The sequence below is a fragment of the Salvelinus alpinus genome, chromosome 29 (assembly GCF_045679555.1).
Source record: "Salvelinus alpinus chromosome 29, SLU_Salpinus.1, whole genome shotgun sequence".
Taxonomy (NCBI): domain Eukaryota; kingdom Metazoa; phylum Chordata; class Actinopteri; order Salmoniformes; family Salmonidae; genus Salvelinus; species Salvelinus alpinus.
Genome location: NC_092114.1, coordinates 34,548,763 through 34,620,851, shown reverse-complemented (window position 1 = coordinate 34,620,851; position 72,089 = coordinate 34,548,763). Strand labels below are relative to the sequence as shown.

The 72,089-nt window shown below is 42.9% G+C and overlaps 2 protein-coding genes across 3 annotated transcripts in view; one reads left to right on the top strand and one right to left on the bottom strand.

Annotated features, from left to right (window-relative positions):
- LOC139558562 (transcriptional repressor p66-beta-like) overlaps positions 1 to 1,965 on the bottom strand; it is a 59,842-nt gene extending 57,877 nt beyond the window's left edge. For both annotated transcript variants that reach the window (XM_071373747.1, XM_071373748.1), the window contains exon 1: positions 1,607 to 1,965. The gene's annotated coding sequence lies outside the window, so the exon portion shown is untranslated. The remainder of the gene's footprint in view (positions 1 to 1,606) is intronic.
- Positions 1,966 to 20,310: 18,345 nt separating this feature from the next.
- Positions 20,311 to 64,525, top strand: LOC139558561 (gonadotropin-releasing hormone II receptor-like). The gene is made up of 4 exons (XM_071373746.1): positions 20,311 to 21,023; positions 40,068 to 40,611; positions 54,210 to 54,411; positions 55,258 to 64,525. The coding sequence occupies exons 2-4, from the start codon at positions 40,069 to 40,071 to the stop codon at positions 55,674 to 55,676; spliced, it is 1,164 nt and encodes a 387-aa protein (XP_071229847.1). The 5' UTR covers positions 20,311 to 21,023; position 40,068; the 3' UTR covers positions 55,677 to 64,525.
- The last annotated feature ends 7,564 nt before the right edge of the window (positions 64,526 to 72,089 follow it).

Below are 72,089 nucleotides of genomic sequence, written 5' to 3'. Positions count from 1 at the left end.
AGACCCACGATGAAGGATCCATGTTTGGAAGTGTTAATCCTTCATTACTGAATATCTTGGATTGGTAAAGATACAGTTGGTTATGCATCTCTTATTTCCATATATGATTGAAAGAAAATACTTCCTCTTGGCTGAAGTTTTAACTAAAAAATAACTTGACATTGCACCTGAATACCCCTGTGTAATTCTAAAGTTGAGACCCCAAAATAGAGCAGACATAGGGTATATTTGAAACTTTTAGGAATGGGCCCTCCTGCGTTCAGAATGGGCACACCTGTGTTCCAAATAACAGCAGTCTTCATCAATTCCGCTGAGACTTTTCCTTACATTGTTCCGTAAACTGTAGCCTATAATTAGACCTATATAGACACTTAGAGCTCCCGCAGTCAGATTAATTCTTACAAAGTAATTCAATGAGGGATGAGTAGAATAATTGAAATGTAATTCAATCTGTTAACCATCGATAGGCTAATATAATGGTTTAGGACTATTCTCATTGGGAACAAATGTATTTTGCAATTTAGTCTCTTCCAACAGCTGCCTGGCAAGAGAGTCTACATATGAACCCCGAAATGTTGCCAAAGCCGCATGAGTATCAGACAGTTCGGCTTGTCCCGGTTCAGTAGCCTTGGCTCTACCCAAACCACCTATATAAATAAATTAGGCGCTCTCTCACTATTGACTTTTCTGCTGCACCGAGAATAATAGCCAGCACATATTAGCTAATTTGCGTTTCTTTCCTAACGTCATCTAGGCATCTACTGCCGTTTATCAGTGGCTGCCCGTTGGTTACAATCAATACATACATTCGCGTGAATTAAATTTCAAGTCTTACATGTCAAACGTCAGGCAGCCATTTGCGTGCATACGGAACCAGTTGAGAGCACGTCCTCACTTACATACATGGCTGATGCATTTTCGGATTTTTTCCCCTAATTGTACAGCCATCAACTACAATGCACACTAGCTTTGGCTACTCGCTGCGCTCTCCACACAGCTCTGTGAAACTACCGCTTGGTCTTGTGTCTACAAGTACCACTACATTGGTCGTACACACGGATAATCTTAATACAAGGGGTTTTAAAGCGAAAAATGTGGTATATTTAGAGGATTTCACCGTGTGCACATGCACTGCTTGTGTAGCCTGCCGGGCGCACACAGCGCATTCTCCGCCAATATGACTTAACCCCTAGAGACGCGAGATGAAACAATGAAACGGATTTTAGACATTCACTACAATGTTGCTATTACCCGCATCTTTGATATTTCTCTAAAAATGTTCGTTTCTTTAACATGCGTTCTTTATGACAATGCGCGACATGTATAAAAAATGCCTATCAAATTATCCCAGACCTTGATTAGTCACTTTGAACCGTTGGTTGTTGATGGCTTGCAAATAAACTTGCATCAATATACGAACCATGCTATGGTATTGTTTGTCTTTGCGCCACATTTACCCCCGAGTCACCCCCCATAACGTTGGATGAGATTATTACTACCCCAAGTAGAGTTCACTCTACCATCCGTAAGAATCCAAATCCTGCCGCCGCAATTTCAAAAATGATATTCCATTTTAGCTAGGCCTCATCCATATCCTCGGACTCACCTGACTCGCCTTTACCCCTCAGGTTCCACAAGCTCAGGGTTCTCTTTCCGATCCTGAAGCGCTGCAGTAGCTCCTCACGACCAGGCACCGGCAGGCAACACAAAAGCTCTGATTGGGCCTCAACGAGCGCTCATCCCCTTGGTCTCAGCCCAGACAGACGGGTTATTGGTCGGCGGCTGTGTCGGAGGCGCGCCCCTATTATTATAAGGTGTGTGTTTTTGTCTATGTCTAGAGGGGAGGGGACAAAAAGCACTGAAATGATGGGAACTAAATGGCTTGTTATGGGCGCCGTGTCCGCAGTACAAGGCAAGCGTACTACATTGACAGATAAAGAGTGGACAACCGTATTAAGCCCCTCTTCATTCAGCGATGGCATCGACTGGATCTCCGAGGAACAATGCCCTTTCTACGACTCATCTTGAACCTAGTATTTTCGTAACTTGTAGAATCGCTTTTCTACCAAGAAGAACACCCGATCAAACGCTTGATAGTCTGTCTATATGGCAGTAAATCATATGCGTAAAAGCGTAAATAAAATAAATCAATTTGGTGTTATATAATTGATATTTTTCAAATTGTAACTTGTTTAACACAATTTAGGAATTGTCAAAATAATATATAGTGTATATACAAGGCCTGCGTATAATGCATATTCAAAGACAAGATCATGTCACATCTGTATCCTATCCTTTAGGCTACAATAGAAATGAGATCGATTATTGTGATAGCGAATGGATGAACGATGACACGATCAATAATGTATAGCCTCTCTGCGTTGAGGCACGAACAATAAGATGCCTGACCTACTTAACAAACTATAGCCTAATCGAAAGTAAATGTTTCAATATGCATATTTGGAACAAAAATAGGATCGTTAAAGCATGGATTTGGCTCGGAGTATTGATGAACTCCACTTTAGGCCGTGCGTAAAAGGCAAGAAATATTGTTCTCTACAAAAAAAAGTGAGTGTATATTACTGGAAACTTTCGAGGTTTACCAGTAAACTACCAGAATTTTGGTATCTTTCAAGGATTTTATGTACTTCAGATTATTACAGGTGTCTGTAATTATCTCGGGCCCTCTCTCTGGTCATATCACATATATTAAAAAAAATATATGAAATAAATAAATAAAATGCTAATTGAAAATGATCAATGACAAAGCTGTTAAATATTATCCTAAATATAAACCATACATTTTGCAAATACCATTGATGCTTAATATGAGGCTTTCAGCATTAGATATCCTTTATATTTTTTACACACTTTAATTTATTTTACTATGTAAATATGTGTTTGTTGTCAATGTTTTGGAGTCAAAATAATGGCAGTTGTGAAAACTGCCAATAGTTGGACAACTTGCAGAGGTAATTTAAAATAGTGCCGCTCTTGAAACTCATGGACAATATGGACACATAAACATGAGTGCTATATGGAATACGTTTTATAAAACTTATTCAAGTATAAATTACCAATGTTACGATAGATTTCCATAGATTTTCTGTTAATTACCAAAATCACTGAAGATTCCGGTAACTTTGGTATATTACCGGTAGCTTTGCAACCCTATGCAGGGTTGCAGAGCCGCAGTTTACGCTATATTAATTGCGATTGTGTTGATATTCACTGTTAAAATCATGACAATGTTTGCAACAGCGATAACTGAGCCCTCTAGCGGCATGCAAAGAAACCCTCGCTTGGCACTTGGCCAACACATGTAACCATACAGTCAATATACTACATGTATTGTACAGTCCTATCAGGCGATTATATAAAATCACAAAGGCTATATGCTACTCATGTAAACCCCCAGTGATGTAATCTTGAGGTTTTACCATCTGTAAATAATGGGTTTGACATCAGTATTTTGTTATTTATTTACCATAAATGTTATATTACACTATATAGAATTAATTATTCACGATTAAATATTTAACTGGGTCACGTTAGTCTTATAACCTGAGCTGGCTTAGCCATGTCCTGTAAAATATAATTTCATATTATCAATCAGCATTGCGCAAGGCCAAAGGGTCACACATCTTCAAGTCATTTGTTTGGTCAAAGTCATTAACCATGAAGAGTAGCCAAGGAAACCTGGTTAGGGAGCTTTGTTCACTAATTGACATTAATCAATGGGATGAGGTAATGCCTCAAAACCAAGCTGACTCTTGCTCAGGGTTCTTCAGTCTCTATGTATTGTATAGTGAAAATAGAAGCTTCATCACTCTTTATGGACACAATATGACTGCAGTCACCTTTTCATTTTTAGAGTGTGTGTGTCTGTGTCTGTGTGCATCTATTTAACCCCTGCTAAATATGAGAAATACATCTGCCAAACATCTGAGAGTTTTTTCTTGCTGTATCTGTTGTCGACTACTTCTCTCTTTTTGGACTCTCTCATCATTTAAACATATTTTTATTTTTATTTAACCAGGTAAGTCAGTTAAGAACAAATTCTTATTTACAATGACGGCCTAGGAACAGTGGGTTAACTGCCTTGTTCGGGGGCAGAATGACAGATTTGTACCTTGTCAGCTCGGGGATTCGATCCACCAACCTTTCGGTTACTGGCCCAACGTTCTAACCACTAGGCTACCTGCTGCCAGGCACCAAAGAATTATGAAACATAAAATTAAGATTACAGGGAAAATCTTCACAGAATATTAACACATCCTCTATCTGCAGTGTGTCAGGGTCAAGTGAACCTTAATAGTGGTCAGTTCCTGGTTATGTCCCCTACTCTAAATAGAGACACTACGCTTTCCTTATTTTTATTATCCAAATCATATTAAGTAAAATAAAAATGTATTTGTCACATGTGCCGAATACTGCAGGTGTTGTATTCTTGGCCATGTACTATTATAATCTCCACCCGGCACAGCCAGAAGAGGACTGGTCACCCCTCAGAGCCTGGTTCCTCTCTAGGTTTTTTCCTATGTTCCTGCCTTTATAGGGAGTTTTTACTAGCCACCGTGCTTCTACATCTGCATTGTGTGCTGTTTGTGGTTTTAGGCTGGGTTTCTGTAAAGCACTTTGTGACATCTGCTGATATAAAAAGGGCTTTATAAATACATTTGATTGATTGATTGAGGTCTAGACCTTACCGTGAAATGCTTACTTATGAGCCCTTCTTGAACAATACTGAGTTTTTAAACACTAAGAAAATGTGCTAAATAAACAAAAGGAAAAATAGTAACACAATAAAATAACAATAACAAGGCTATATACAAGGGGTTGTCACCCCCTGACTGTAGAGAGCTTTTTATGTCTCTATTTTGGTTTGGTCAGGGTGTGATTTGGGTGGGCATTCTATGTTCATTTTCTATGTTTGTATTTCTTTGTGTTTGGCCGGGTGTGGTTCTCAATCAGAGGCAGCTGTCTATCGTTGTCTCTGATTGGGAACTATACTTAGGTAGCTTTTCCCCACCGATCCTTTGTGGGTAGTTATTTTCTGTTTTGTGTTTCTGCACCTGACAGGACTGTTTCGGTTTTCATTCATTCTCTTTGTTATTTTTGTTATTAGTGTTCAGTTGTAATAAAAAGCATGAACACTTACCACGCTGCGCTTTGGTCCACACCTTCTTCAACAGACGACCGTTACAGAACTACCCACCACAAGCGGACCAAGCAGCGTGGTATGGAGGAGCAGAGGGTTCAGGACTCCTGGACATGGGAGGAGATATTGGACGGACAGGGACCCTGGAGACAGGCTGGGGAATATCGCCGCCCGAAAGAAGAACTGGAGGCAGCTAAAGCTGAGAGGCGGCGATATGAGGCAAGGCAGCGCAGCAGGCACGAGAGGCAGCCACAAAAATGTTTTGGGGGGGGAACACGGGGAGATTGGCGGAGTCAGGCGATAGACCTGAGCCAACTCCCCGTGCTTACCGGAAGCAGCACGGTACTGGTCAGGCACCGTGTTATGCGGTAAAGCGCACGGTGTCTCCAGTGCGCGCTCATAGCCCGGAGCGCTATATGCCAGCCCCCCGCAAGTGCCATGCGAGAGTGGGCATCCAGCCAGGGCGGATTGTGCCAGCTCAGCGCGCTTGGTCTCCGGTGCGCCGTTTCGGCCCAGGGTATCCTGCGCCGGTTCTGCGTACTGTGTCTCCGGGACGGTTTAGTTCGTCCTATGCCTGTGCTCCGCCCGTGCCGGGCTAAAGTGGGCATTGAGTCAAATGGAGAGGTGCAAGTGGTAAGCACCAGATCTCCAGTGCTCCCCCACAGCCCGGTTCGACCTGTGCCTGCACTCTGGAGGGGCCGGGATAAAGTGGGCATTCAGCCTGGAGGGGTGGTGCCAAGGCTGCGCACCAGGGCTCCAGTGCTCCCCCACAGCCCGGTTCATACGGTGCCTCCTCTACACACCAGGCCTCCTGTAGGTCTCCCCAGCCTGGTTGGCCCCGTGGCAGCCCCATGCACCAGGCTGTCTCTGCGTCTCCTCCCTCGAGAGTCTTCCTCCAGTCCGGACCCTCCAGCGACGCCCTCCAGTCCGGAGCCTCCAGAGTCGCCCTCCAGTCCGGACCCTCCAGCGACTCCCTTCAGTCCAGAGCCTCCAGTGTCGCCTTCCAGTCCGGAGCCTCCAGCGACGCCCTCCAGTCCGGAGCTCCCAACAGAGGTACCCAGTCCTGGGGCCCCCTACGAGGGCGCCCAGTCCGGGGCCCGCTACGAGGGTCCCCGCTTTAGAGGCGCCACCCAAGTGGGCCAAGCCAGAGGTGGAGCGGGGTCTACGTCCCGCACCAGAGCCGCCACCGCGGAGAAATGCCCACCCAGACCCTCCCCTATAGGTTCAGGTTTTGCGGCCGGAGTCCGCACCTTTGGGGGGGGGGGGGTACTGTCACGCCCTGACTGTAGAGAGCTTTTTATGTCTCTATTTTGGTTTGGTCAGGGTGTGATTTGGGTGGGCATTCTATGTTCATTTTCTATGTTTTGTATTTCTTTGTGTTTGGCCGGGTGTGGTTTTCAATCAGAGGCAGCTGTCTATCGTTGTCTCTGATTGAGAACCATACTTAGGTAGCTTTTCCCCACCGATGCTTTGTGGGTAGTTATTTTCTGTTTTGTGTTTCTGCACCTGACAGGACTGTTTCGGTTTTCGTTCATTCTCTTTGTTATTTTTGTTATTAGTGTTTAGTTGTAATAAAAAGCATGAACACTTACCATGCTGCGCTTTGGTCCACACCTTCTTCAACAGACGACCTTTACAGAGGTACCGGTACCGAGTCAATGTGCAGGGGTACGCGTTAGTCCCTAGCCACCAGGTCATCTCACTAACTGCTGTACTGTATTGTATTTTTGAAACACATTCGGTGCCTTTCCCAGAAGTGACCTACCACTGCTGCCCAAAAATACCCCACAAAGACAGGAAGTCAAGCCATTCTCGTGAGCCTGCTTTGTGTTCTAGAGTGGTAATTTCCCTCCACGACTACTTAATTAAAGTTTGTATTATACATGAGGCAGTGGGTTGTGCAATGGTATGTACAGTTGAAGTCGGAAGTTTACATACACCTTAGCCAAATACATTTACACTCAGTTTTTCACAATTGCTGATATTTAATCCTAGTAAAAAATGTCCTGTCTTTGGTCAGTTAGGATCACCACTTTATTTTAAGAATGTGAAATGTCAGAAAAATAGTAGAGAGAATAATTTATTTCATCTTTTATTTCTTTCATCACATTCCCAGTGGGTCAGAAGTTTACATACTGTCACGATCGTTAATGGAAGGATTAGACCAAGGTGCAGCGTGGTAGGCGTACATCTTTCTTTTATTAAATGACACCGAAAAACCAACAAAATACAAAATGACCGTAACGCTACATGCAGTGCAGAAAGCAACTACACACAAAGAAGATCCCACAAACTAAAGGTGGAAAAAAGGCTGCCTAAGTATGATCCCCAATCAGATACAACGATAGACAGCTGCCGCTGATTGGGAACCATACCCGGCCAACAAAGAAATAGAAAAACTAGAATGCCAACTCAAATCACACCCTGACCTAACCAAATAGAGAAATAAGGTCAGGGGGTCAGGGCGTGACATATACGCTCAATTTGTATTTGGTAGCATTGCCTTTAAATTGTTTAACTTGGGTCAAACATTACGGGTAGCCTTCCACAAGCTTCCCACAATAAGTTGGGTGAATTTTGGCCCAAGCCTCCTGACAGAGGTGGTGTAACTGAGTCAGGTTTCTAGGCCTCCTTGCTTGCACGCGCTTTTTCAGTTCTGCCCACAATTTTTCTATAGGATTGAGGTCAGGGCTTTGTGATGGCCACTCCAATACCTTGACTTTGTTGTCCTTAAGCCATTTTGCCACAACTTTGGAAGTATACTTGGGGTCAATTTCCATATAGAAGACCCATTTGTGACCAAGCTTTAACTTCCTGACTGATGTCTTGAAATGTTGCTTCAATATATCCACATAATTTTCTTTCCTCATGATGCCATCTATTTTGTGAAGTGGACCAGTCCCTCCTGCAGCAAAGCACCCCCACAACATGATGCTGCCACCCCCATGCTTCATGGTTGGGATGGTGTTCTTCGGCTTGCAAGCATCCCCCCCTTTTCCTCCAAACATAACAATGGTCATTATTGTCACGGCCATCAAAAGGAGGAGACCAAGGCGCAGCGTGGTGTGCGTACATTCTTCTTTATTATAAGAATGAACACTGAACAAAAATAACAAAATAACAAAATGAACCGTGAAGCTATACAAATGAGTGCTGACAGGCAACTACACAGACAAGAACCCACAAACACCAAAGGGAAAATGGCTACCTAAATATGATCCCCAATCAGAGACAATGATAAACAGCTGGCTCTGATTTGGAAACATATCAGGCCACCATAGACATATAAATCACCTAGACCTACAACAACCCTTGACATACAAAAACCCTAGACAATACAAAAATGAACGTACCCACCCTAGTCACACCATGACCTAACCAAAATATAAAGAAAACAGAGATATCTCAGGTCAGGGCATGACAATTATGGCCAAACGGTTCTATTTTTGTTTCATCAGACCAGAGGACATTTCTCCAAAAAGTACGATCTTTGTCCCCATGTGTAGTTGCAAATCGTAGTCTGTCTTTTTATGGCGGTTTTGGAGCAGTGGCTTCTTCCTTACTGAGCGGCCTTTCAGGTTATGTCGATTAAGGACTTGTTTTACTGTGGCTATAGATACTTTTGTACCTGTTTCCTCCAGCATCTTCACAAGGTCCTTTGCTGTTGTTCTGGGATTGATTTTCACTTTTCGCACCAAAGTACGTTCATCTCTAGGAGACAGAACGCGTCTCCTTCCTGAGCGGTATGACGGCTGCGTGGTCCCATGGTGTTTATACTTGCGTACTATTGTTTGTACAGATGAACGTGGTACCTTCAGGCGTTTGGAAATTGCTCCCAAGGATAAACCAGACTTGTGGAGGTCTACAATTTTTTTTCTGAGGTCTTGGCTGATTTCTTTTGATTTTCCCATGATGTCAAGCGAGTTTGAAGGTAGGCCTTGAAATACATCCACAGGTACACCTCCAATTGACTCAAATTATTTCAATTAGTCTATCAGAAGCTTCTAAAGCGATTACATTATTTTCTGGAATTTTCCAAGCTGTTTAAAGGCACAGTCAACTTAGTGTATGAACACTTCTGACCCACTAGAATTGTGATACAGTCAATTATACGTGAAATAATCTGTCTGTTAACAATTGTTGGCAAAATTACTTGTGTCATCCACAAAGTAGATAACCGACTTGCCAAAACTATAGTTTGTTAACAAGAAATTTGTGGAGTGGTTGAAAAACGAGTTTTAATGACTCCAACCTAAGTGTATGTAAACTTCCAATTTCAACTGTATGTACAACATACCAGTAGGAATGGAATGCGACATAGTCCCCTGCGCCGAATGTCTCCGTTAATATCCATGCAACCGCTGTACTGTCAGAGGACCATGCAGGGCACAAAGCGTGAGAGTCAGAGTGTTCTTCTCCGGGGCCTGCTCTAAATCATTCATGTGAAGGTGCGCACTGCAACTGGACAAGAGATCAACAGAAAACAGATAAGTTATCTGGAGGGTTGCAACACTGCAGTAGTCCACCAACCGCATTATACTGCATATCCTATGATTCATTGTACCTTGCTTTGAGAGAGGATGCTGTGTGACTTATCTCATGCATTATTTAATCTCAGTGCCTTAATGCACATTGCTTAAGCCAACAGTGTCATTTACATATGAATCTTATAACCTCTCCCTTTTGAATATTGCATTTGTCAACTATTGTCCCAACAAATGCTATTTGTAAAGCTCCACATTTCCCTGCAAATCCTTCTTGAAAAACACCAACACTTTACTTCCTCTGTGAAGCTGGACTTATAATTCAGTGGTGATTTCCTACAATGCGGATCATTCACTGGATTTAGGTATTAAATAGATTAGAGATCAATTTAGAGATCAATGTCCACTGTGATTCAACACCATGTTCTTTAATGGTTGGCCATTTTGGTGTGAAAAGGAAGAGAGGGGAAGTCTTCCTTTTACATGGCTGCACAGAACTTACACCTTCACAGTCATGTCAGATCAGTGACTCCTCAAATGCAGGGAGGAAGAACGCATATTCAAAGTATTTTCATCAGAGACACTGAGTGACTTCCTGATCCCATATGAAAGGACACATGACCATTGACGCCAAAGCTCTCCATCACATGTGGGGATTACGGGTTATGAAATGGGGGTTCTTGAGTACATGCCAGGAAATTACAGTTAAATGGGTGAGGGACTGCTCAAAACACTGCAGATACGGAGGGAGATACACAGTAGTGTAACCTAGGTCATGTTCATTTGGGGAACATTTTATAAGCGATTGTTATTGGACAAGTACAGGAAGTCCCTCCCTATTTTAGTCAGTTTTCTTCTTCATTGGTCAGTTCGGTGTCTAATGAACACAACCCTTGCCCTTCCCAACAATTCGGAAGACGTAGGCCGGGATTCAATCTAAGGGAACTATACAGCCAACAATCACCTTTTAAATGACCTTTTAACGTCAGTTAAACGCCAGCCACATTCATTGTTTACACCACTGGAGATTCCCCTGACATTCCAATAAAATAGTTTGGGTCATTGGCTAATAGGCAATTAGCATGCATGGAAAAGAACAACTGCGTGATCTCCAACCTTGATTGATTGCTGATGAGAATTGCAGTCAGTACAGGTACATTCTGCCTCTCACATGGTTGTCTGGCAGTTGCTTTACCATGCAGGTCCAAATCATGCTTACACTGGGCCACCAACAACATCAGGTCGTTCTTCCCGCTGAATATTAGAGGGAGATGGGGAGTCTAAAAGAATGTGGTTAAAAATATCTGCTTTCTCATCCCTTCATAGGTCTTTTTTCACATCTAATTGACTGACAGATTTTCTTGGCAGAGGCTGCAGTGACTGTTTTAGCAAGGCCCTCTGTAGATCCAAGTTGGGTTTTGTCATCGCTCTTTAACACCCGTTTGACTAAATGTTTCGACCGGCTTTAAACCCTTGCATCGCTCCAGCTGACACGGAGATATGTTTTTACACCACAATTAGATGTGATGTTTGGCCTAATCCGACATTAACCTCTCTTCAACCTACAGTAGGGTAGAAAGGGGAAAAACTCACACAGAGGGAGATCTGAGGGCGGATGTAGGTTTCAACTGGCCCCGGTCCAGTCTTTGCCAAAAAAACACTTCATTATGGTTGCCCAAATTCAATCTATAATCCTGCCCCCTCTAAGTTGGATGTGTCAACATGGGGCCCACATTAAATACTGACTCTAAGTAGATTACGAGGTTTAGCTCCTGATTTAAAACCCATACTACAAAATACGGATAAGGTAGCAAACACTTTGGTGAGACTGTCAGATGTTAGAGAGAGGAACAAGTGGTGTTCCAGACAGTTAGTAGATACAGTAGACAAACAGACGGACACAGATGCATAGACACACACGCACATGCACACATAGGAAATATAAAATAGTATATAAACTTTATACCTGAAGAGAAGATAGTATTACTCACATTGACACAATAGTCCAATTGTCTTGCTGATTGACACTGAAAGCATTCGCCTCATACTGTAGGTCTGACAACAAAGACTGTTGACCTCTGGATTGCTGGCTTCCAAATCAACTCTTATCTCCTTACCCCTAGGCACTCTTGTAGACCTAAAATCATTGAATAAATGTACTGTATGCACTGTGCTGAAAATTCCACCCAGAGCAAGGTGATGCAATTATCATATTGTCTCCATCCCATTTGATCCTTTCAGATTTACAGGAGTGGCTAGGGACCAATGATATGTATCAACCCAATGCTAGGGACTAGGTGGTCGATTTGGGGATTCAAATACATGAACTCATATGAGAAGATTCCAAGTGAGTTCTCCATTTAGTGGCCATATTCTGGCATTGCATTCCTTTACATAAATTCCTTTAACCCTTGTGTAGTCTTAACATTCTCCATACTCCCCTTGTCCTAATGGTCAAAAATGACCCGCCTTCACTAAACCCCTAAAATAAAGCAGCTTAGTTGAATTTTAAACCCCAAATCTATTTTGCATGAAGAAACAAACTTTGTGAATATCTGGGTTTTCCCTCTTCACAATGCAGAAAGACTGCATTTAATCAGTGGACACCACTAGTTTTTATTACAACACACCTGTCATAATTGTTTTCTTTACTAAAGTAGAGGTTTATTATTATTATTATTATTGCTAAAGGTACTGCATAGGTGTAAACATATTTTTTTTTGCAAGAGATAGCATTTGTATAGCCTAAGAAAGTAGCAGAAATGTGCAGAAAGTAGTTTGAATGCATTTTATTTAAGGGAAACAATAACAGTCTTGAACATTTTTGCCAACATAGTGATATATTCTTATATACTGTACAATGAGGAATTCAACTAAAACATACTAGTCTTCTCCCATTTTTTTGAACCATTGCCCCCGCCCACAAGGTGTATAAACTACAACAATAAATAAGAATAAAATAAGATAATAGATACAAAACAAAAACGTGAAGAACATAAATCAATCAACTCTAATTAGCACATGTATGACAGTATGCAAGTGTGTGTGCATGGACTTTGCATATGTATTTATCACATGTGCAGCACATAGTATTTGTTTTACAGTCCTTCTTTGGGGGGCAGAATTGGCATCTCCTCCTCTTTTCTGCCACCGCTGCAGCCTCAGGTGGATCAGTACAAGATTCAGTCACCTGAACAGTTTTTACAAGCGCTGCAGAGGCTGCTGTGCGGGGGAGGCGCTCCCTTCTTTGAATGTGTGGGGTGTGGGGTTACAAGTGCCTTTCCCAGCTGCTCCAGGAACACCCTCCTCTTGTTCCGCTTATCAGGCATCCAGGTAGTGTTGATCTTGTTCCATATCACGAAGGCATTGTATGAGGACGCATCAATGATGTTATGGAAGATGACCAGGGGCCAGCGGGCATTCATCCTCCTGCAACTGTAAATTCCAATCACCTTGTCCAGGTTGTCCACGCCTCTTTGTTGTGGTTGTAGACCAGGATGATGGCTGGCTTACTGCCCTCACAATCACTGATCTCAACCGTTTTGTGCAGTGTGCTCAGGAGAACCACATTCTTGTTCCTCTTTGGGAGGTAAGAAACTAGAGTGGTGGTGGGTGTGAAGGCAAACTTTGATGAGAAGGCCTGTCTCGCCCTTGTTGCGAGGATTGCAGGGGGGAGCTCAGGCTTGTTCTTTCTAACTGTACCAACCATGGTCATCTTCCTCTTCAGGAGCTGCTGGCTGAGTTCAATCAGTAGCACACATCATCTACATTTCTCATTGTATGTGTGTGTGTGTGTGTGTCTTTGTGGTTTTTGTGGTGTGTAAACGATTTTATAACTGCCGGGTCAAAAATGACGCGAAGACAATCTTTGTACCCTGGTGGTGTACAGTTTTCATGGAAATATGATCAAAGGCGATGTTTCACTTTTTCGAATGTTGGGGTCACTCTAGGAAAAGTCATCAAATTTCAAGTTGAAAAAATATCATTTAGGGGCTTTTCTCTGCTGTTAAACATAGTGCCGGGTTCATCAGGAGTGAGTTTGGGCTACTCAACCTGTATTCAGTAGGGGTGTAGATGGTCCTGTCCTCCATATTGTAGGTGTGTTTGTTCAAATTTTCGAAAGATGTCCACTTCTAGAACACCATTGGTGGTTGAAGCTGTATCCACTACTGTTCCAGCCTTCTCCTCCTTACCAATGTGATCCACTAATTAATAGTCTACTGTGTAATGTTTGGACATGAATATGGATGTCCACAGACTGTTATACAACACACATTAATATCAAGAGTAAACAATGACTGTCACGTCCTGACCATAGTGCTTATGTGTTTTGCTTGTTTTAGTGTTGGTCAGGACGTGAGCTGGGTGGGCATTCTATGTTGTGTGTCTAGTTTGTCTGTTTCTGTGTTCAGCCTAATATGGTTCTCAATCAGAGGCAGCTGTCAATCGTTGTCCCTGATTGAGAATCATATATAGGTGGCTTGTTTTGTGTTGGGATTTTGTGGGTGGTTGTTTCCTGTGTCAGTGTTTGTGCCACACGGGACTGTGACGGTTAGTACGTTTGTTGTTTTGTATTTTGTCTAGTTTTCATGTTATTAAATCATGGAAACTTACCACGCTGTACATTGGTCCTCCGATCCTTCTCGCCTCTCCTCGTCCGATGAGGAGGACGACTTAGACTGCCGTTACAGAACCACCCACCTAACTCGGACCAAGCAGCGTGGCTACGGGCAGCGACAGCAGCAGCAGCGGCCAGCTACACAGGACTCCTGGACATGGGAGGAAATTTTGGAGGGAAAAGGACACTGGGCTCACATTGGAGAATATCGCCGCTCTCGGGAAGAGATGGAGGCAGCTAAAGCCCAGGAGCGGTGGTATGAGGAGGCAGCACGGAAGCGTGGCTGGAAGCCCGTGAAGAAACCCCAAATGTCTTGGGGGGGGGCTAAAGGGTAGTGTGGCGAAGGCAGGTAGGAAACCTGCGCCCACTTCCCATGCTTACCGTGGAGAGCGGGAGTACGGGCAGACACCGTGTTATGCAGAAGAGCGCACGGTGTCTCCTGTACGTGTGCATAGCCCGGTGCGGGTTATTCCACCTCCCCGCACTGGCCGGGCTAGATTGAGCATTGAGCCAAGTGCCATGAAGCCGGCTCAACATATCTGGCCTCCAGTACGTCTCCTCGGGCCGGTGTACATGGCACCAGCCTTATGCATGGTGTCCCCGGTTCGCCAACACAGCCCAGTGCGGGTTATTCCACCTCCCCGCACTGGACGGGCTACGGGGAGCATTCAACCAGGTAAGGTTGGGCAGACTCGGTGCTCAAGGGAGCCAGTACGCCTGCATGGTCCGGTATATCCGGCGCCACCTTCCCGCCCCAGCCCAGTACCATCAGTGCTTACACCACGCACCAGGCTTCCAGTGCGTCTCCAGAGCCCTGTTCCTCCTCCACGCACTCTCCCTGTGGTGCGTGTCTCCAGCCCAGTACCTCCAGTTCCAGCACCACGCACTAAGCCTCCTGTGTGTTTCCAGAGCCCTGTACGCACTGTTCCTGCTCCCCGCACTAGCCTTGAGGTGCGTGTCTCCAGTCCGGTACCACCAGTTCCGGCACCACGCACCAGGCCTACTGTGCGCCTCAGCAGGTCAGAGTCGGCCGTCTGTCCAACGCTGCCTGCACTGCCTGCCTGCCCAGCGCCGTCTGAGCTGCCTGCCTGCCCAGCGCCGTCTGCGCCATCCGTCTGCCCAGCGCCATCTGAGCCATCCGTCTGCCCAGCGCCATCTGAGCCATCCGTCTGCCCAGCGCCGTCTGAGCCGCCCGTCTGTCCCGAGCCGTCAGAGCCGCCCGTCTGTCCCGAGCCGTCAGAGCCGTCCGTCAGTCAGGAGCCGCTAGAGCCGCCCGTCAGTCAGGAGCCGCTAGAGCCGCCAGCCAGTCAGGAGCCGCCAGAGCCGCCAGCCAGTCAGGAGCCGCCAGAGCCGCCAGCCAGTCAGGAGCCGCCAGAGCCGCCAGCCAGTCAGAAGCCGCCAGAGCCGCCAGCCAGTCAGGAGCCGCCAGAGCCGCCAGCCAGTCAGGAGCCGCCAGAGCCGCCAGCCAGTCAGGAGCCGCCAGAGCCGCCAGCCAGTCAGGAGCTGCCAGAGCCGCCAGCCAGTCAGAAGCTGCCAGAGCCGCCAGCCAGTCAGGAGATGCCAGCCAGTCATGAGCTGCCCTCCAGTCATGAGCTGCCCTCCAGTCATGAGCTGCCCTCCAGTCATGAGCTGCCCTCCAGTCATGAGCTGCCCTCCAGTCAGGAGATGCCAGCCAGTCATGAGCTGCCCTCCAGTCATGAGCTGCCCTCCAGTCATGAGCTGCCCTCCAGTCAGGAGCTGCCATTAGTCCGGAGCTGCCCTTCAGTCCGGAGCTGCCCCTCTGTCCTGAGCTACCTCTCTGTCCTGAGCTACCTCTCTGTCCTGAGCTACCTCTCTGTCCTGAGCTACCTCTCTGTCCTGAGCTGTCTCCTAAATCTAGGGGGGACCTTTGTGAAGGTTCCTAGACCAGGGTCGGGGGCGAGGGTCGCCACTCAAAGGACGCTAAGGAGGGGGACAAAGACAATGGTGGTGTCCTCGTCTTGCGCCGGAGCCCCACCACGGACAGATGCCCACTCAGACCCTCCCCTTGAGTTTTAGGGGTGCGTTCGGAGTCCGCACCTCAGGAGGGGGGTACTGTCACGTCCTGACCATAGTGCTTATGTGTTTTGCTTGTTTTAGTGTTGGTCAGGACGTGAGCTGGGTGGGCATTCTATGTTGTGTGTCTAGTTTGTCTGTTTCTGTGTTCAGCCTAATATGGTTCTCAATCAGAGGCAGCTCTCAATTGTTGTCCCTGATTGAGAATCATATATAGGTGGCTTGTTTTGTGTTGGGGATTTGTGGGTGGTTGTTTCCTGTGTCAGTGTTTGTGCCACACGGGACTGTGACGGTTAGTACGTTTGTTGTTTTGTATTTTGTCTAGTTTTCTTGTTATTAAATCATGGAAACTTACCACGCTGTACATTGGTCCTCCGATCCTTCTCGCCTCTCCTCGTCCGATGAGGAGGACGACTTAGACTGCCGTTACAATGACACACACTTTATTCCACATATCAAGCAAGCTAGCGACCCTTTATTGTGTCATTGCATCTCAAAGAAACGGAAGTGTAGCCTAATCAGGCTACGTCATTATTATGTTATTACCATTATTACAGATGCTTTCTAAGTAACTACCTGGTAAAAACTGGGCTGTAAAATAAAGCATTACTTATAAATAGTACATACATACGTACATACAAACGTATACTTATACAATAAGGCCACTTTCTTTTAGAATTTGATATACTATATATTCAGTTTTACATGATTAAAGGTATATTTTTTAAATACCACTGTGAATAAAAAATAACTTACATGAAGAGAATCTGCGAGTGTGGAGAAAGAGAATGCTGAAAAGAAATACAAATGTCATGAATTTACAAATTTAAGGCAACTAAATGGGAAAATTGTGCAAGGGAGTGAGCACTGTCGCTAGGCACTGTATGTATGAAAATGGTCAAAACATATCTGAGGCCTGGTATGAATACGAAATGAAAGATAAATGAAACATTTGAACTTGGTGCCTACCTTTAACTATATCTGGGCTCTGTTTGATTAATAATGTAATAATGCACCCTTCTTTCCTCAATGTAATCGCTAATCTGACATATTAAAATAATTGTTTACCTATCCACTTACAGACCAGGGAAGGATGCACTTTAAAGGAATTTGTGTACTGCTGCATCATGGGTTTGAATTCATTTACATTTTAGTCATCAGGTCCACTACTATTTCAGCACAATCTCCTCTTTCCTCTCTACTTTTGTCCTATCCATTAAACAAAAAAATGTGTGAGGAATTGAACTTTCCCCTTAAAAAATGAAAAAGGTATTTGAACAGGGCCCTTGTGCCACGATGTGACAGTTTTTTAAAAGGGCATTCACCCAGCTGCACCTTATAAATCTGAACAGCAGAGGTCAGTATTGTCCTTTAGCTTTCTTCATTCCCTAGTCAACCCTATGGGTGAATCTCAATAGTCTCTTACTCTAGTCACAGTAAAGCAGTCTCTGTAGGCTTCCCCCATACTGCTTCACTTGTCCTGTCTTTTCAGATGAGAGAGCAGAGACATTAGGCCTGCATTACATTTAGATTTACAGCTGTGGCTCCTTCCAGCCTCTTGTTTCAGTGTAGGCTATATGTAGTGTCTTGGGGGTTGAAAAAAGCATAAAACAGCATAAATACAAATGTCTATTTCGCAATGGACAAATAGAGTTAAGTGAATAAAATTTTAATTAATAAACGTTAATTAAAAACAACAACTATTGCACTCATGAAATATGACTTATACCCATCTATCAGATCTAAGTAGAAAAAAAGGGGGATACATTTTCCCAACTTTCTAAATCATTCACTAGGCCTACATATACCTCTGTAGGGTTACAAAATAATTTTGACTGTATTTTTCAAAAGCAGAGTCTGCTGATAAATGCTGAGAGTAGCCTATAGAGGAGAGTAAGGTGCACATCATGGCAGCAGGAAGATGTTTAGGGGTGGGGGAGGTAAGTGCACAAATTTTGTGAAGAAAAACAAAATTCTCTAAATGTTTTATTTATTTATTTTCTATTCTGATTTATCTGGGGGTGCAGCATCACCCTCAGCACCCCTACTTCCCGCGTCTATGGTGCACATCCAAAGCTTCCCTTGAAAAAGGCCCAGCCGAAAGTCACATTGACTGTTTTAATTGATACGTCAGTAATAAAAAGCTAAAGAAGCATTTTAATTGCGTGTGCAGTGGACCCTACTCTTCTCTACTCTCAAGATGAAAGTTGTTGGCATCAGTGGTTGAAAAAGTACCCAATTGTCATACTTGAGTAAAAGTAAAGATACCTTAATAGAAAGTTACTCAAGTAAAAGTGAAAGTCACCCAGTAAAATACTACTTGAGTAAAAGTCAAAAAGTGTTTGGTTCTAAAAAAATAAATAAAAATAAAATAAAAGTAAATGTAATTGCTGAAATATACTTAAGTATCAAAAGTAAAAGTATGAATCATTTCAAATTCCTTATATTAAGCAAAGCAGATGGCACCATTTCTTGTTTCTAAAATGGATAGCCAGGGGTACACTCCATCACTCAGACATAATTTACAAACTATGCATTTGTATTTAGTGAGTCTGCCAGATCAGAAGCAGTACGGATGGCCACTTGTTCTCTTGAGAAGTGCATGAATTGGACCATTTTCCTGTCTTACTAAGCATTTATCATGTACTGAGTACTTTTGGGTGTCAGGGAAAATGTATGGAGTAGAAAGTACATTATTTTCTTTTGGAATGTAGTGAAGTAAAAGAAAAAGTAGTCAAAAATATAAATAGAAAAGTAAAGTACAGATACCCAAAAAACGACTTAAGTAGTACTTCAAAGTATTTTTATTTAAGTACTTTACACCTTGGTTGTCATGACAAATCATCTCTATAGTTGACATCTACCCCATTCCGGGGCAGCAGCGTAGCCTAGTGGTTAGAGCGTTGGACTAGTAACCAAAAGGCTGCAAGATCGAATCCCTGACCTGACAAGGTATCAATCTGTCATTCTGCCCCTGAACAAGGCAGTTAACCCACTGTTCCTAGGCCATCATTGAAAATGTGGATGTTTTTTTCTGTGGGAACTTGGAGCACTGGACATGACATAAAAGGCCTTTATTAATCATCAACCTTTGAACTTAGATGACAGCAATTATTACTAATCAGGCTGTCTTGTCCACAGTAGCCATTTGGTTTAATCACCTCACAGCAGTAGAACTCCTTTGACCTACAGGGCAAATGGGAAATGAAAGACTGCTCTTTAAGGAAATCACTTTTAAATCAGGACAATGACATCTGTGCCCCACGTTGCCAGTGTGCCTGGTGTGGGTTTGTTGGGTTGAATATCTCCCCATCTATTTAAATAACCTCTCTATGATTATACCATGAATATATTTCCTTTCTGTTTCTCGTTAGCTCATGGGTGTGGCAAGTAACATCAAACTCTCTGACATACTGTGAAGTTGTGCAGGCACACATGTATGAATGCACACACACACAATAACATAAGTGGACAACCACAATTGGACAATCTTATATAGGCCCATACAGTGGGTATCATAAGTATTCACACCCGTGGATTTCTTCACATTTTATTATTGTATAATTTTTGGGGTCAATGATCTAATACTCTGTAATGTCAAAATGTCAACAAAAAAATCTAACATTTCTTAAAAATGAATGAAAAATGTAACACTAATGGCAGTGGTTGGAATTTGGGAAGGGTAAACAGGTCTTAGATCTTGTCAAACTGCAACGTCTACTAGGTGCCTTATTCACACCTTTTTCTAGATTGAAAGTTCTTAATATTTCCTGTCACCAAAAGGGTGATAAAAAAGTTCCTAAAATAGAATAATTGCCTCTGAGAGACATGAAATTATGGATTTTCAGGGTGATTTGGCTTCCGCAGGCGGTCCTGTTGTCTCTAATGCAGTGAAATATTGAGAGGTCAGGTGGGAATTGTCGCCTCAGAATTGAAGAGATGCCATTGGTGCGTGACGATGCCGGTGTGATGGGGAGGGGGAGGCGGCATGTGTTGGTGAGATAAGACTCGAATAGCGGACTGTACTGGAGTTTATATGTCTTTGCCAATATATTTGACAATTTCTTACAGAATGAATGAACCGTCAGGATGCATGACTTCTTTCGTTTTTCTCTGCTCCTGATAAGAACATTGAGCTGTGATGCTATGTGAATATTAATCCCATATTAATAGCATATGAATTGAGAGCTTCATTTAATGTTTTATTTTATTTTTTATAGTGAATTTCGATGTATATGGATTAACATTTGGAGGTGCTTTATCATGTTTGCGCGTGATGGTTAAAAAGTTTCGCTTCAGCACTTGGTGCCCGGACAGCTCCTTTCTATGCTGGCAGGTTGGTCTTTGTCGCAGTGCAACGCGCACGCTCTTTCGGTGTTATTAGTAGCCTACCCTACAGTGTGCGCTGTTGGGAAGTGCGCTATTGTGTACATGCATGAACTCAATATTTTGACTGCCGTCAGTTTGGACAGCTGTGGAATACTAGGAATTGTCAGGACTAGGATTTGAGCGATCAGTGACCACGACCACTTGAGAGTGAGAGCTTTTTTCATATTTTTGGGAGATGGAAACATAAGGACTAGCCAAACAGTTCTGGGAAAAAAGGCATTCTCACGGTTTTTGAATGACAGCATTTGGAAGAGGAGTGAATTGATGGGGCTTGAGGCAGAGCATTGGATTTTTGGAATTATTTCATTTTTCAACTGTGTCATGCCAAACTAATCGGGTAAGCATGCTTCTTGATAATCCTAAAATCCTTCAGTCATTTGTCTCTTGGGTTGCAGTTTCCTAACCTCTAAATATTTTTGGGGAGTTTGAAACATTGAATAGGAACCCGTAAGGAGTGGACACTAACAATCATGTATCTCTCACATAGCCTACGTATGTTTTTGTCTGCTATATAATTGCCGGAGTGTCAAAACCTTAGGAACATTATCCATGCCTTGAGTTCCATGGACAGCGGCAGGCTGCATATAGAAAAGATCGATAAACTGAATTCCCATGTAGTGAAATCTCCCATATGAAATAATTCGTCTTTATTGACTGTCTCGTGTCTAAACTAGTTGAAATACTCAGTTTAGTAACAGAACAAACTTGTAGCAGTCGCGCAGAGGGGCCTTTTGCGCTCATACCTTTTTGAATGGTATTCACGTTTAATTGTAAACCTGCAAGCTCAGCACCAGGTGAGTCTTCTGATGGCAGGTACTGATGGCTGTGGATGCTTTGCTGCATTGTTCCCATAGTGATGATAACCTACCCTGCTGGTTTCAGTGAATTGACAGTGGGGCAGAATACAGAATAGCCAGGGGCACAAGGTCCGTATTTGGGAAGTAGGAGTCGGGTAAGTTGAGCCATTTTTTACGTTCAACATAACTCGGTCAAGGGAAATATAGTATTCTTTCTAACAAAGATATCTACATATATTCCAGGATGTTGTGTATTGCTGGAAATAATCAGAATTCATGTAAACATTACAGTTTTGAAAACACACATTGTCCCCCAAAAAAGTGGTTTCTTGGCACAACTTGCCCGGTTAAGGGGTAAACTGAGCCGCTGGACAGGGTACGTTCAGCCGCCTGTACTAAATTAAATATTACCACTACCTTTTTAAAACCAATAATATCTTTATTTCCCTAATAAAAAGTATGAAGAAGGCACAGTGATGCATTTACTGCGACTTTATATATACAGTATAGTGTGCGACTCTCTTTATTTATTTTTATATCTTTATTTCTCAAATTCAATCCAATCACAATCGCTTTTTTTGTCTTTTAATAATTTTAAGCAAAATCTTAACACAGGCTTAATACCTCACAAACGTTGTACTTTTTAAAACATTTTTAACATAGGACAGGTCTTGTTGTTACCTCATATCCTAGCGATAATGCCTTGCATTATGCCTGGGAAGAAAACACTTCACTTTGCTCAACTGTCATTGGCTCAAACATTGGCTCAACTAACCCTAAGTGTAACATTTAGACAATTTTAGCCCACACAGTTGCAAGGATGCACTTTCATGCTAGGTTTAGGAGCTCATATTGAACCTTATAGAGATGCCAACTGATTTACAGTATAGAACAATTTTTTATATATTTACTTTGGTTTAGACACAAACAAACCTTTAGCACATACATTTGTTTTTTTGTATCTAACATGCTTTCCACTTTTTCCATGTGGTTTATTCCTTCACAAACTCCCTGAAATGATGACCTCTTCCTAAATATTTGAACAAATTATACATTTTGTGTACAGTTTCCTAGAAACAAGGGTGACTCAACTCACCCCACTCTCCCTTACAGGAACCCATATAATTAATTGAAAGTATGATTCAATCTCATACCTTTAATAGATGATACTAGTACAGGTGGACACTTTCAACGTTGTTGGTTGGATATTTCCTTATAAGACCCAATGTAACAGGTTCCATGCCTTTTATGAACACCCCTGAAGCATTGTATTCATACATTTATTGTCTTGCTAGTATTTTTTTTATTTAACCAGGCAAGTCAGTTAAGAACAAATTCTTATTTACAATGACAGCCTACCCTGGACAACACTGGGCCAATTTGTGTGCTGCCCTATGGGACTCCCAATCATGGCCAGATGTGATACAGCCTGGATTTGAACCAGGGACTGTAATGATGCCTCTTGCACTGAGCTGTAGAGCCTTAGACCGCTGCACCACTCGGGAGCCCAAGTATTCAATAGCCATGGGAGATAGAGGGCTGTCTTTAAACCCCAATTAGTTCATCACTTGCAATTGAAGTCATTCATTAGAATTACAGTACATGGATTGGAAAGATGCATTCTTCCTATTCTAAGAAATAATAAGTTGAATACAGGTTCTGTCAGGGAACGTACACCCACATTATTTTAACCAATATAGCACAAACAACCAAACGCTTTAAGTGTGCTGACTGCTGAAAGGGTTCCTATACTGTAATCTAAAAATAATCAATATATTGGAATTGTAAAGCGAAACCAGGTATTGATCCCCATTTTTATGAAAGCTGCAGCCTACATGCATCTTAAAGCTGCATAAATCCACATGCATCTTCCATGAGAAAGTAAGGCTGCTGAGGACAAAGGAAAGATTCACCCATTTCGAATTTTGTATCGTATTGGTGCATCTCTGATATGACACAAAACGTGTCATACGGCTATATTTCTGCCTGCTTGAACGGCGAATAGCTCAGATATACATTCAAATATTAAAGGACCCCGGGAATCAATAGAACATCGCTCCGAGATGAACAAATACGATATAACGTTTAAAATGGGTGAATCTTTCTTTAAAGTCAATAGCAATCTATCTGTGGTGGTCTGAAATTGAATGGTGCACCATGAGTGAGTGAATGGAAGATACTGGAGATACAGTAGCCTACTATATAAGCCTAAACCTAACTATCTCACCCTCTTCCACAGATACCCTTATACTGTGTAGTTCCATCTTCTTCTCTGTAGAGATTTATGGTGATGGGAAACAGCGTGGAAAAGAGAAATGACGACAATCATAATGGCCTTATTCAAATCTATGGCAAATAACAGGATGTTGATTGGGTTGGAATATTAATGGGAGACGCAATTATGTAAATACACTGAGTGTACAAATACACTGAGTGTTCTTTCCATGACAGACTGACCAGGTAAATGTAGGTGAAGGCTATGATCCTTTATTGATGTCACTTGTTAAATTCACTTCAATCAGGGTAGATGCAGGGGAGGAGACAGGTTAAAGAAGAATTTTTAAGCCTTGAGACAATTGAGACATGGATTGTGTATGTGTGCCATTCAGAGGGTGAATGGGCAAGACAGAATATTTAAGTGCCTTTGAGTGGGGAATGGTAGTAGATGTCAGGCGACAAACTGACTCGTGCTCAGCTATGGGGCAAAACAGACAACATGTAAACTGTATTTAATCTCCAATGTTTATTTAAAACAGAAATACATTTGTATAATGAACACTTGTTGTCTCTCAAATACATTGTTACATTTGTTGGTTAGCTACTGTAGTTATTGAATTTTAGACATATTAGCATAGATGTGACATAAGTCAAAACACCTCAAAACAAGACATGGTAACAAGGACAAGATAAAACTATCTGAAACGAGCCACCAACGATTCCCCACATGGCAGCTTCTTGTCATTGTTGCTAGCTATCTGGCCATCCAAAATCAAAACAACAAATGGACTTCTGCCCAATTGAAGTGTGCGCATCGTTTTTGTGATGTTATCAGCTAATCCGTCTATTTCAGAAAGTTTGATCACTGCAGTGCAGTGACTGTCTGTCAAAGAATAAAGTAATGCAGGTAGCCAAGCCATGCTGTCAATCATTCTTGGAATGGAATTCATATCCATACCACAGGCAGCTGAGCTGAAGGGTAAAGAATACAACCTGGGGTAGAGAATCTTTACGCTTTATAGCAATTCTCAGAATCTGTAGATAGAAAATATAGACCCTTTTTTGACTCATCACATACGCTGCTGCTACTGTTAATTATCTGTCACTTTATTCCAGTTATATGTACATACAGTGGCTTGCGAAAGTATACACCCCTTACACGCCTTACAACCTGGAATAAAAATAGATTTTTGGGGGGTTTGTATCATTTGATTTGCACAACATGCCTACCACTTTGAAGATGCAACATATTTTTTTATTGTGAAACAAACAAGAAATAAGACAAAAAACAGAAAACTTGGTTAACTATTCACCCCCCCAAAGTCAATATTTTGTAGAGCCACCTTTTGCAGCAATTACAGCTGCAAGTCTCTTGGGGTATGTCTCTATAAGCTTGGCACATCTAGCCACTGGGATTTTTGCCCATTCTTCAAGGCAAAACTGCTCCAGCTCTTTAAGTCATACCACAGATTCTCAATTGGATTGAGGTCTGAGCTTTGACTAGGCCATTCTAACACATTAAAATGTTTCCCCTTAAACCACTCGAGTGTTGCTTTAGCAGTATGCTTAGGGTCATTGTCCTGCTGGAAGGTGAACCTCCATCCCAGTCTCAAATCTCTGGAAGACTGAAACAGAATTTCCCTGTATTTAACGCCATCCATCATTCCTTCAATTCTGACCAGTTTTCCAGTCCCTGCCTATGAAAAACTGCCACCACCATGCTTCACTGTGGGGATGGTGTTCTCGGAGTGATGAGAGGTGTTGGGTTTGCGCCAGACATAGCATTTTCCTTGATGGCCAAAAAGCTACATTTTAGTCTCATCTGACCAGAGTACCTTCTCCCATATGTTTGGGGAGTCTCCCACATGCCTTTTGGCGAACACCAAATATGAATACATATGCACTTTTCAGTTTCTTTTTTGTTGAAACTTTTTTATATATTTTTTATTTTTTCACTTCACCAATTTGGACTATTTTGTGTATGTTCCTTACATGAAATCCCAATAAAAATCTATTTAAATTACTGGTTGTAATGCAACAAAATAGGAAAAATGCAAAGGGGGATGAATACTTTTGCAAGGCACTGTATCTACCTCAATTACCTTGTTCCCCTGCACTTCACTTCGACTCGATACTGGTACCCCGTGTATACAGTATTGCCAAGTTACTCATTGTGTATTTATTATTACTTTTATTATAAAAATGTTACATTTACATTTGGTAATTTAGCAGAGGCTCTTATCCAGAGTGACTTACAGTTAGTGCATTCATCTTAAGATAGCTAGGTGGGACAACCACATGTCACAGGCATGGTAAGTACAATTTTCCTCAATAAAGTAGTTATCAGCAAAGTCAGAGCTAGAAAGGGGACAGGGGGAGTCAAGTGCTGGTTCAGGAAAGTTTTTATTTTATTTTTAATTGGGGGTGGTCGAGGGGAGGAGGGGGATTCATTTAGATATTCTTTGAAGAGGTAGGGTTTCAGGTGCTTTCGGGAAGATGGGCAGGGACTCTGCTGTCCTAGCTTCAGGGGGAAGCTGGTTCCACCATTGGGGTGCCAGGACAGAGAAGAGCTTGGACGGGGCTGAGCGGGAGCTACCCTCCCGTAGGGGTGGGACGGCCAAAAGACCAGAGGTGGCAGAACGGCGTGCTCAGGTTGGGGTTGGGCGTTTGACCATATTACGTGTTTTACTTTTCTATTAGTTCTCTATTTTCTTTCTCGCTGCATTGTTGGGAAGTGCACATAAGTAAGCATTTCACTGTTAGTCCAAACCTGTTGTTCACCAAGCATGTGATTAATAACATTTGATTTGATAGATTGCGGGTTGTCTTGCTAGCACATAGTCTTACAGATAAAGGCAGGAGTTTGACACATTCAGTCCTCACTGTGAATGTAGTGTATGTAATCTCACCATGCAGATAACAACCAAAACATTACACATTTCCCTGATGTCTTGGTGAAGTCAGGAAAAAATCCATATTTACCTGACATCTCTACAATCAGAAAAATAGTTCACAACCATAAAGTTATGTCATCACATGTCAACATTTGTCCGCTGAAGTGGTTGAAAAGCTCAGAGCATGGCTGGGTCAGTGTTAACAATTCCCCTCTCCCTCCACACCTGTCATGTTCTTAAAATAATCACTGACACACAGTGCAGATATGTTGAGGGAGCTAATGCAGTTATGCTTTGCCTCTAATCACATTAGAGCACACTGATACTCTCCCTGAAACAATGGCATATTTGGGCATGAGAGGCTGAGCCAATTTCCTTTGAGAGTAAGAAAAGGCTTTTAAAGTCACCTAGAGGATGACTGATGGCACCACTTGCATTTTTATAATGTATCCTCTTCAAGAATCAATGGTTATGTATCATAAATAAAATTATAATTGAACAGAAGGAGATATTCCTCTTTGTGCCTTTAAACGCTCTAGGACGATAAAAGTCACCTAGAGGATTTGGGCAAGGTTCCAAGACCGTGCAAGGCCACAGCCTCCCTAAAAGGCAATTGTATTTGGACTGCCAATGAACGTAAAAAGTTGACTCTATTGTTGGCCATAGAGGCTGCAAGTCCCCCAAGATCAAAGGTTAAGTTGGCCGAGGTTAGTCTGGACGTTTTGTTTTTCCTCTTTCGATTCCGTAAACCCACAGGATCCAGTTTGAATTCAAATACAGAGAATGTCTCTTAGACAGTCTGTGGCAGCAACTTAATTATATCACTGGTGGGGATTCTAATTTCTACAAGGGATTTTGACAGTGAAATCGTCTTCTGGGTGTAGCTTATCTAACCTTGGCTGAAACCTTGTGTTAGGTCCTTGAGCAAGCTAACAGTCTTATAACATGCAGGAAAACCAGTCGGTCACATCCATAATGTAAGTGCCTTTAACTTTATTATTGTTTATTTTTTATTGAACCTTTATTTAATGAGGGAAGTCAGTTAAGAACAAATTCTTATTTACAATGACGGCCTACCCCGGCCAAACCCGGACGACGCTGCACCAATTGTGTGCCACCCGATGGGACTCCCAATCACAGCCAGATGTGATACAGCCTCAAATCAAATCAAATGTTATTGGTCACATACACATGGTTAGCAGATGTTATTGCGAGTGTAGCGAAATGCTTATGCGTCTAGATCCGACAGTGCAGCAGTATCTAACAGGTAATATCTAACAATTCCACAACAAAACCTAATATCTAACAAATTCCACAACAAAACCAAATACACACAATCTAGTGAAGGAATGGGATAAGAATATAAGTATTAAATATATGGATGAGTGGTGACAGAGCGGCTAAGATGCAATAGATAGTAAAGAATAGATAGTGAAGTGGCCAAAAGTGGGCAAAAGATTTGTGGCCAAAAGTTTTGAGAATGACACAAATATTCATTTTCACAAAGTCTGCTGCCTCAGTGTCTTTAGATATTTTTGTCAGATGTTACTATGGAATACTGACGTATAATTACACGCATTTCATAAGTGTCAAAGGCTTTTATTGACAATTACATGAAGTTGATGCAGAGTCAATATTTGCAGTGTTGACCCTTCTTTTTCAAGACCTCTGCAATTCGACCCCTAGCATGCTGTCAATTAACTTCTGGGCCACATCCTGACTGATGTTAGCCCATTCTTGCATAATCAATGCTTGGAGTTTGTCAGAATTTGTCCACCCGCCTCTTGAGGATTAACCACAAGTTCTCAATGGGATTAAGGTCTGTGGAGTTTCCAGGCCATGGACCCAAAATATTGATGTTTTGTTCCCGAGCCACTTAGTTATCACTTTTTCCTTATGGCAAGGTGCTCCATCATGCTGGAAAAGGCATTGTTCGTCAACAAACTGTTCCTGGATGGTTGGGAGAAGTTGCTCTCGGAGGATGTGTTGGTACCATTCTTTATTCATGGCTGTATTCTTCGTCAAAATTGTGAGTGAGCCCACTCCTTTGGCTAAGAAGCAACCCCACACATGAATGGTCTCAGGATGCTTTACTGTTGGTATGACACAGGACTGATGGTAGCGCTCACATTGTCTTCTCCGGACAAGCTTTTATCCCGGATGCCCCAAACAATCGTAAAGGGGATTCATCAGAGGTAATACTTTACCCCAGTCCTCAGCAGTCCAATCCCTGTACCTTTTGCAGAATATCAGTCTGTCCCTGATGTTTTTCCTGGAGAGAAGTGGCTTCTTTGCTGCCCTTCTTGACACCAGGCCATCCTCCAAAAGTCTTCGCCTCACTGTGCGTGCAGATGCACTCACACCTGCCTGCTGCCATTCCTGAGCAAGCTCTGTACTGGTGGTGGCCCGTAGCTGAATCAACTTTAGGAGACGGTCCTGGCGCTTGCTGGACTTTCTTGGGCGCCCTGAAGTCTTCTTCACAACAATTGAACCGCTCTCCTTGAAGTTCTTGATGATCCGATAAATGGTTGATTTAGGTGTAGTCTTACTGGCAGCAACATCCTTGCCTGTGAAGCCCTTTTTGTGCAAAGCAATGAGGACGGCACGTGTTTCCTTGCAGGTAACCATGTTTGACAGAGGAAGCACAAGCACCACCCTCCTTTTGAAGCTTCCAGTCTGTTATTCGAACTCAATCAGCATGACAGAGTGATCTCCAGCCGTGTCCTCGTCAACACTCACACCTGTGTTAACGAGAGAATCACTGACATGATGTCAGCTGGTCCTTTTGTGGCAGGGCTAAAATGCAGTGGAAATGTTTTTTGGGGATTCAGTTAATTTGCATGGCAAAGAGGGACTTTGCAATTAATTGCAATTCATCTGATCACTCTTCATAACATTCTGGAGTATATGCAAATTGCCATCATAGGCAGCAGACTTTGTGAAAATTAATATTTGTGTCATTCTCCAAACTTTTGGCCATGACTGTATACATTTGAAATGAGTAATGCGAGATATGTAAACTTTCTTAAAGTGGCATTATTAAAGTTACTAGTGTTCCATTTATTAAAGTGGCCAATGATATCAAGTCTGTAGGTAAGCAGCCGCCTCTCTGTGCTAGTGGGGGCTGTTTAACAATCTAATGGCCTTGGGATAGAATATGTTTTTCAATCTCTCTGTCCCAGCTTTGATGCACCTGTACTGACCTTGCCTTCTGGATGGAAGCGGGGTGAAGAGGCAGTGGCTCGGGTGGTTATTGCCTTGATGATCTTTTTGCCTTCCTGTGACATCGGGTGTTGTAGGTGTCATGGAGGGCAGGTAGTTTGCCCCCGGTGACGCGTTGTACAGACCCTCTGGAGAGCCTTGTGGTTGTGGGCGGTGCAGTTGCCGTACCAGGCGGTGGTACAGCCTGACAGGATGCTCTCAATTGTGCACCTGTAAAAGCTAGTGAGGGTTTTCGGTGACAAGCCACATTTTTTCAGCCTCCTGATGATGAAGAGGCGCAGTTGCGTCTTCTTCACCACACTGTATGTGTGTGTGGACCATTTCAGTTTGTCGGTGATATGTACAACTTTCCACCTTCTACACTGCTGTCCCTTCGATGTGGATATGGGGGTGCTCCCTTTGCTGTTTCCTGAAGTCCACGATCCTCTCTTTTGTTTTGCTGACATTGTGTGAGAGATTACTTTCTTGACACCAAACTCCGAGGGCCCTCACCTCCACCCTGTAGGCGGTCTTGTCATTGTTGGTAGTCAAGCCTACCACTGTAGTGTTGTCTGCAAATGTGAGGATTGAGATGGAGGCGTGCATGGCCACGCAGTCGTGGGTGAACAGGGAGTACAGGAGGGGGCTGAGAATGCACCCTTGTGGGGCCCCAGTGTTGAGGATCAGCGGAGTGGAGATGTTGTATCCTACCTTCACTACATGGGGGCGGCCCGTCAGGAAGTCCAGGACCCAGTTGCACAGGGCGGAGTCGAGACCCAGGGTCTCAAGCTTAATGCTGAGTTTGGGGGGTGCTATGGTGTTGAATGCTGAGCTGTAGTCAATGAACAGCATTGTTACATAGGTATTCCTCTTGTCCAGATTTATGTTTTATTTTTTATTTGATTTCCTCTTTATTTAACCAGGTAGGCTAGTTGAGAACAAGTTCTCATTTGCAACTGCGACCTGGCCAAGAAAAAGCAAAGCAGTTCGACACATACAACAACACAGAGTTATACATGGAATAAACAAACATACAGTCAATAATACAGTAGAAAAAGCATATATACAGCATGTGCAAATGAGGTAGGATAAGGGAGGTAAAGGCAATAAATAGGCCATGGTGGCGAAGTAATTACAATATAGCAATTAAACACTGGAAAGGTAGATGTGCAGAGATGAATGTGCAAAGGAGCAAGATAAATAAATAAATACAGTATGGGGATGAGGTAGTTGTATGGGCTGTTTACAGGTGGGCTATGTACAGGTGCAGTGATATGTGAGCTGCTCTGACAGCTGGTGATTAAAGCTAGTGAGGGAGATATGAGTCTCCAGCTTCAGTGATTTTTGCAGTTCGTTCCAGTCATTGGCAGCAGAGAACTGGAAAGAAAGGCGGCCACAGGAAGAATTGGCTTTGGCTTTGGGTGTGACCAGTGAAATATACTTGCTGGAGCGCGTGCTAAGGGTGGGTGCTGCTATGGTGAACAGTGAGCTGACATAAGGCGGGGCTTTACCTAGCAGAGACTTGTAGATGACCTGGAGCCAGTGGGTTTGGCAACGAGTATGAAGCGAGGGCCAGCCAACGAGAGCGTACAGGTCGCAGTGGTGGGTAGTATATGTGGCTTTGGTGACAAAACGGGTGGCACTGCATCCAATTTGTTGAGTAGAGTGTTGGAGGCTATTTTGTAAATGACATCGCCGAAGTCGAGGGTTGGTAGGATGGTCAGTTTTACAAGGGTATGTTTGGCAGCATGAGTGAAGGATGCTTTGTTGCGAAATAGGAAGCCGATTCTAGATTTAATTTTGGATTGGAGATGCTTAATGTGTATCTGGAAGGAGAGTTTACAGTCTAACCAGACACCTAGGTATTTGTAGTTGTCCACATATTCTAAGTCAGAACCGTCCAGAGTAGTGATGCTGGACGGGCGGGCAGGTGTGGGCAGCGATCGGTTGAAGAGCATGCATTTAGTTTTACTTGCATTTAAGAGCAGTTGGAGGCCACGGAAGGAGAGTTGTATGGCATTGAAGCTCGTCCAAAGAAGGGCCAGAAGTATACAGAATGGTGTCGTCTGCGTAGAGGTGGATCAGAGAGTCACCAGCAGCAAGAGCGACATCATTGATGTATACAGAGAAGAGAGTCGGCCCGAGAATTGAACCCTGTGGCACCCCTATAGAGACTGCCAGAGGTCCGGACAACAGGCCCTCCGATTTGACACACTGAACTCTATCAGTTGTTGGTGAACTAGGCGAGGCAATCATTTGAGAAACCAAGGCTGTTGAGTCTGTCGATAAGAATGTGGTGATTGACAGAGTCAAAAGCCTTGACCAGGTCTATAAATACGGCTGCACAGTAATGTCTCTTATCGATGCCGGTTATGATATCGTTTTGGACCTTGAACGTGGCTGAGGTGCACCCATTACCAGCTCGGAAACCAGATTGCATAGCGGAGACGGTACGGTGGGATTCAAAATGGTCGGTATTCTGTTTGTTAACTTGGCTTTCGAAGACCTTAGAAAGGCAGGGTAGGATAGATATAGGTCTGTAGCAGTTTGGGTCTAGAGTGTCTCCCCCTTTGAAGAGGGGGATGACCGCGGCATTTTTCCAATCTATGGGAATCTCAGACGATACGAAAGAGAGGTTGAACAGGCTAGTAATAGGGGTTGCAACAATTTCGGGCAGATAATTTTAGAAAGAGAGGGTCCAGATTGTCTGGGCCGCAGCCTTGCGAGGGTTAACACGTTTAAATCTTTTACTCACATCCACCATGGAGAAGGAGAGCCCACAGTCTTTGGTAGCAGGCCGCGTCATTGGCACTGTATTGTCCTCAAACTTATTCAAATAAGTTGTTTAATTTGTTTGGAAGCAAGACGTCGATGTCCGCGACAGGGCTGGTTTCTTTTTGTAATCCGTGATTGTCTGTAGACCCTGCCACATACGTCTTGCGACTCCACTTTGTCTCTATACGGATGCTTTGCTTGTTTGATTGCATATTGGAGGGAATAACTACACTGTTTGTATTTGGCCATGTTTCCAGTCGTCTTGCCATGATTAAATGTGGTGGTATGTGCTTTCAGTTTTGCGCGAATGCTGCCAACAATCCACGGTTTCTGGTTAGGGAAGGTTTTAATAGTCACAGTGGGTACAACATCTCCTATACATTTCCTTATAAACTCACTCTCAGAGTCAGCGTATACGTCAATGTTATTGTCTGAGGCCATCTGGAACATATCCCAGTACACGTGATCGAAGCAATCTTGAAGCATGGAATCCGATTGGTCAGACCAGCGTTGGATAGACCTAAGCATGGGCGCTTCCTGTTTTAGTTTCTGCCTATAGGAGGGGAGCAATAAGATGGAGTCATGGTCAGATTTGCCAAAAGGAGGGTGGGGGAGGGCCTTGTATGCATCGCGGAAGTTAGAGTAGCAATGGTCGAGCGTGTTACTCGCTTGTGTACTGCAATCAATATGCTGATAGAATTTAGGTAGCCTTGTTCTCAAATTAGCTTTGTTAAAATCCTCAGCTACAATAAATGCAGCCTCAGGATATATGGTTTCCAGTTTACATAAAGTCCAGTGAAGTTCAATGATGGCCGTCTTGTTACATGGCTGTGACGATAACCCGAGGAGAGTTCCCTTGGAAGATAATACGGTCGGCATTTGATTGTGAGGAATTCTAGGTCAGGTGAGTTCTTGTATGTTGCAGGTCAGGTGAGTTCTTGTATGTTGTTACAATAACACCATGAGTCGTTAATCATGGAACATACATCCCTGCCCTTCTTCTTACCGGAGAGATGTTTATTCCTGTCGGCGCGATGCACTGAAAATCCCGTTGGCTGTGCGGCCCCTGACAGCATGTCCCCAGCTAGCCATGTTTCCGGATATCTCTTTGGAAAGCAAATCTTGCCCTGATTTTGTAGATTTTGTTAACTAGGGACTGGACGTTAGCAAGTAATATACTCGGAAGTGGTGGGTGGTGTGCGCACATCCGAAGCCTCACTAGAAAATCGCTCCGGCACCCTCTCCTGCGGCGGCGTTGTTTTGGGTCGGCCTCTGGAATCAGTTTAAATTCCCTGGGAGGTGCAGACAAAGGATCCGCTTTGGGAAAGTTGTATTCCTGGCCGTAGTGCTGATTGTGCTGGTAAGTTGATGTCTCTCTGATATCCAATAGTTCTTCCTGGCTGTATGTAATAACACTTCAGGTTTTCTGGGCTAACAATGTGTGAAATAATACATAAAAAAACAGAATACTGCACAGTTTCCTAAAGACTAGCAGCTGCCATCTCTATTGGCGCCATCTTACTTTTGATTCTGGATTTGAACCAGGGACTGTAGTGACACCTCTCACACTGAGATGCAGTGCCTTAGACCGCTGCGCCACTCGGGAGCCCATTATATATGGCGGTGGCTGCAGATCCAACTTTTCTCAGACATTCTTTTCCCTGACTAAAGGTCCAAAAGCCTGTGCGCGTGTGTTTCTTTACCTCTACTTTACACAAACCTTTTTGTGGTCTCCTTCCCTTCACATTTCCCACTGATAATCGTGAATTAATTTTTCAAGTTTTACTGGTGAAACCAACCATTTGATCCCATTCAGTTTCATGGGGACATTAATTTAGAGCTTCTTGAGTTATACAGTGTTGTTTCGAAGTAGCCTACAGTGTTGTTCTAAATGATGTACAGAGAGCGAATTTTAGAGCAGATGCTGTTAACAAACTGTGGGCTAGCCTACCTACATATTTTGCCTAGTGGTGCCTGTTGAGTTTTGGCCACATGAGATAAAAATGCGGTGTTGTTTCTGTCTTACAGTAACGCTATACGTGCTATTATATTCGGTTCTGTTATGTAGAATACTATCAGTATGTGATCTTGCAGACATTGATTCAGCTTTGATCTAACTTTTAAACAAGCCCCATTAGCTAGACTAGTCTGTTCTCCACAAGTAGAGCAGAGACTGCATAAATTAGAGAATAAACACATGTGCAGAACGTGATCCACACATGCGCAGAAGCTTCGGGATCTTTAGTCTGATGAAAAAAAGTCAGGGAAAAGTTGGTTCTGCATCCATTCTGCATTATATATCAGGAGAAAGTATCAGGAGAATCAGGAGAGTATAAGGTGAAATTCAATATACATGTAGTTCATTCTATGTTCACCCTATGACGCAGCTGTCTCTTACCCTTCGGCAACCTACAGATTGTGTTTGTGCTGTATCTTGTAGCTCCCTCAGGTATTTTCAGTGTCTTCATAGGTCTACTGCTGTAGATTAATCACTATGGCTCAATTTACCTTTCAGTGCACTGACTGTCCACCCACGCCAGGCTACAGAGGCCACGTCATACTCACCGGCGTAGAGCCTGCCACATGGGCAGTTGCCATATGCTTCCATATGCTTTACATGATAAATACATATCACGTTTATAGCTACTGTAGCTTATAGAAAGACATACCTGTAAAGAAAGATCAAGGACTGTTGATGGAGAGAGCAAATAACAGACAATGTATCAGCTTTCAACATGGATGCTTTGTGTTATCATATTTTATGCTATACTCTAACCTTGTACCTGGCCATCGGTGCAGCTACCCCAACAATTTCTGTGGCAGATGCATTATTGCTAACAGAAGTTATCCACAGTTCAATTCAGATGAAATCAATTCACTCAATTTTTGAAAAACAATGTTTTTATGGAGACCCATTGCAAGCCAAGAGTGTGGAGAATTCCATTACGTTATCAGGATGAACGGCTTACTGAATCATATAACCGAAAACTCATTAGAAGAATACAACAAATCCCAAGGCTAGCTTCACACCACCTCAACCCCTATAGTCTGTCCACCCATAAATTTCAATTATCCACCCTATAAGAGAGAGTGTGAGGGGGAGGGAGCGAGGGAGTGAGTGGGGAGGGGAAGAGAGAGAGCATGGGGGGGTGGAGAGATTGATGGAGGCAGTGAGGGAGAGAGGAGGAAGAGGCAGAGAGGGGGAGTGAGAGAGAAAGTGAGGCAGAGGGAGGGAGCGAACGAGCAAGCGAGGGGGAGAGAGAGAGGGAAGAAGATGCAGGAGGAGGAGGAAAGATGGATGGAGGGAGGGAGGGAGGGAGGGAGGGAGGGAGGGAGGGAGAGGCAGAGAGGGGGAGTGAGAGAGAAAGTGAGGCAGAGGGATGGGGTGAATGAGCAAGTGAGGGGGAGAGGAAGGGAGAGAGGGAGGAAGATGCAGAGGGAGGAATAGACAGAGAGAGAGAGCGAGGGGGGAGAGGAAGGGAGAGAGGGAGGAAGATGCAGAGGGAGGAATAGACAGAGAGAGAGAGAGAGAGGGGAGAGGAAGAGAGACGGAGGTAGGGAGGGAGGGAGAGAGAGGGAGGGAGGAAGAGGCATAGAAGGAGGAGGAAGAGAGAGAGAAAAATATATATTTCCATCATTTCCATCATATATTTCTCAATTTCATTTCAACTGAATCTCTTGGGTCTGGGCACAAACAAGGCACACGGCCCAAATCACTGCCTCTCAAGGCTTTCTATTCTCCTGCTGTACACGCCCCAAAGATAGCTGTGTATCAGACCACTGCTCACCACAACCAAGGTCTCTGTCTTCTTTTGTGAATACCAGACATGAACAACAGCACCAGCTGAAGTGTCTGAGGTTAGATGGGATTTGGCCTGAGGGAACTGTAAATCCCCAAAGTTTGCCTTGACCAGAGAGACAAAGATAGAAAGAGAACAGAGAGATCCAGACAGATAAAGAGAGTTGGGCTAAGTGGTGATTATGATTTTGGAATGGGTACTTTTTTGGTGGAAGATCTGCCGCTGATTCAGGTCTTCTTCAAAGTTGTGTCACTTTTAGTCCAGTAATGTTAGTCAGTGTCCCATCAACTAGTACCAGAATAGTGCCGTAGCTATTCAAAGGACATATATATTTTAGTGTTCCACAGGCCCACAATGCCCCATTATATCAAAGCGAAAACAGTTTTTTAGAACTTTTGAAAATGTATTGAAAATAAAAAACAGATACCTTATTTACATAAGTATTCAGACCCTTTGCTATAAGACTCAAAATGAGCTCAGGTGCATCCTGTTTCCATTGATCATCCTTGTTTCTACAACTTGATTGGAGTCCACCTGTGGTAAAGTCAATTGATTAGACATGATTTGGAAAGGCACACACCTGTCTATATAAGGTCCCACAGCAAAAACCAAGCCATGCGGTCGAAGGAATTGTCCGTAGAGCTCAGAAACAGGATTGTGTCGAGGCACAGATTTGGGGAAGGGTACCAAAAAATGTCTACAGCATTGAAGGTCCCCCTCCATTATTCATAAATGGAGGAAGTTTGCAACCACCAAGACTCTTCCTAGAGCTGGCCGCCCATCCAAACTGAGCAATCCCCCCGAGAAGGGCCTTGATCAGTGAGGTGACCAAGAACCTGATGGTCACTCTGACAGAGCTCTAGAGTTCCTCTGTGGAGATGGGAGAATCTTTCAGAAGGACAACCATCTCTGCAGCACCACCAATCAGGCCTTTATGGTATAGTGGCCTGACGGAAGCCAAAGGACTCTCAGACCATGAGAAACAAGATTCTCTGGTCTGATGAAACCAAGTTTCAACTTTTTGGCCTGAATGCCAAGCGTCATGTCTGGAGGAAACCTGGCACCATACTTACGGTGGAGCATAGTGGTGGCGGCATCATGCTGTGGGGATGTTTTTCAATGTCAGGGACTGGGAGACTAGTCAGGATTGAGGGAAAGATGAACAGAGCAGAGTACAGAGAGATCTTTGATGAAAACCTGCTCCATAGCGCTCAGGACTTCAGACCGGGGTGGAGGTTCACCTTCCAACAGGACAACGATTCTAAGCACACAGCCAAGACAATGCAGGAATGGCTTCGGGACAAGCCAGAGCCCGGACTTGAACCCGATCGAACATCTCTGGAGAGACCTCAAAATAGCTGTGCAGCGAGGCTCCACATCCAACCTGATAGAGCTTGAGAGGATCTGCAGAGAAGAATTGGAGAAACTCCCCAAAAAAAGGTGTGCCAAGCTTGTAGCGTCATACCCAAGAAGACTTGAGACTGTAATCACTGCCAAAGGTGCTTCAGAAAAGAAAGTACTGGGTAAAGGGTCTGAATACTTATGTAAATGCCCAAAATTCTAATAACCTGTTTTTGCTTAGTCATTATGGGGTTAAGTGTACAAAGCATTAAGTACACCTTCTTAATATTGTGTTACATCCCCTTTTGCCCTCAGAACAGCCTGAATTCGTCAGGGCACAGACTCTACAAGGTGTCGGAAGCGTTCCACAGGGATGCTGGCCCATGTTGACTTCAATGCTTCCCACAGTTGTGTCAAGTTGGCTGGATGTCCTGTTCATTTTTGATACACAAGGGAAACTGATGAGCTTGAAAAAATAAGCAGCGTTGCAAACCGGTGCGCCTGACATCTACTACCATACCCCACTCAAAGGCACTTAAATCTTTTGTCTTGCCCATTCACCCTCTGAATGGCACACGTACACAATCCATGTCTCAATTGTCTCAAGGCTTAAAAATCCTTCTTTAACCTGTCTCCTCCACTTCATCTACACTGATTGAAGTGGATTTAACAAGTGACATCAATAAAGGATCATAGCTTTTACTTGGATTCCCCTGGTCAGTCTTTGTCATGGAAAGAGCAGGTGTCCATAATGTTTTGTACACTCAGTGTAAACTGTATATATATATATATATATATATATATATATATATATATATATATATATATATATACAGTTTATATATACACTGTATATATTCACTTAGTGGGCAGTTTATATGGTACACCACCCCGTTCAAGAAAGTGGTTCACTCCTACAGACAGTGAATCACGTGACCGTGGCTTGCTATATAATTGAACGTTAGAATGTGGAAAACAAGTGACCTAAGCGACTTCGAGATTGGTATGATCGTCGGTTCCAGTATCTTGGAAACGGCTGGCCTCCTGGGCTTTTCACACACTACAGTGTTTAGGCTTTATCGAGAATGTTGCAACAAACAAAAATCATCCAGTCAGCGGCAGTCCTGTGGGCGAAAACAGCACGTTGATGAGAGAGGTCGAAGGAGAATATCAAGAATCGTGCAAGCTAACGGGGCCACGATAAGAAGATGCAGAACTGCATCTTGGAACGCACAACTCGTCGGTCCTTGGATGGGCTATAGCAGACGACCACAACAGGTTACACTCCTATCAGCTAAAAACTAGAAGAGGCTCCAATGGGCATGCGATCACCATCACTGGACAATTGAGGTGTGGAAAAACATTCCCTGTTGCATCATGTTGTTGGCAAAGTCAGGATTTGGCTTAAGCAGCATGAGTCCATGGCCCCATCCTGCCTGTTGTCACAGTACAGGCTGGTGGCAGTGGTGTAATGGTGTGGGGAATGTTTTCCTGGCACGTTAAGTCCCTTGATACCAGTTGAGCAACGTTTGAACGCCACACCTTGTAGAATCCATGCCAACAACAACAATCAAGCTGTTCTGGATGCAAAAGTGAGGTCTGACCTGGTACTAGATGGGTGTACCTAATAAATTAGATGCGTGTCATATGATCTTTTGAACCTGCATTATTCAGAAAGGAAGATGGCTGTTAAGGAACATTACTGATGACAAACTTAACTGACCCACTATTTGTTTTGTGTCCCATCTATGATCTGTTATCGATACTAGAATATTGCCTTAGCTATAAAGATTAATATAAAGCTATAAAGCTTTATGTTAAGGAATATTATTGAGGTCAAAATATCAGACCCATCATTAGTTTCCTTTGCAGCTGCAAAGGAATATACTGCCAAACCGTATATCAGCTGCCAATCCGTATATCAGCCGCCAATCCGTATATGAGCTTTAGGAGGCTGAAACTGCACTTAGGCAGTATGGTGGCTGTGTGCCTGTACACTTATATAAATCATCCTAAATTCATTATTGGCGCCAAGAGAATGTTGTCCTTGTTGCGGCCAATGCTACATTAATTTCTGTTTTCACTTACAGCCGTTGAAAATTATCCAGCTGGCTAAATCTGGCACATTTACAGAGATGTTGGTTCAACAGTAAATGCCCCAAATAGTCATATTATACTGAATTATTTATTTCCTCACCCAGCCAACATATTGAAATATGTCCCAGTCAGATAAACCAAGTCAAGTGAATCACTTTCTACAGTGATTTCATTACAAATTAAAACTATTATGATGAGGATAAGAATGATGATGATGAAGATGAGGAGGAAAATGATTTAATTATTTTCTTACTTCCAGGATGTCGGATGACAGGATGTTGGGAAACTTGTCTCTTTGGTCGGCGACGCCAATGTTCCCGCCAGAGAACTCCTCCTTTAACTCCTCCCTCCCTCCGTCATTCACGGACTGGGAGGCACCCACCTTCACCGCCGCTGCCCGCGTCCGCGTGGCCGCCACCATGGTCCTCTTCGTGTTCGCTGCCTTCTCCAACCTCTCTGTGCTGATCAGCGTGGCACGGGGCCGCGGGCGCCGCCTGGCTGCCCATCTCCGGCCACTCATTGCCAGCCTGGCCTCTGCAGACCTGGTGATGACGTTCGTGGTAATGCCGCTGGACGCGGTGTGGAACGTCACCGTGCAGTGGTATGCCGGCGATACCATGTGCAAGCTGCTGTGCTTCCTCAAACTGTTTGCCATGCACTCGTCTGCCTTCATTCTGGTGGTGGTCAGCCTGGACCGCCACCATGCTATCCTGCACCCGTTGGACACGCTGGACGCTGGGCGAAGGAACAAGAGGATGCTGCTCGTTGCCTGGGTCCTCAGCCTGCTCCTGGCCTCCCCACAGGTGGGTGTACATACGATAGCATCTACATCATTCTCAGACTACAGCATAACAACACGAATAATCAAATAGGAAGCCTTGTATTGATTGATTGCTGATCTACTATCTTACTAGCCTGTTATCCACATTGAATATCACTCCATTTCACTATGGTTTGACTTCACTGAATAATTTTGCACCCGCATTCAATTAATAATTTGTGCCTATGTTTGTAATGGTTATGTATAACAATGCAGTCCATGACTGGATCACCATTTACGAATCAGAAAACCAAATCTTTTGATCGACAACATTTTCCCACATTGGTCTTATGCTAAACCATAGTTTCTTAGAGGACTACTTTCTAGCTGATCAAAGTGTCCTTCTACTGGAACAGGTCCAGACTGAATCAGTGTATAGGAGCAATAGTGAAATGGAGAGCTATTCAGTTTGGATTCCGGGCTAGTAAGATAGCAGGGCTGCAATCGATCATAAGTTGGTCACTGTCTTCCTCACACAATAGAGCATACAGTCAGTGATCTGCCAATCAAATTAAGTCCTATGAGTAGGTGGGTGGTGCATTGTGAGGAAATGATCTCTCAGCAAAAAAGAGAGCATTTTTAAGGTTGGTGTATTCAACTGTAATTCTATAGGACAAACACACCAGCTCTTGATTGTTGGTTGTAGTAATGTGAGTAGATTGGCTTAGAAGAGGAAGCAGCTGGAGCAGTCGTCAGCTTGGTAACAAAGTGTTTCTCTGGTTAAATAAAATGATCAAATTGGCTGAGGAGGTCAGCTGCATATTGATTATAGTCCCACCCCAATCCAAACAGTAGTGCTGTGAATGATATAAGCCTTTACCCACCCTGACAGGTAGGGAGAGAGAGAAGACAGGGAGAGAGAGATTGCTTTCACTGCTTTCAGTGTATATACAGTGCATACGGAAAGCATTCAGACTCCTTGACTTTTACCACATTTTCTATGTTACACCCTTATTCTAAAATGTATGAACTAGTTTTGTCCACTCATCAATCTACACACAATACCCCATAATGACAAAGCAAAAAAAGTGTTTTAGATTTTTTTGCAAATGTATAAAAAATGTAAAGTATTAAGAACCTTTACTCAGTACTTTGTTGAATAACCTTTGGTAGCGATTACAGCCTTGAGTCTTCTTGGGTATGACGCTACAAGCTTGGCACACCTATACTTGGGGAGTTTCTCCCATTCTTCTCTGCAGATCCTCTCAAGCTCTGTCAGGTTGGATGGGGAGCGTCGCTACACAGCTATTTGAGGTCTCTCCAGTGACGTTAGATCGGGTTCAAGTCCGGGCTCTGGCAGGGCCACTCAAGAACCATGGTAGACTTGTCCCGAAGCCACTCCTGCATTGTCTTGGCTGTGTGCTTAGGGTCATTGTCCTGTTGGAAGGTGAACCTTCAGCCCAGTCTGAGGTCCTGAGCGCTCTGGAGCAGGTTTTCATCAAGGATCTCTCTGTACTTTGACCGTTCATCTTTCCCTCGATCCTGACTAGTCTCCCAGTCCCTGCCACTGAAAATCATCCCCACAGCATGATGCTGCCACCACCATACTACACATTATGGATAGTGCCAGGTTTCCTCCAGACGTGAGTCTTGGCATTCTTGTCAAAGAGTTGAATCTTGGTTTCATCAGACCAGAGAATCTTGTTTCTCATGTTCTGAGTCTTTAGGTGCCTTTTGGAAAACTCCAAGCGGGCTGTCATGTGTCTTTTACTGAGGAGTGGCTTCCGTCTGGCCACTCTACCATAAAGGCCTGATTGGTGGAGTGCTGCAGAGATGGTTGTCCTTCTGGAAGGTACTCCCATCTCCACAGATGAACTCTGCAGCTCTGTCAGAGTGACCATCGGGTTCTTGGTCACCTCCTTGGCCAAGGCCCTTCTACCCCGATTGCTCAGTTTGGCCGGACGGGCTAGCTCTAGGATGAGTTTTGATGGTTCCAAACTACTTCCATTTAAGAGTGATGGAGGCCACTGTGTTCTTGGGGATCTTCAATGCTGCAGAATTGTTTTGGTACCTTTCCCCAGATCTGTACCTCGACACAATCCTGTCTCTGAGCTCTACAGACAATTCCTTCGACCTCATGGCTTGGTTTTTGCTCTGACATGCACTGTCAACTGTGGGACCTTATATAGACAGGTGTGTGCCATTCCAAATCATGTCCAATCAATTGAATTGAATCAATTGAATGATCAATGGAAACAGGATGCACCTGATCTCAATTTCGAGTCTCATAGCAAAGGGTCTGAATACTTTTGTAAATAAGTTATTTCAGATTTTTATGAAAAAAAATACAGTTTTCACTTTGTCATTATGGGGTATTCAGTGTAGATTGATTAGGATTTGAATTTATTTAATACATTTTAAAATAAGGCTGTAAAAACAAAATGTGGAAAAAGTCAAGGGGTCTGAATACTTAATAAGGCACTGTATATATTCATTCATTTGAGGTGTATTGTCAATTGGTCTTTATAAACAAAGCATGTGGATTTTTTCAATTTTACTCCTATTCAAACCATTTTTCTTTTGCAATATTTTTGTATTTACATGTATTTCATGCCAATACGCACTGATTTTGAATTTGAATTGAGAAATGAGGGAGTAGATTTCATTCCATGCTCACAGATCAATTTGTAACCGAAAGTACAGTACTTTGGACACTCAATCAATTCCATTTGATTTGATTTGAGTTCAGAGTTGAAGGCCCCATCGCACTGCACTGAGAGAAAATTGCTTTCCCTCCCCGCATGGCTAGATTTCAGAGTGTTCCCTCTTTTTTTACTGTCACAGAGAGAGAGTTTACCACAAATCCAATCCCCTTAATGTCAGCGCCTCGGAGAGATGACATTTCTGGCTGTCAGTGGACACAACCTTGGAGGTGCTAGTCAGTGGCTGTTGTTCCAAATGAATAGGAAGAAGGGACCAACACAGAACTTCGGCTGTAGGAGGGAGGGAGAGACACAAGGCGGGGGAGTCAGTCGACCGTGGACAAGGGAGAGAGATGTTAGCTCAGAGAAAGGAGGGTGGGTGGTGAGTTGTGGAGAGATCAATATGGCCCCTTTACCAACCACACATACACACTTGACATGGATGGCCATTCTATGGGAAATGCATGTTCCTGGTTAAGAAATTAAGTCAACTCATCTGATGGTGACTGAACACAGCACTGGTGACTGTGGCTGTGAAGAGAAATACATGGATTATTGAATCCATCTCATTTACTATGTATGCAGGCACGCACGCACACACACTTTAAATGATGATAATCATGGAGCAGATATTATGTGCAGACAGAAGCCATCTCATATTGAGTGTTTCCATGTTTATGCTTAATAATTGACCAATGATTTTCAAGGATTGGTGGAGTTGGTCAGTGGTTCAATTCATTCAGCACAAAACCTGGTTGAATCAACATTGTTTTCACAATGTTGTGAAAACTGATTGGATTTTCAGAAAGCCATCAATTTAAGGGAATTTAGTATTTTTTTCACCCAACTTTTAACCTAAATCCAATGACATGGTGACAGTTTTGATGATTTCATGTTGAATTCATGTTGGTTGACTTTACCAAATGTACACTGAACAAAAATAAAAAACGCAACATGCAACAATTTCAAAGATTTGACTGTTTAATCTGCTACTTGATATGCCACACCTGTCAGTGGGATGGATTATCTTGGTAAGGAGAAATGCTCACTAACAGGGATGTAAACACATTTTTGCACAACATTTTAGAGAAATAAGCTTTTTGTGCATATAGAACATTTCTGTGGTCTTTTATTTCAGCTCATGAAAAATAAACGAACACTTTATATTTTGCGTTTATGTTTTTTTAGTATAAATTGAATTACGTTTGTGCCCAGTGGGAGGTGACTGAAAGCCGATTTTATTAGCACTTCAGTACAGCAGAACGGTGGCAAAGTGTACCCTCAAAGGCCCTCATCAAAAACACTGCCAAAAATAGAATAGCGAAGTGAAGCTCTCCCAGCAGGCAAAACTGGTTGCAGTGATGTTTTCCTGACATCTTCTGTAATGTCATGGTATACTATTTGCAAAAGTTGTATTTTCCAGAAAGAAACATCTTTACCTAGGTGTAATACTGCTGACTTTTCTACAACCAGAAAAACTGTTTACATTCATAAGTCATTATGATATTTTCTCAACTTTTGTCTGCTACGATAGCTATAGATATGAGGACATTATGATGGAAGGTGTTACAAGGGAAGGGAAGCTATTATCTTCTGGTTCCCCATGCCATTTGTATTTATGTAATTATAGGAGATACGTGTGTCTGAGAGTGATGTCTGCAAACAGTGCCTTCAGAAAGTATTCACACCCCTTGAATTTAAAATGGATTAAATATATTATTTTTTCACTGGCCTACACACAATACCCCTGTCGTGTCTTTGGCATCATTAAACTGAAGACTGTTTAGTTTATCAAATCAATTCTCTGTAATTATTATTACGTGATTAACTAATCAGGTAGATGTAATTAACTAGGAAGTCGGGGAACCAAGGAAAATATGCAGATGACAAAGTTATAATTTTCCTAATATAACTTTCAGATATTTTAATATCTGATCTATTAGTCTTCTAATTAATGAATTATTATTTACCTCACGTTAGACTCATTCCAAACATTGTAAATTGTTGGTTATCTGCACGAACCCAGTCTTCACTATGAGTCATCCATACATCAATTGTCTCAATCATTTATTTATTAACTAACTAAATAATCACAGAAATGCACACACAAACAAACAAGTAGATATGGTCACAAGGAAATGATAGGAGAATGTGCCCTAGTTTGCTAAACCGGCATGGCGACTTGTTAGACAAAGGGACTGAGAAGGGCACGAAAGATAAGACACTACAAAGTTGATAATTATAACAATTGAAATGCTAATCCTTTGCACATGAACGCTCACTCATTCGGGAATAATTGCAATCAATATATCAAAGATTTGTTCTTATTCTGTCGGTATCGATAGTCTCAGAGTTTAACCACGTGGCATGGTTAAGATTTCAGCAATCTACTCTAACCTTAGCCCTCTCGTAATTGAGAGAACCATGGTCTGAAGGGAATTCCTCCCGGTGGGGGTTATATTTGTATCAGTAGAAAGGGGCCAGATCAATGTCTGTGCTCATGGGGCGGGCCAATGACTTAGTTAACTTTAAAGGGAATTGGGTTCCCTTAAACAGTTTAAAATCACATTACATAAGTTCACAAATAGTTTCATCTTTACTCATTCATTTTATTCAACAATTAGATGCAAGCCTCATAACTGAGACTCTTGTATAAACAGGGTTATGGTAACGAAATGGACCGGTCGTAGCTGGATTCTTCCCCGACCGTGTACACCTTTTCCAAAACATGTACATTGTTCAGTTGTCAAGTTGCTGGAGAAGAGGTTCCTTTGTTCTCCTGTGAAACCTTTTCTCTCTCTATACTGTCTGGCCATGAGGAAGAGAATCCTCCAGGAATTTACGACCTGAGATAACAGCAGCCTGGGTGTAGGTGAGAGAGAGAGAGGGGGAAGGCACGCTATACCCAAAGAGGGCCACGTCATGACACCCCATAATGTCAAAGCGAAATTATGTTTTTCAAAACTTTTACAAGTGAAAAGCTGAAATGTCTTGTGTCAATAAGTAATCAACCCCTTTGTTATGGCAAGCCTAAATAAGTCCACGAGTAAAAATGTGCTTAACAAGTCACATAATAAGTTGCAATAATAGTGTTTAACATGATTTTTGAATGACTACCTAATCTCTGTACCCCACACATACAATTATCTGCAAGGTTCCTCAGTCGAGAAGTGAATTTCAAACACAGATTCAACCACAAAGACCAGGGAGGTTTTCCATTGCCTCGCAAATAAGGGCACCTATTGGTAGATGGGTAAAAAAAAAAAGCTGACATTGAATATCCCTTTGAGCATGGTGAAGGTATTAATTACACTTCAGATGGTGTATCAATACACACAGTCACTACAAAGATACAGGCGTCCTTCCTAACTCAGTTGCCGGAGAGGAAGGAAACCACTCAGGGATTTCACCATGAGGCCAGTGGTGACTTTAAAACAGTTGCAGAGTTTAATGGCTGTGATACGAGAAAACTGAGGATGGCTCAACAACACTGTAGTTTCTTCACAATACTAACCTAAATGACAGAGTGAGAAGAAGGAAGCCTGTATAGAATACAAATATTCAAAAACATGCATCCTGTTTGCAACAAGGCATTATAGTAATACTGCAAAAAAATAGGCAAATCAATTCACTTTTTGTACTGAATACAAAGTGTTGTGTTGTATTGGATTTGCCCCAAACACACATTACTGAGTACCACTTTCCATATTTTCAAGCATAGTGGTGACGGCATCATGTTATGGTTATGCTTGTAATCGTTAAAGACTGGGGAGTTTTTTTAGGATAAAAAATAAAGGGAGTTACAGTTTTGACTTAAATCTACTTGAAAATCTATGGCAAGTAACAGAACTCAGGATAAGGCCCAGATGCAGACAGCTAGAGTCACATATGTTTATTGACCCAAACAGGGGGCAGGCAAAAGACTTGGTTTCCTCTATCATAATCGCTCCTCTTTCACCCCAGCTGCCAAACTAACCCTGATTCAGATGACTATCCTACCCATGCTAGATTATGGAGACAAAATGTATAGATTGGCAGGTAAGGGTGCTCTCGAGCAGCTAGATGTTCTTTACCATTCGGCCATCAGATTTGCCACCAATGCTCTTTATAGAACACATCACTACACTCTATACTCCTCTGTAAACTGGTCATCTCTGTAAAACCCTCTTAGACCTCACTCCTCCCTATCTGAGATATCTATTGCAGCCCTCATTCTCCACATACAACACCTGTTCTGCCAGTCACATTCTGTTAAAGGTCCCCAAAGCACACACATCCCTGGGTCGCTCCTCTTTTCAGTTCACTGCGGCTAGCGACTGGAACGAGCTGCAACAAACACTCAAACTGGACAGTTTTATCTCATTCAAAGACTCAGTCTTGGACACTCTTACTGACAGTTGTGGCTGCTTTGTATGATGTATTGTTGTCTCTACCTTCTTGTGCTGTTGACTTTGCCCAATAATGTTTGTACCATGTTTTTGTGCTAGTACCATGTTGTGTTGCTACCATGTTGTTGTCATGTTGTGTTGCTACCATGCTGTGTTGTCATGTTTTTCTGCCTTGTTATGTTGTTGTCTTAGGTCTCTCTTTATGTAGTGTTGTGTCTCTCTTGTTGTGATGTGTGTTTTGTCATATATTTATATTGTTTAAACATTTTTTTATCCCCCGTCCCCACAGGAGGCCTTTTGCCTTTTGGTAGGCCGTCATTGTAAAGGAGAATTTGATCTTAACTGACTTGCCTAGTTAAATAAAAAAATACATTAAAAAAAGACAGGTCAAAGGCAGGCAGAGGTCCGGAATCCAGGGCAGAGTCAATAAGGTACAGAACAGCAGGCAGGCTCGGGGTCAGGGCAGGCAGAATGGCCAGAACCAGGGAAACAGAACTTGAGACAGCAGGGAGACAGGAAAACATGCTGGTAAGACCTGACAAGACAAGACGAACTGGCAACAGACAAACAGAGAACACCGGTATAAATACACTGGGGATAATGAGGAAGATGGTCGACACCTGGAGGGAGGTGGAGACAAGCACAAAGAGGTGAAACAGATCAGGGTGTGACCGCAATACCTGAAAATTGTTTGAAGAATTTTGAAAAGAATAATGGGCAAATGTTGCTCAATCCAGGTGTGGAAAGCTCTTTAGAGACTTACCTAGAAAGACTCACAGCTGTAATCACTGGTGAAGGTGCTTCTACAAAGTATTGACAGGGGTGTGAATACTTATGCAAATGAGATATTTCTGTATTTCATTTTCAATAAATAAATCAAATAAATCTAAAAACATGTTTTCACTTTGTCATTATGTTGTATTGTGTGTAGATGGGTGCGATTTGTATTTATTTGATCCATTTTGAAATTGAGGCTGTAACACAACAAAATGTGGAATACGTCAAGGGGTATGAATACTTTCTGAAAGCACTGTAGCTGACAAAGCCAAAGAAAATACGCTGATTAACATTGATTTGTGTGTGTCCTTGTGCATTTAATTGATATTGAGTGCTGGTGATGGAGGAAGTGGAAAACAGCGAGCAAGAAGCGGCGTGTATGACAGTCTGTCATGAATTGCATGAAATACTGAGAAAGTGCAAGAATTTGCCTTAAAAGGAAATTATAATTCGGCAAAGGGAAGAAAACAATATTATGCTAGTTAAAATATATTTTTTAAGACTATTTGAAACATAAAAGCATTGACAGTTAATTTCCTCCATTCCAGATAGGAATGCAGGACCAGGGTAAGATGTGAGAGCAATATGAACTCTATCTATGGGTCATAACTGGAGTGAAGATCATTTATTTATTTCTAGCCTCAAGCGTAACAAAGTATTGGCCTAAACATTCACAAAAGCACCCATGGGCTATCACACTTGTGCTCAGTGTTAAAATAGAGGAGCTGGCAGCCTATTTAGTTGGTATGGAGCAGCAACTGTCGAGACAGTCAGTAGAACAGATGTAAAAATCGGTGGTATTTATTTACCGTACAGGTAATGGAGGAGACTGGATCCAGAGGTTGTATTTACAAAATATACAAATGCAGAAACATTATACCAAAATAGCTAACAAAAATATATACTTAATACTTAATACTTAACTTGTTATATTTATAAACATAAGCATTTCCAATAAACAGTTAAAACACCCAAAAATGGGAGCGACATGCAACCTGTGTCAAAAGTCATGAACATGACTGGCTCAGCACTGTACAAGATGACTGTATTATACTGTATTTTATTACAGATTCCTGATATGCTATAACAAGGCAATTTAAAAATGATAGAGATTAAAAAATGCTAGAGATTTATGCTTTAGGACTTTAGTCTTCACATTCATTTCATATCTGTTATATCATATCACTTCTACATCATATCACCTCTGGTGCAGAAATTGTTTTGAAAGGAATCATCATTCTAACAGATTAGAATTGTCACGACTTCAACCGAGGCAGGCTCTCCTTCCCGTTCGGGTGGCGCTCGGCGGTCGTCGTCACCGGCCTACTAGCTGCCACTGACTCTTTTTCCTCCCCCTCCTTATGTGTTTATTTGTATCACCTGTGTTCAGTTAATTGTTAATTAGTGTGGCTTTATTAGTCAGCCAGCCCGGACACTTCTTTGTGCGGGATTGTTTCATTGTGGCTTTTGGATTTCGGGAGTGGATGTTATTATTGTGGACTGGGTTTGTTTATCGTGTCGTTGGACCGTTGTGTGTGACACCCAGTACGTCCGTGTTGGACATTGTGTTTGCAAGTTGAGTATTAAAAGACTCAACATATTGAAGCTCTGCTGTTCCTGCGTCTGACTTCGCACCTCCCGACACTCAGATCGTTACAGAATCCCGCACCAAAAATGGAGTCAGCAGGAGCAGCAGCCAACCCTCTCCCATCGATGGAGGAACGGGTTCTCCACCACACCACCGTCCTCCATCGGATCGGATCAGCCATGGACCAGATGATGGAGAGAATGGAGCGATGGGAGAGGAGTGGGCTCCTCTCTCCACCTTCGGCTCCCCTTCCACAGGACTCTCCATCCCCCGGCTCCAGCGCGCTCCGTCTTACGCTCCCGAGGGATTATGATGGAGCGGCGGCAGGGTGCCAGGGGTTCTTACTCCAGCTGGAGCTATACCTGGCCACTGTTCGCCCCACTCCCTCGGGAGCGGAGAGGGTGAGTGTCCTCGTCTCCTGCCTAACGGGTCGTGCTCTGGAGTGGGCCAACGCAGTCTGGAATGGCCCGGACTCAGCGAAGGAGCACTACCCGGAGTTTACCCGTCGTTTTCGTGCCGTGTTTGACCACCCCCCAGAGGGCCGAGCGGCGGGTGAGAGACTATTTCATCTCAGGCAGGAGAGGAGGAGCGCACAGGATTTCGCGCTGGAGTTCCGGACCTTGGCCGCGGGATCAGGGTGGAACGACAGGGCCCTTATTGACCACTACCGGTGTAGTCTCCGGGAGGACGTCCGCAGGGAGCTAGCGTGTCGGGACATCGCTCTGTCTTTGGATGAGCTTATCGACATGTCCATCCGACTGGACAATCTGCTGGCTGCCCGCGGGCGTTCGGAGAGGGTCCTGTGCGTTCCACCACCCAGCGCCCCGGCTCCCATCCCGATGGAGTTGGGAGGGGCCGCGCCTAGGGGTATCGGAGGAGGAGGCCTCCCCTGCACCAGCTGTGGTCGGAGAGGACACACGGCCGATCGGTGCTGGGGGGGTCTGTCTGGGAGTCGAGATGTCAGGCGGAACGCTTCTCGATCACCCCAGGTGAGTCAGCACCAAACTCACTCAGAACCCCCTGTCGGTCACATGTTTGTCTCAATTTTTTTCCTTGATTTTTTCCCCTCTTCCCAGCATAGGGCACTAGTCGATTCAGGTGCAGCTGGGAACTTTATGGATCGCGGACTCGCCCGAGAGTTGGGCGTTCCGCTCGTGCCGATAGATTCTCCCTTTCCCGTGCACTCCCTAGATAGCCGACCATTAGGGTCAGGGGTGGTCAGGGAGGCCACAGTTCCCCTGGACATGGTGACGCAGGGGAATCATAGGGAACGTATCAGTCTCTTTATTATTGATTCGCCTGCGTTTCCAGTGGTGCTGGGTATTCCCTGGTTGGCCCGGCACAATCCCAGTATTTCGTGGAGACAGGGGGTTCTCCAGGGGTGGTCAGAGGAGTGTTCTGGAAGGTGTCTGGGAGTTTCCATTGGTGCCACGTCGGTGGAGAGTCCAGACCAGGTTAACGCTGCGCTTCCCAAGAGTCACGTGTACCCTTTGTCCCAAGAGGAGACGTTGGCTATGGAGACATATGTCGCGGAGTCTCTGGGACAGGGGTACATTCGGCCCTCCATCTCACCGTCTCCTCGAGTTTCTTTTTTGTGAAGAAGAAGGAGGGAGGTTTGCGTCCGTGTATTGATTATAGAGGTCTAAATGCCATCACAGTGGGGTTTAGTTACCCACTACCTCTCATCGCTTCGGCGGTGGAATCATTTCACGGAGCGCAGTTCTTTACAAAACTGGACCTCAGGAGCGCGTACAGTCTGGTGCGTATTCGGAAAGGAGACGAGTGGAAAACCGCATTTAGTACCACATCGGGCCACTATGAGTACTGCGTCATGCCGTATGGGTTAAAGAATGCTCCAGCTGTTTTCCAATCCTTTGTAGACGACATTCTCAGGGACCTGCACGTGCAGGGGGTAGTTGTGTATATCGATGACATTCTGATCTACTCAACTACTCAAGCCGCGCATGTATCTCTGGTGCGCAAAGTGCTTGGCAGACTGCTGGAGCATGACCTATATGTCAAGGCTGAGAAGTGTGTGTTCTCCAAACAAGCCGTCTCCTTCCTGGGTTATCGCATTTCCACCTCGGGGGTGGTGGTGGAGAGTGACCGCATAAAGGCCGTGCGTAATTGGCCGACTCCAACCACGGTGAAAGAGGTGCAGCGGTTTTTGGGTTTTGCCAACTACTACCGGAGATTTATCCGGGGCTTTGGTCAGGTAGCGGCTCCCATTACCTCACTGCTAAAGGGGGGCCCGGTGCGGTTGCGGTGGTCAGCGGCGGCGGACGGAGCTTTCAACAGGTTGAAGGCTCTGTTCACGGATGCTCCCGTGTTGGCGCACCCGGATCCCTCTTTAGCATTCATAGTGGAGGTGGACGCGTCCGAGGCTGGGGTGGGTGCCGTGCTATCACAGCGCTCGGGTACGCCACCAAAACTCCGCCCCTGCGCTTTCTTCTCTAGTAAGCTCAGTGCAGCGGAGCGTAACTATGATGTGGGGGATCGGGAGTTGTTAGCGGTGGTCAGGGCTCTGAAGGTGTGGAGACACTGGCTTGAGGGGGCTAAGCACCCTTTTCTCATCTGGACCGACCACCAGAATCTGGAGTATATTCGGGCAGCTCGGAGACTGAACCCGCGTCAGGCAAGGTGGGCCATGTTTTTCACCCGGTTTAGATTCACGTTGTCCTACAGACCCGGTTCCCAAAACGTAAAGGCTGACGCACTGTCTCGCCTTTACGACACGGAGGATAGGACCACCGAGCCCACTCCCATCATCCCCGCCTCGAGGCTGATAGCGCCAGTGGTATGGGAGGTGGACTCGGACATCGAGCGGGCGTTACGGGCGGAACCCGCGCCTCCTCAGTGCCCGGCGGGCCGTAAGTACGTACCGCTTGGTGTTCGGGACCGGCTGATTCGGTGGGCTCATGTCCTACCCTCCTCGGGTCACCCTGGGGTGACGAGGACAGTGGGGAGCCTTCGGGGAAGGTATTGGTGGCCTACCTTAGCTCGGGACGTTAGGGTTTATGTCTCCTCCTGTTCGGTATGCGCTCAGAGTAAGGCTCCTAGGCACCTTCCTAGAGGGAAGTTGCAACCCCTCCCCGTTCCACAACGTCAGAGGGGGGGTACTGTCACGACTTCAACCGAGGCAGGCTCTCCTTCCCGTTCGGGTGGCGCTCGGCGGTCGTCGTCACCGGCCTACTAGCTGCCACTGACTCTTTTTCCTCCCCCTCCTTATGTGTTTATTTGTATCACCTGTGTTCAGTTAATTGTTAATTAGTGTGGCTTTATTAGTCAGCCAGCCCGGACGCTTCTTTGTGCGGGATTGTTTCATTGTGGCTTTTGGATTTCGGGAGTGGATGTTATTATTGTGGACTGGGTTTGTTTATCGTGTCGTTGGACCGTTGTGTGTGACACCCAGTACGTCCGTGTTGGACATTGTGTTTGCAAGTTGAGTATTAAAAGACTCAACATATTGAAGCTCTGCTGTTCCTGCGTCTGACTTCGCACCTCCCGACACTCAGATCGTTACAAGAATAGATCGATTTTGCACTAGATTTCTGATTAGGCCATTCAAAGGCCGCTGAGTGCGTAAAATTGTCTGTCCTATGTAAGTTAACTTTTCTTCACTCCATTAACGTATGTATGTATAGTAATTCTGTACTTATTAATGCATCATTGCCCTTATAACTGAGCAATCAATTTACCACACCAGGAGACCAAGTTAACATGGTATTTTATTTCTGATGGGCGCTACATATCATCTACCCTGTACAGCCAGAGAATGGGCCCCACCCTCGGAGGGCTCGATTCAATCCGTATCGCGGAAGTTCCGTACTATAGCGCAATTGTAATTTAAAGGACATTTCTGATTGAGCCGGATTATGCATTGTTTACTGTGAAAGCAGTCTCCAAGGATCAAGGAACATTGCCTTTAAACTTCAATCACACTATAGCGCTGAACTTCTGTGATGCGGATTGAATCGAACCCAGAGTCTCATTCGTCTCTAGGTTTCTTCCCTCTAGGGAGCTTTTCCTTGTCACTGTGCCTCGTATGCGCTTTGCTGGTCAATAGGTCAGGTTTACTTTAAAGACCTGTTGCTGTCAAGAGGAATTGAAATACATTTTGTATTGATTGATTAATAGACCTTAATCATGATTTCTCACTGCCCGTTTGTCTTTCTTTATCTCATAGCTGTTCATTTTTCGAGCAATCAAAGCCGAGGGAGTGGAATTCACTCAGTGTGTGACGCATGGAAGCTTCCACCATCGCTGGCAAGAGACGGTCTACAACATGTTCCACTTTGTCACGCTTTATGTGTTCCCCCTGTTAGTAATGAGCTTCTGCTACACCCGCATCCTCATCGAGATCAGCCGTCAGATGCACAAGGGCAAAGGTGTGTGTCTGTGTGTGTGTCTGTGTGTCTGTGTGTTAGTGTAAAAGGTGAAGAGACTCTGCACACTGCATTCTTGGCTTTCGTGATATATTTGACTATTGGACGTTTCAACAACACATTCTCGATTGTCATATTTAGACCCCAAAGTTGTTACTGTCCACATGATCTGACCAAGAAAATCTCTTATTTTTTTGTACCTTTATACACTGAACACCTTCCTAATATTGAGTTGCACCCCCTTTTGCCCTCAGAACAGCATCAATTCGTCGGGGTATGGATTCTACAATGTGTCGAAAGCGTTCCACAGGGATGCTGGCACATGTTGACTCCAATGCTTCCCACAGTTGTGTCAAGTTTGCTGGATGTCCTTTGGGTGGTGGACCATTCTTCATACACACAGAAAACTGTGTGCTTTGAAGTTCTTGACACACTAAAACCAGTGCACCTGGCAACCCGTTCAAAGGCACTTAAATCTATTTTTCTTGCCCATTCACCCTCTGAATGGCACACATACACAATCCATGTCTCAATTATCTCAAAGCTTAAAAAACCCTTCTTTAACCCTTCATCTACACTAATTGAAGTGGATTTAGTGATACCAATAAGGGATCATAGCTTTCACCTGGTCAGTCTATGTCATGGAAAGAGCAGGTGTTCCTAATGTTTTGTACACTCAGTGTTATAGTCTCACTTTTTGTACATCTAATACATGAATCAATCAGCCATAGTCAGGTCCTGATCAGGTTACATGGTCAGGAAACCCAGGGCTCTTGTTATCATCAACATCTTCAACATAGTACCATTCCATATCTCCTCACAAACTGTGTATGTCTGTTATCACTTCAGGTGGGGAGCCGTGCCTTAGGCGAAGTGGTGCCGACATGATCCCCAAGGCGCGAATGAAGACCCTGAAGATGACCATCGTGATCGTGGCGTCCTTCGTGATTTGCTGGACGCCATACTACCTCCTGGGCATCTGGTACTGGTTCCAGCCAGCCATGCTCCAGGAGACACCCGAGTACGTCCACCACGCCCTTTTCGTCTTCGGCAACCTCAACACATGTTGCGACCCAGTGATCTACGGCTTCTACACGCCCTCCTTCCGGGCCGACCTGGCTGATGTGGTCGCCTGCTGCTGCCGCTGCCGATCGCAGGACATCTCCCCGAGGTCCTTGGACCGCCTGGCGTGTCGGGGGGGCAGGGCAAGCAGAGAGGCAGAGTCTGACAATCCCAGTGGCGACCAGCCAAGTGGAAACCTGGGGTAGATATCCGTGGGCCTCTTGTTCAACTGCAGTGTAAAAAAATACATATGTTGATTTAACATACAATTGTAAACAAACCAGCTGCAATAGGATTGTGAGTTTGCTCAACATTTGGGCATATAGTATACAGTAGCTGAAGTAACATACATTCTCAAGTTGAATTGTATGTTCACTCGACTTTGAATTTTAGGTTGAGTAAACATACAATTTAACTAGAAAATGTATTTCACCTTTTTTGCAGATTTCCCTGAGTGCCTTGCCTTTTGAGTGAAATGTATTTACCACCCATGACTGTATTTGTTAGCGACAGAGACATGCTTGATGTATTCAATGGTTTTCCGTACTGTAGCTATCCCCAAGTGAGTGTCTAAGTGAATGTCATCTTTAAAATGTAACTATTTATGATAATATATTGTATAAACCCTAACACAATGGTCTGAAACTCTTAGTTTGTAGGTCACATTAAGCCTGCATGTCACATTATGCTGGCTTGCAAAGTGGTGTGTAATTCCTGTTGGAATCGAGCCAGAGTGAGGATATCCAACAATTGGAACTTTTAATAACCCACAACATGCATTCAGAATGACTGCCGGGGTAAGGAATGTTGATTATTGAGACTACCTAAATCATATAAACTGGAACAGACATCTCAGAAACGGGTGCAATAAGTCCAACTACTAACAGATTGTATTAGTTTAGAAACATTTATGTTATTTATGTTTGTGTAGCATAAGATTAACCAATCAAAGTACATGCAAAAACACAAGTATTGAAACAAACCATTCTGAAAATCAACCTGCAAGAGAGCATGCTGGGAAATATGAATATGTTGGTGTGGTTTTGATTTGTTTTGAGCAAACATGAATTTGTAAGTTTACTCAACAAGCTTTTTCAAATTCAGCTAACTTCGAGCAGAGAGTGTTGAGTAAACACACTTTAACACATTAGCTCAAATTCCACTCAACTCACAGAATAACACTTGGTTAAATTGGCTGGTTTACAGTGTGTGGGATGCAGATTATTTTACTCCCTGATCTCTTTAATGCCCGTTTCCCAGACCCAAATTAAGGGCTCTATTCAATCTGTATCGCTGAAGTTCAGCTTTACAGCATAATTGAAATTTAAAGGCGAAGACTGCACTCACGGTAAACACTGCATATGTCGGCTCAATCGGAAATCACCTTTAAATGTCTATTGCGCAATCTGTAGTGCTTCAGCGATACAGATTAAATAGAGACCTAAGACTACTTAACCAAACACGTGGTCAATTGAGACTCCATTGAAATAGCTTTTTAGTCTAGGTTTAGGCTTAATCTGGATCTGGAAAACTGTCCCTTTGACTATTTCACATACAGCTTCATAAAGCTTGGTAATGGAAGAATGGATTCTAGAACATTATCCGTATTATTGAGTGGGTCCTGGCAGTTCCACTATGAATGTAAAGACCTCCAGTGTCTTAGGCAGAACACTCAAACCCTTCCTTTAAACCAGTCTCTAGGGGAATATCTAGTTAACTAGTACCTTGGATTAAAAGTACATTTCTTCAATTAATGACTTTGTACTTTGGGATTTCAGTGAAGACCCTGGTTGCAGTACAGTACATTCATAGAAAGGACAGCCGTAGAACCCTTTTGGAACCGTTTTTTTCTAAGAGTTTAGATATATCCACAGAACAGTATAGACTTCCTAGAGAACTGCTTCGCTTCTGACACTAACCAAACAACTCTTATGTACCCAAGGAGGATCATATTGAACATCAAATATTTGGACCACATACTTTGGGTCTTTGGCCAGGGAGGACAGAACCTTGGGACCTCTTTTGAATTTCTATCCTCTGGATCATCACACGGGAATTACTACAAGATGAACTAACTGGGCATTGTTGATGTCTCAGCAAGAATCAAACACTCATTACAACTAATTCCTGAGTAAGTCTGTCCACAGGCTTAAACAAATCCTACTGTATCAAGACAGAATTTTTTTTATGATACAGTGTAGGCTCAGTTGAACTGTTTCTGATAAATGTTTACTTCTTAAGTCAAAGGGAAGGCAATTACAATTTAGGTCTCTATGGAGCCAGTGACGTTATAAGCTAGACCCAGAAAAACAAATGCCAGTGAGTAGGCAACGGGTCAGTGTTTAATAAGGAACAAATTCATATACAGAGATTTGTGTTTTCTCAACGTCTTGTGTTGTACTCAGCCTAATCATCTCTGTTTACACACCTGATATTTTCAACTCTTGTAATCATTCTATGCATGGCTAAAATGTTCCACAGAATCTTATTGGTCCAGTATGAATTGTGATTGTGACAGCACGAAAACCCACATGGACAAATTTAGCTATTTTTCCCCCTTTTTTGTTTGTCACGGAAAAGGGTTTGTTAACAAAAATATGGCAAACAACTACTTAGTGCTATCTCAAGTACTTTTTGTAAGTGGCCAGGACTGCCAATGGCCATATTCGTTTCGAAGTCTTCCGTTGGGTAATCTGAGTACGTTCCCACATATATTATACTAGCAGTGGATAGACGGTCATCACTGAACTCTATGCAGAGCTGTGACTGTATCCCTGAAGGAGGGATGCAGTTAAGTCCAGTCGTAAAGAACACCATCTCTTCTAGTGTCTACTCTTTTCCTGGTCCCTCGAGATTGGACTGGAAATTTCCCCAAGCCTCCTGTTGCTTCCATCGGCGACAACCTCTTGACCAAGAGCGTCTCGATGATCTCAAGTGTCTGTTTGATGTTGGTGAAGCACATTGTGCCACAGAATAGCTCTGGGTGCTTCTCCAACTCCTCCGATTAATTCATCTTCAAACTTAGCGATGGCTGCTTGATTCTTCATGATGAAATGCCAGTAAAAGTACTCTGAAACCACCTTTCTCTATTATTTGTCCTTGATTTCCTGTTGGTAACGGTAGCACCCAGGGTTCTTGAACATCTGGATGTTCTCCAGCATGGTGCAACTGAAAGTGTCGATGTCCTTTGACTGGAAGAGTTTATCCAAGATTTCTTGACACCCAAATCCAACATTTATTTAGTGTCAGTGTTGAATTTCACAGTTTTTCTTCTTTGTTGTCCACTGCCTCTTCGTTAGTGCCATTGACTGTTGTCTGTAAACTTCACTATAATGGCATGTTACGGATCTTTATAGGGCCAGACTACAACCAAAACAAACGAAACACAACAGTAATGTGGTTTTAATAGTAAGTGCAAGATACAGTGCCTTCGGAAAGTATTCAGACCCCTTGACCTTTTCCAAATTTTGTTAGATTACAGCCTTATTCTAAAATGTATTAAATATTTTTCCCCCTCATAAATCTACATACAATACCCCATAATAACAAAGAAAAAAACAGGTTTTATAGATGTTTGCTAATTTATTAAAAATAAAAAAATGAAATTATTGTCACGTTCTGACCTTTATTTTCCCTTGTTTTGTCTTTATTTAGTATGGTCAGGGCGTGAGTTGGGGTGGGCAGTCTATGTTATTTGTTTCTATGTTTAGGTTTGTTCATTTAGCCTGATATGGTTCTCAATCAGAGGCAGGTGTTTTGCATTGTCTCTGATTGGGAGCCATATTTAGGTTGCCTGTTTTCACTGTTGGTTTGTGGGTGTTTGTCTTCCGTGTCAGTGTTTGTCGCCACACGGTACTGTTTCGGTTCGTTCACATTTGTTATTTTGTTATTTGTGTAGTGTTCAGTTTATATTATTAAAACATGGACACTTACCACTCTGCGTATTGGTCCTCCGATCCTTCTCGCCTCTCCTCGTCAGATGAGGAGGAAGAGATAGACAGCCGTTACAATTATACATTTACATAAGTATTCAGACCCTTTACTCAGTACTTTGTTGAAGCACCTTTGGCAGCGATTACAGCCTTGAGTCTTCTTGGGTATGACGCTACAAGCTTGGCACACCTCTATTTGGGGAGTTTCTCCCATTCTTCTCTGCAGATCCTCTGAAGCTCTGTCAGGTTGGAAGGGGAGTGTTGCTGCATAGCTATTTTCAGGTCTCTCCAAAGATGTTCGATCGGGTTCAAGTCGAAGCTCTGGCTAGGCCACTCAAGGACATTCAGAGTCTTGTCCCGAAGCCACTCCTGCGTTGTCTTGGCTGTGTGCTTAGGGTCGTTCTCCTGTTGGAAGGTGAACCTTCGCCGAAGTCTGAGGTCTTGAGCTCTGGAGTAGGTTTTCATCAAGGATCTCTCTGTACTTTGCTCCGTTCATCTTTCCCTCAATCCTGACTAGTCTCTCAGTCCCTGCCACTGAAAAACATCCCCACAGCATGATGCTGCCACCACCAGGCTTCACCGTAGGGATGGTGCCTGGTTTCCTCCAGACATGACGCTTGGCATTCAGGCCAAAGAGTTCAGTCTTGGTTTCCTAAGACCAGATAATCTTGTTTCTCATGGTCTGAGAGTCTTTAGGTGCCTTTTGGAAAACTCCAAGCGGGCTGCCATGTGCCTTTTACTGAAGAGTGGCTTCCGTTAGGTCACTCTACCATAAAGGGCTGATTGTTGGAGTGCTGCAGAGACGGTTGTCTTTCTGGAAGGTTCTCCCATCTCCACAGAAGAACTCTGGAGCTCTGTCAGTGACAGAAGGGACCTCCCTGACCAAGGCCCTTCTCCCCCGATTGCTCAGTTTGACTGGGCGGCCAGCTCTATGAAGAGTCTTGGTGGTTACAAACTTCTTCCATTTCAGAATGATGGAGGCCACTGTGTTCTTGGGGACCTTCAATGCTGCAGACATTTTTTGGTACCCTTCCCCAGATCTGTGCCTCGACACAATCCTGCCTCGGAGCTCTACGGACAATTCCTTTGACCTCATGGCTTGGTATTTGCTCTGACATGCACTGTCAACTGTGGGACCTTATATAGACAGGTCTTACCAAATCATGTCCAATCAATTGAATTTACCACAGGTGGACTCCAATCAAGTTGTAGAAACATCTCCAGGATAACAAATGGAAACAGGATGCACCGCAGCTCAATTTCAATTTCGAGTCTCATAGCAAAGGGTCTGAATACTTATTTTTAATACATTTGCTAACATTTCAAAAAGCCTGTTTTCCCTTTGTCATTATGGGGTATTGTGTGTAGATAGATGATCCATTTTAGGTTAAGGCTGTAAAGTAACAAAATGTGGAAAAAGTCAAGGGGTTTGAATACTTTCCGAAGGCACTTTATATAAAAAAATCTGGGTTTATCAGACATTTTTGTTATCAGTACATACTATTTGTATTATTATTTTTGTTTTACAGATTCTATTTCTAAAGCCTATTCAATTGCTTGAGACAATTTATTGTATTGTTGCAAGCTTGATTTTCCCAGTTCAACAACATCTAAAGAGGATGTCCAGATCAGGTCATTTTCTGATTGATTGAATGCAATCTGTAACAATGGAGCAGTCGAAATGTACACAATTGTTACCCGGAGCAAAATGAGGAAGGGGGAGGGTTTAATGTTTTTTTATTTAGTCCAGGGGAGGGTCATGTAATTTGTAATCTATTAAATGTTATATTGCTCAGGGTTTCAGAATTAGTTGCTTATTATAGTATCTCGATGTGTGCCCGATGATGCCACTCATCTCTGATTCCCTGCTGGTCGTGCAATATTAAGTGCTCCTAGTGTGGTCTCAATAACATTATCCATAGCCTATACTATAGGCTATTAATACAAAGAACATGCTCAGAGAAGCAAATGGCAAAGTTATATTTCTAAGAAAATGTACTTCCTTCCCAAGTTTTGCGCTGCTGGTATGGTGTACAGTATATAAAACTAGGCTACACTGCATTACACACACTGCAATGGATAGGCCAGGCCTGCCCTGCTCTTGCTGATTTAAACCATTTTTAGCTGCCTAACCAATGACTGTGCTGTGTATGGTGGCACTTCAGGAGGCAAGTCAAAGGTTTCTTCCGAAAATAATGTTTTATTTGTCCAAAAAATGCGATATCTGTGTGTGCCGAACTAGGCCTACTGATGTCCTGTTCAGTTTGAAAGGGAGAACACGAAGATGAGAAGGAAGACTGGAGATAAGCTTGCTACTGCTAGAATTCTGAAGCTATTTATCAGCGTTATTGACCTCACCATAAGCCATATTTGAGGAATCGACATAACTTGTGATGCGGCAGCCGCGGAGATGGACAGCGCTTGGGTGCAGATAGGAGGCTAATTCATTTAAACAGTCTTCCTTTATATTTTACTTTAGGCTACTAACCACAAGATTGCTTTGTGTTGGAGCATATTTCTTCCTATTCAAGAAAGAGCTTGTTGTGTTAAGTTAAAACCAGGGCTAGAATTGAGGAGATATGTGAGTGTATTGTGGCTTTTGTTAAAGAAAATGGCTCAAAGCATAGGCCTATCCCTTGTTAGCTTTAAGACTTTGAAAATACTTACATGGACCTGATTATATCAAGCAATCTATAATGTCTCTTTAGTCCGCAATGCTTTATGCTAGAAACTATGTAAAATGCTGGGAAAGACGTGACTCCGATGCATACGGAATATCTTTGGTTTGTCTCTATGACATTTAGAGGTTGCACTACAAACTTCGATAGCCGAGGAGACATTTTTGACTTTGCTTGGGAAGTAATGTGTGATTCTGTCACTATCAATTGACGTTGGACATTTAAACAGGCTATTAAACAATATACTAACCATAAATCAGTCAGGAGCAAGACAGGTCGCCAAAAATGAATTATTTAGGCTATATTATTATTATTTCAAAGCTATAGACTGGCATTTAAGAAATCAATTTTGAGGCATTTGTGATATGCTACAGGCTGGCAGGAGCACTCAACATTTCAACACATCAACAACTGCAATTCATAAGGCTTTTTTGTCATTCTACAGTGCCTTTGAATGAACTTCTAGAAACATGAGTTTGTGGATCATGCGGTAAACTATGCATGCCTAGTTTGTTCATTTAGCCTAGCAGATGCTCTTATATTCCCTTGCCCTAATCACAGTCAAAACAAATCTATTTTCTAACAACAATATAATGGAGTAAAATAGAATAAATTAGAAAATGATAATTTCCCAAATTACCAAGGACATATAGGCCTACCTGACGATATGCAGCTGCTGTGTTAAACAACACTTGTGTTTTTCTCAAACTCATTGCTGATCAGATACTTCACTTGTAACTGGTTCTGTTGCGTTCAATGTTTATAGTTGATAGACAACTTTAGCACTCTTCCAAACTTGGACTATCCTCTTTTTTAGCAATAGCTTGTTTTGATATCAAATCGTCTCTGGTGCCAGTGCTGTAGCGTGCGCTCATACGTTGCCATGCTCTGTTGTGTTACTCTAGTAGATTCTGCTCTTCTTCAGTCATGTAAAATGACATATAATTGCATGAAATGTGTTTATAAAAAGGTATTTTTTTCTCAGAACGCAAATAATATGATAGATTCATGCAGTGCTTTCATTATAATGAATATCTTTTCACCCTTACCCTTGTCGGATGTGGTCTGTGAATCCACAACCTTCTGGTTACTTTGCCATTTAATGCTTAGAAAACGAAGAACAGTCTCTAAAACTGCATATCGGCACTGGTCTGACCTAGGAGTGAGGGTAAATGGTTGGCATGTTCTCTGCTATCCACTTTATGTTTTAATTATTCTTTTGGGTACAGTGGAGGGTCACTTGTTTTCAAGCATTCAGGAAGGGTTGGGAAAAAATATATTGTGCCATCCATTTTAATTTCAAAGGGGTCCGATTATAAATAGAGGTATCCTTCAATATATACTGAACAAAAATATAAACGCAACATGCAACAATTTCAAGGATTACAATTACAGTTCATATAAGGCTTAATCTATGGATTTCACATGACCGGGCAGGTTATGGTTGGGCCTGGGAGGACATAGGCCCACCTACTGGGGAGCCAGTAGTTTTTCCCCACAAAAGGACTTTATTACAGACAAAAATACTCCACATCACCGCAGGTTAAGAAGCCAGATGGAGGTCCTGGTCTGCAGTTGTGAGACAGGTTGGACAAATTCTCTAAATTGATGTTGGATGTAGCTTATGGTAGAGAAATTAACAACAGCTCTGGTGGACATTCCTGCACTCAGCATGCCAATTGCATGCTCCCTCAAAACTTCAGACATCTGTGGCATTGTGTTGTGTGACAAAACAGCACACATTTATTGTACCCAGAAAAAGGTGCACCTGTGTAATGACCATGCTGTTTAATTAACTTCTTGATATGCCACACCTGTCAGGTGTATGGATTATCTTGGCAAAGGAGAAATGCTCACTAACAGGGATATAAACAAATTTGGGCACAATATTTGAGAGAAATAAGCTTTTTGTGCGCATGGAACATTTCTGGGATCTCATATATTTCAGCTCATGGAACATGGGACCAACACTTTACATGTTGCATTTATATTTTTGTTTATTATAAATAAAGTACAGTCCCAGTCCCTAAATTAGTTTTGAGTATTGTCCCTCATTACAGATTTCATCTCACGGTTCCAATGAAGAGATGCCCAGACTGATATTGTAAAGTGAAAATTCAGTTTAGATCCAGGCTAGACTTGTGATGCTTGATTCTACCAACCAGCCTATGTTATGAGTCCCAAACAAGGTTAGTCATTCCATTAAACTATCAAAATAAAGAAAGTCACACACTCCATATATAAACTCCCAGCAATTTAATGGGTATTTACCAACGTTTGGGCATCACTGTGCCTTCCCCAAGTCATTCCATTAAACATGGTATATTATATGATCAACACAACATGCAACCATAATAATGCTAATGCGAGTTCTGGTTGTTGTGTCTCTTTAGTATATGTTCAAAGTGTATTAATGTCGATTGAAAATAAAAGTCTTTGCTCCATCACAGGAGAACTGTGTACTCTGATTTTGCTCTCCTCAGCTGAACCATCTGATGTTCTATCAGGGTTTGTTACCATGCTTGTTACAAATGTTACATTTCTGATATCATCCCAATGCACCATATTTCATCCCGCACAAACCTTGTGATAAGTGTTCACCAATTGAAAACCGAACACCTCATTGATACAACTCTGCAATGAAGATCTGGAGTCTGATTCCAGGCCCAATGGCAAAAATGGGTTCACAAACGGTTCACATAAAAAATACTTTCAATTGTTCAGTCATTTAATGGTGCATTTAACAGTGGGTCAATTACTTTAAATATCAATAATAATAAAAACTACACATTAATGAACAGTTAAGGTTAAAATTGTGAGATAGTCATTCATGCTTGGCAAATTGTAAGCCTCTTAAGCTTGGTTGAATAATGGTATATAAATGCGCTTAAAATGGTCATAAGACAAAACTCTTATTCCATCATGTAACCTTGCAAGGGTTTCACTGTTGAGGAACATTCTCACTTTTGGATGGGATGCATTGGTGAAATGATTTAATATGGCATCATGTCAAGATCTGCCCATCTGCGCAACGCGGTCTAAATAACAACAACCTGGAATGTGCCCACTTGTTGACACTGACGCCATGTAACAGTGCACAAAGAACGGGGTCAAGAAGGTCAGTGTGCAAAATCCATGAAAGATCACCGAAAAAGAAACAAAGTGTTGTATGTCAAAAACGTCAACACAGGACAGAGAAAGTATGCTTCCATGAAATTTGTTTTGCTTTTTTGGGATACAAGAATTCTGCTGGACGATTTAGCGTAGGTAGTTAGCTATAGCGATGGGAAACCGAGGCTTTCTGAAGCCTTTGGAGCTTTCACCAAATTGCGCCAAAAAACAGTTCATTACTCTGAACATGAGGCACCTGCTGGTCAGCAATACATACAGTGTCAGCGTTTGATGTTCACATAGAAGTTTTTCTGTTTCCCCCCACAATATTCATCAAACTGTGGTGCAGCACTTAGTCGTGGGCCTTAGTAGCCTACAAACAGTTAAAATAATAGGTTTGCATCATACATCATGCTGCCTTAATTGACATCCACGTCGTCGGCACCCGGGAAACAGTTAACTGCCTTGCTCAGGGGCAGAACGGCAGATCTTTACCTTGTCAGCTCAGGGATTCAATCCAGCAACCTTCCAGTTACTGGCCAAACGCTCTAACCACTAGGCTACCTGCCGCCTCAATACTTGGTAATGAGTAATAAGTAATTAAATTACAATTCACTTTAAATAGCTAAATCCTGTGTAACAACTAGCGATAACCTTGTACTTATTCAAATATTATAGACATGTACTCTGTGGTGTATTACTGTGTTTATTTTTCTCACCAGGATGGCACTTTCAGAAGCTGAAGATTAGATTGTCAGAATGGGTAATGTACTTTGTAGGTCCACAATAATTACAAGTAAGTACACCTCAAGATACTCTTCATTTTAAATCCTGTGTTGCACCTAGTAATTACATTGTACTTATGCAGATATTACATGTAGTCTGTGCACTAGTGTGTTTATATTCTCACTTGGATGTTGCTTCCGGAAGCCTTAAAATAAATGCCAGGTTGTCAGGATGGGTAATGTACTATATAAGTACACATTAGTTACAAGTAAGTGCCCCTCAACATACACTTCTTTACAACTATCTAAATCCTGTGTAACACTGAGTACTTACATTGTACTTATGCAGATATTGCATGTACTCTCTTGTGTACTAGTGTGTTTATCCTTTCACTTGGATTGCAAGGAGGTTCAGGTTGTCATAATGGGTAATGTACACATTAATTAGAAGTTATTTTTGTATTATTATAATCTGCGATGACACCCATATGGTAGACCCCAGTCAGTGAGGTTGACCTATATTTGATCTGTTTTTGTAAACTCAATCAAGTTAACCCAGATGGTACACTTTTTGGGGGAAAGTACTAGCAACAACATTGAGTGGAGATTTTGAGTGCGCATTCACGGGTAGGTAATTAAAACCTATTGAGCCTCCAGCCTTTGTAATATCAAACACCCAGCGCATCAGTCCACAAGAGATGACATTTTGTGACAGTTATTACTGTATCAAATGCAGCTGAGAATAAACTAAACACTTGTAACAACCTCTGTATTTACAGATGGAAATTTCCACTAGTTACATGTTGTTATTACAGTGTAACTATGAGTTATTACAACCAACTACAATACGTGCTACAGTGTCATTACATGTGTAATTACACTGTAATAAGACCCCTTGTGGTTCTCAATCCTGGTCCTGGGGACCCAAAGGGGTGCACATTTTGTTTTTGTGCTAGTACTACACACCTGATTCAAATCATCAACTCATCATCAGGCTTTGATGATTTAAATCAGGTGTGTAGTGCTAGGGCAAAAACTAAAATGTGCACCCCTTTGGGTCCCCAGGACCAGGATTGAGAACTACTGCCTTAAAATGAAGTGTAACCAAACATTATCTGCATCAGAATACCCTCTGGCTAACCAAGACAAACACATTTTCCCGATTTCACTAATATCATCAAAATCAATAAATCACAACATGTTTTTGGGTTCATTCAGTAGTTGTTACCTGATAAGGTAGAATCAAGTTGAAAAATAATGTTAAAAGTACCATTTATATTCCTAAAACACAAGTTGAAAATGATACTGCTGCTGCTTCCTGTTGTGATGTATTTTTGATAAAACACATATTTTAAATGACCAAATGTATTATCAATATGCTGACATAAATTGTGATATGTTGAAGACCAATACATAAAAAGTACTGCCTATATACTCGTGTCACACTTTTATTCAACCTTTATTTAACTAGGCAAGTCAATTAAGAACAAATTCTTATTTACAATGACGGCCTACCCCGACCAACCCCGGACCATGCTGGGCCAATTGTGCGCCGCCCTATGGGACTCCCAATCACGGCCGGATGTGATGCAGCCGGTGTTCAGATGAATTTGCACTTGTGTTCAGATTACTGCTTTTTTGCTAAATTAGTACCTTAAACTGCTCACGAATCAATATTTAGCAGGCAGTCACCCCAGACTGAAATGGATTAGTTTGTTCTACTATAATCAATAGCTGTGCAGACTAATGATTCACATCAATATTGTAGGGAAATCAATGGAACTGGGACAATTTACTGCTATTACATGTGCTATTTGCCCTCTTCTAAAACACAAACCACAACGAACTTGGGTATACTAACTAATCTCCTTCTGGGACAATGTTTGTGGTAGATGGCCAGTAAGAAAAAGGAAATAACACTTTTTTTGACTGGATAATTTTAACAAATCATCTCTCGTAGGGTAGGTCTAAATAGTGACAAGGGTGTCTCTTCCTTGAGTGATAGCTTGACGGTCAAATCCGTGTATTTGTTTGTGGCTAGTTGCTTTTATAAGTCCTGCGACGGTATGATTAAAACAACGGTACCAAATCAAAGATATGAATCTGTTTAAAGCAATCAATTTATATATAAACTTTTATATTATCACCACCAATCTGAGGTAAAAATGATGTCTAATTTCACTCAATTGTATGACGTGAAATGCGAGGTTGTAAGGTAGTAACACAAACTGTCCACATTAGGGACATTTTTTGTTGCCCACTAACAAACTATTCCAACAATGACATCTATTTCTTACTCATTTAACCATTTAGAGAGCTTAAAAATGCTCTCAAACACAATTTTACTGGGCGCAGTAGACTACAGTTTCTATAATATCTATGCAGCTGCCTGAATGTTCGCAGTCCCTACTCTGTGGATCTCGAGCTGCTGAGTTGGAGATCAGAACTGGCGCTTTGGATGATGTTTTAATTCATTTTTTACCGTGTGTGTCTGTGCCTGTACAAAGAGGGAATGAAGGGGTGAGGGTGGAAGTTAGAGAGAAAGCAATGGAACGTTACAGCTTTCTGTCTCGTTCTCTCTCTGTCAATCTTACAGAGGGACACGCCATTACACGCTGGGTGGCTCTGATGTGCTTTCCCAGTTCTAAGGAGATATAAATCATTATTTAATCTCTCTTGCCAAAAATATAATGCATGTGTGTGTGAGTTGGTGTGTACAGTATGTGTGTGTGTTTTGTGTATGCGTGTGCGTTTTTGTGTGTGTGTTTCGGATTGAGTGCTTTAGTACCATAAATCACAGGAATCACTATAGGCTTGTTTTTGACACAATAGTTAGGAAGCATCCTACACAGCAACGGATGAAACCGGTCTCACCGTGGCCATCCAGTTGAATCAACCCAGGACAGTAAGTGGCATCCTTATCTCCAAGGGTCTTGCCCTCGCCACAGCCACCCATCACTGTGTGAGACAATGGGCAGCAGAACTTATCACCCACCGACCTTCACTGCTCCCACCCACTGACACAACTATCACCAACACAACTCCTATGGGGTGTCGGCGTGACGAAGAGTGACCTGAATAAACATCACATCCCTCCTAATTTGCATTTATAGTTTTTTTCGCTTCCCCTGGTGAAATGCGGCCTTATTCGCTCTTCTCCACGGATTCGTGGTTCCAATTTGCGGAGTTCAGTGGATGCTACTGAGGGGAGAACAACTCATAATAATGGCTGGAATGGAGTAAATGGAATGGTATCAAACACATAGTTTTCATGTGTTTGATACCATTTCATTCACTCCATTCCAGCCATTATATTCCATTCCAGCCATTATTATGAGCTGTCTTCCCCTCAGCAGCCTTCACTGGTGGAATTAGATTAGAGCAAAATGGAAGATTAATATAATGTGAAGGCTCTGGAAGGACCTCCTGTTTATACTCCTAATCCAGCCTTAATCATACTTTAATGAAATCATCTAACATCAGAAACCACGGCTAGCTGAACGCTATTTTACCAGTAGCGTTGCGTGGGTAAAATCCCTGAGGAAGCCAAGCCAGAAACAAGCCATATTACAACCGTTGTGTTGTGATAATTGGGCTGTTTGCTCTATAACCTGTTAGTTCATATGCCTTGACACCGTGATATATAGGCCTAAGGCCGAGACAATAAGAAGACACAGTGGCTGAATAAATTCAACCACACCTTTGCTTCATCACAAAACCGGAGAGCAACCTCTGTCAGGTGAAGTCAACAAAGCATATTGCATGTAACAAACAGTTACATGACCTTCATCATGGTCAAGCAAGTTAATGTTTCCAACATTTTCTGACCACTAAACAACCTCCACTATTCCAGCACCATTTCAACTTCAACATTTCAACATAATCAAATCACATGTGCTTAGTCTAATAGTGACAAATGAAATTTAACTATTTAGTCCAATCAACATAAGCTAAATATGATGTGGCTGTCCATGGTTCTGATTGCTGTGTGTGTGTGTGTGTGTGTGTGTGTGTGTGTTTGCAAGTAGAAAAACACGTTGACTCACCCTACTTGTAGAGAAATGCTAATGCCATCCACCTCTCTTTCATGTTAAAGAAACAGTCTATCACTCTGTCATATGGTACACGCTTTCATTTTTGTTGTCCCAAGGCTACCTGGCTAAAAAGCTTGCTCGCTAGCCTAACTTCCTTTCATGGGCAACGTTAACTAGTTAACATTATCCTTCTACATCTAGTTATATATTGAATTTCCATCCTCTCAGGCCCATTGGCGTGAATTCATTGATGCCAAGGGAAGCCAGGCCAAGGGAAGCCAGGCCCAAATATTTTCATTTTTTCAATTAAAAACATTAAATAATTTATCTTTCGTCTCTCTGTGTTATCTGATGTATCTCATCAGAAAGCGAAACAGTGCCACTCTGTCTCTGTATGTGTAGGCCATCTATCGGATGCTGTCTGGTCCAAAAGAATATGACATTGTGCCGCCCGCAGCATTGAATGCAAGGGAAGCCAGCGAGCATTTGGCCTCCCTTGATAAAAAAATCAAGTGTTGAGCTAAACTGAGTGAGCTAAACTGTGAATGGTCCTGGCGCACAAACAAAAAGTGTCAAGGGAAGCCAGTTTGGATTTGGCTTCACTCCTATCACATCGCATTGAGAGCATACGTCACTGACAGAAACTCGTTGTGCATTTTGTTGTGTTGTCCTCCAGTGGCCAGCTAGTTAGATAAAATTGTCCCTTTCCTAAATTAGTAATGGATGGAGATAGGGATTTGGACTTGTGGGTTTACTTCATTCTCCGTTCTGGCCAATGATTATAATGGTGATTCTGATCCAACCATAAATTCATATGTTCCTCATTACAGTGTTGTTTGCCTGGCTACCCAGACTCCTTACCCTACGCCACGCCCACAGACGTTAGTTTCTTCTCCGCAATGAGGTTGGATCTTCTTGATTTGTTTTGATGATATCCACACTATGAGGTTGAAATAACACTGAAATTGTGAAAATGATGAAAGCCATTTAGTGATATTGGATATCTCTGCACTAAAGATCTCTTCTACTGAGGCTTTGTGCTCATGGGACACCAGTAGAGCGGAGTCATCCGCATTCAAAAACAAATGACGAAAGCAGGCTGATTTCATATCGTTAATATACAGTAGGAAGAGAAGTGGGCCGAGCATGCTCCGCTGTGGGACCCTACAGCTAATCCCCGTCGCACTAGAATGTTTTTGATTTACATCCACCATTTGGTCTATCAGTCAATGGCCCTGCTGTTAAAACCAATGGTTATTTACCTGTAGAGCATGATACTATGATCAACCGTGTCAAACGCCTTCTGCAGATCCAGCATTAACATTCCACAGAAATGTTCCCTGTCAACTTCAAGAATGATTTTCTGGCAAAGTCAATTAAAAATAATAGACATGTCAGTGGAGTGGGACTTTCTAAAACCAGACTGTAGAGCATATAAAGTATTATTCTTGCTAGCATATTCCTCTATCTATTCATAAATTACTTTTTCCATCACTTTAGACAGCATGCTAAAAATAGATACAGGTCTATAGTTACCAGTGTCTGTTTTATCCGTGGGGATTCCACCCTTCTCAATAGAGATATTGATTAAATGGGTGACACAGGGGGCATTAAGTTCAGCACCATTTAAAAACCTGGCAGGGATATTGTTGAGGCCTGTAACGTTAGAGCAGTTTATTCTCTTGACAACTTCAGCATGAGACACTGCTGTAGAGGAAAACGCGTCAGCTTGTACACCGATCTTGGAGTAATAGCGTAGGACCTGTTAATGATGGCAAAGTTGTTTCCAAATTATTATTTGCCTACTTTAGCAGTCATCGTATGTTCAGGCCACTATAGTGTCTCCTCAGATAATGTTAGCTAGATTGCTAGCTACCAAAGTCAAGCTAGTCTGTTGACTGTTGTTCAAGCTGCAGACAGTCAGTCAACCAAAATGGACCATGGTAGCCTACTTAATTTAGCTTGTGTCTTGTCTTTTTGATTTTAATGTTTTTTTTATGACTACTAAATAAAATGCTCAAATAGACAAATTCAAGAGTATTTGTCATTAGGTATTAGCTAAAATGAAGAACTGGCTTGTGATTGGATTAGTAGCTACTAGCCTACCAGCCAGAAGAAACATAGCTAATAATAATAATA

Excerpts from the sequence above, each read along its gene's own strand:
- LOC139558561 (XM_071373746.1), top strand. The coding sequence starts at position 40,069 with ATGTCGGATGACAGGATGTTGGGAAACTTGTCTCTTTGGTCGGCGACG. Across the intron at positions 40,612-54,209 it reads TGCTCCTGGCCTCCCCACAG|CTGTTCATTTTTCGAGCAAT; the intron begins GTGGGTGTACAT and ends TTTATCTCATAG. Across the intron at positions 54,412-55,257 it reads TCAGATGCACAAGGGCAAAG|GTGGGGAGCCGTGCCTTAGG; the intron begins GTGTGTGTCTGT and ends TTATCACTTCAG.